Source organism: Notolepis coatsorum (assembly GCF_963971535.1).
Source record: "Notolepis coatsorum genome assembly, chromosome: 5".
In the NCBI taxonomy this organism is placed as follows: Eukaryota; Metazoa; Chordata; class Actinopteri; order Aulopiformes; family Paralepididae; genus Notolepis; species Notolepis coatsorum.
In genome coordinates, this window is record NC_140169.1 from 96,381,880 (window position 1) to 96,453,968 (window position 72,089).

The following is a 72,089-nucleotide window of genomic DNA, read 5'->3' on the forward strand; positions in this document are numbered from 1 at the left end:
AATGTATGTTATGTTATAGCCATAAGTCATATATTTATGCATTGTATCAACAATGTACAATGTGTACGTATTACAAATAAGTACATATATTACATATTCAAACAATGTGCATTTTTTACGTTTTCAGAAAATGTATAAATTCACCTGCCGGGGATCGAACCCATGCAGGGCACTACGTTGGTAGGCAAGTGCTTTTACCTCAACCCTACTGAGACAACCTTAAAGCTAACCTTAACCCTAACCATAACAATCCATCTAACCTAATCACCCCAACCTCATTCTAGAGACAATCACCCCAACCTCATTCTGATTTGGGATAATCACCTCAACCTCGTTCTGACTGGAGATAATTTCATGAACCTCATTATGGCTGAAGATAATCATCGGAACCTCATTCTGGCTAGTGATTCTCTCTCTCTCTCTCTCTCTCTCTCTCTCTCTCTCTCTCTCTCTCTCTCTCTCTCTCTCTCTCTCTCTCTCTCTCTCTCTCTCTCTCTCTCTCTCTCTCTCTCTCTCTCTCTCTCTCTCTCTCTCTCTCTCTCTCTCTCTCTCTCTCTCTCTCTCTCTCTCTCTCTCTCTCTCTCTCTCTCACCCACCTTGTGTTGTTTCCACATGACGGGCAGGGGCTTGACATCGTGCTTGTTGTGTTTCCCTTCCTCTATACATTTCACACAGACGGGAGCCTTGCAGTTGACGCAAAACATACTGAAGTTTTCCGCTTCGTGGTCCGCGCACATCGCCGGCTTGCGCGCGGTGGCCAGGGGGCCGGGGGGCTGCTGCGGCTGCCGGCTACCTGCACCGGCCCCCGCCGCGTTGTTCGCCCCTTGCTTCGGCGGCAGAAGGCGGTGCTTGGCCAGCGGTCCGCGGGAGGGGTGGCACCGCTGCTGGCACGGTGTGCAGTAGAAAACGTCGCACTGTTCGCACATCACCGTGGCGTCCACCGGGTTGCGGTCGCACAGCTGGCATTTCACCGCGGCTGCGGCTGCGGCGCGGCTCTGCTGGTACCGCGACACGATGGCTTCCAGAAGCCGATTCCGCGGAAAGCCGCGGAGCCCCCGTTCGTCCAGGGAGACGCTCCGGTGACACAGCGGGCAGGTGATGGAGCAGTGGCGGTGCACGCCGCCGCCGCCGCCCAGGGCGGGCGGAAACACCCGCACTCCGTTCGGCGACTTGAGGCAGGGCGTGTAGGAGCCATAGCCGCTGTCCGTCTCGCTGTACATACTCATCTTGTCCATGTCCAGATAGTCATAGTCCAAGTTCCCCGAGGCTCGGTGGTGCGGAGGAGTCTCGCCCTCCGGGGTCTGCACGGTGATATTCCGAGCGCACGCCAAGCACACGTTGTGAGAGCAAGGCAACAGCACAGGGTCCTTGAACAGCGAACCGCAAACTGGACATTTTAATTCTTCGTCCATCGTGTTGTGTCTCTCTTTCTTTCTGAGGGAAGACGGGATGAGAAAACAGCCTCAGAGGAGGAGCAGCAGAGCAGATCAATGGAATTCTCTCTCCAGCACTGGATCACACTGGACAGCTCCCTGGGCTGCTTCACGCAGGCGCACAGAGGAGGGGGGGGGGGGGGGTTTGTAGTTTAATCTGAGTGGCTTCAGATTCCAAGCTGTTGCTGTGTAGAATAGATACATTTAAAGGCTGCAATAAAACTACAAATCCCCTAATCCCCCTTCATACACACACACACACACATACACAAACGGTATACACACACGCACACAAACAGACGATACAGATACATATACAGTATACATACACACAAACATATGGTACACACGGCCATAATCTACCACCCGGCCTCAGTCAAAAGTATTGTAAATGAGCGTGAAGCAGAGTAGACAAACAGAAGAGAGGGTGCTAGTGGTTAATTACTTCTTACCACTCAGCCAATGCCACTGTTTATTTGATATTGTCTTACTGTGTCACACTGAGATATTATGGAGACATTAGAGACATTATGGGGACATTAGAGACATTATGGAAACATTAGATACATTATGTAGACATTATGGGGACATTAGATATATAATGTAGACATTAGAGACATTATGGGGACATTAGATATATAATGTAGACATTAGAGACATTATGGGGACATTACATACATTATGGAGACATTATGAAGACATTATGGATACACTATAAGGCATTAGAGACCTTATGGAGACAATAGATTAATTATGGAGACATTAGAGACATCATGGAGGCGTAAAGACATTACTATGTAGACAGTAGAGACATTAGCGCTCTCTGACAGCCAGATGGTTAATTGAGCTGACACCAGGCTTGACTCATGGGCCCTCGGGAATCTCTCTGTCTCATCCATTGGGAATTGTTCTCATCTGCTAGTTTAACATTAACTAGGACAGAGATTAAGCACACACATACAAAGTTGTGCATATAAACTATTATGATACGTATGAAACGTATCCACAGATCGGCCTGTTTCTTTTTCTAGTGTTGTGAGGATGGTGTGCTCTTTCAACAGTCACTAATATAACACACACACACACACATCCTAAGAACACACACATGCATGCACACACACACATACACGCATACACACACACACACACACACCAATCATAAAATGTGAATACAGCAGTGATGCAGAGGGAGAAAACTGCTGTAAATCTCTGTTATTGCAGACAACATAAAGATATAGTAAGTAAGTATGCAGACAACATAAAGATATAGCAAGTAAGTAAGTAAGTAAGTAAGTAAGTAAGTAAGTAAGTAAGTAAGTAAGTAAGTAAGTAAGTAAGTAAGTAAGTATTTATAAAGCACCTTTCATACATGTCATGTAGCTCAAAGTGCTGTACACAAACATAGGCATATATAATGATAAAAGCAATAAAGTTAAAGTTAAGATCAATGGTTAAAACTTGTTTTTTTTTTAAAGATAATGTTGTAATGTTCTGGTTTCAGGAGACTGTAAAACACTCTGTTCAGTTGTAATACCGGTACCTTGGTCGGGCAATGACAGGAGTATGTACCTAACATGCATGTCTTTTATGGTGTGGGAGGAAACCAGAGAACCTGGAGAAAACCCACGCAAACACAGGGTCGGGAGAACATGCAAACTTCTAACAGAAAGGCCCCGTACTGGGGTTTGAACCCAGGACCTTCTTGCTTTGAGGCAACAGTTGAACCCAGGACCTTCTTGCTGTGAGGCAACAGTTGAACCCAGGACCTTCTTGCTGTGAGGCAACAGTTGAACCCAGGACCTTCTTGCTGTGAGGCAACAGTTGAACCAAGGACCTTCTTGCTGTGAGGCAACAGTGCCGCTAACCACTCTGCCACCGTGCCATTTGGGCAATATGCAAATTGCAAGGGGTCTAGGGCAGTGACTCTCAAACGTGTTGTTGTCAAGGACCCCCAAATTGATACACATCAGGAAGACGTTGTCTCAGGGAACCCCATCTGATAAGACGTTGTCTCAGGGAACCTCATTCAATAAGACCTTGTTTCAGGGAACCTCATTAAATAACACGTTGTCTCAGGAAACCTCATTCGATAAGACCTTGTTTCAGGGAACTTCATTAAATAACACGTTGTCTCAGGAAACCTCATTCGATAAGACCTTGTCTCAGGGAACCTCATTAAATAACACGTTGTCTCAGGAAACCTCATTCGATAAGACCTTGTCTCAGGGACCCCGTCTTAGAAGTGTGAATCAGATGAACAGAATAGTCATTCTGTCACATTCTCTCATTGGGTTAACGTCAAGTCAGTGAAATAATAGTGAAATAAAAGATTTATTTTATTTACATCATCTTTATAACAATCAGGAAAGATTGTCCTAAAACTCATCTCCACTGTTGGTTTCCCAATATAATATCATCTGTTGGTTTACTGCATCAACTTCAACAGGATTTATGTGCTGTCAGAAGACATCTGCTGTTAGAGTTTAGTACTACATGAATACTTTGTACATTGTGAAATCATGCAACATCCGTCTGACTCTATTTTGTTCCCTCTTTTTCAGCATTTAGCTACAGGCATGGATACATTGTATGTAATTGTAGCACCCTGAATATTCGACTATTATTCAGAAGTGCTGACTTGCCTTTTATCTCCCCTTTGTGCACAAAGACATGTTAACTAGTTTCCATTGATATTCTCCTGAACAATGACGCGCGTTTCTCCTTCTCTCACCGGCTGGAATATGGATTATAAACATTAAACTGAATCATATTCAATTCACCCAGTTCTTCCTGTGAGGTTAGTTGGCGGTACCAGCAGGGGGCGGCGGTGGCAGGCGGAGCGCACGAGAGAGGCATGGAGGAGAAGCAAGTCAACTGAAACGGAAGTGGAGAGAACCAGCCTCTTCGACGTTGGACTTGGACCTGAATGGTCTTGTCGTTGGAAGAGCCCTGTAGTGGACCACGCGGGTGAACGTATTGAACTTGAATATATTACGGGTTATACTAGAAATATAAGCGTAGTAGCGTGTTGAATATCCCCACTGAATAACCCGTGATACAACGAGTTATCCTAGAAGAAAGCGGTATAGCCAAGTTTGGCTTATGTTAACGTTATCCCCTCCAGCGAGGTGCCCGGCAAGCGTTGCCTGAAGAGAACTGGTGGTTAGAGGCACTGTGCGTTGTTGCATGTTTCGGCTAGCAGGAGGGCTGTCTAGGACCCACAGAGTAGCTTCAGTTAAGGTAGCCTCCAGATTATTAAAGCGCGTCAACCCAGCACCGGCAGCCAGCAGCCTGTCAGCGCCGGCATTCAACATCTTCTCAGCTCCGGCAGTCGGCAGTCTAGCACGGGAGTTCGTCCCGTCCAGCAGAGGTCGCCATCACCCAGCACGCGCCTCCAGCCCGCTACTGCCCCCTCTGCCTAACACAGCTTGCTAGCTCCTGGGACGAGAGCGTTCGACGCCATCTTACCACCCGGACTAGTGGTGGTGCGGCGAGGCCGCCATCTTGGTTGAGTACACTGGCGCTTCGGTGCTCAAGATCCTATTGCACAGTACACAGTGTGGCGTGGCCTACGGGCGAAGCTAATGGTTGCTAACTACAGTTCATAGGGGTACCCCATAAACCAGGGCTATTCAACTGGCGGCCCGCGGGCCAGATCCGGCCCGCGGGATGATTCTGACCGGCCCGCCAAAGATTACATGATAATAAAAAAAAATTAAACAAAATAATAATAAAAAAACTATATATATATATATATTTTTTTTTACTTTTTTCTTTTCATGTCAACGTTAACACGCACAATTGAGCCAAAAGTCACTCAATTAATGACAGATTTCATTGATAAATTGAGGGAAAACTTTGCAAGTCGATTTGATGAATTTGACATGTCCAGAGAATTGATGCATTTTGTGAGCAACCCATTTGCCAATGTAGCTGCTATTTCCACAAAAGGACAAGAGTTCCTTGCATCACTTCACATTGATGAAGATCTCCTGCAACTTGAAATAATTGACATGCAAGCATCATCTGCTCTGAAGCAGGCACTTGAGAATGAATCCACCACAACATTTTGGATAAAGTGTATTCATGTCAAGACATTCCCCAAAATAAAAACACTGGCAATATCTGTGCTAACAATGTTTGGCTCAACATACACCTGTGAATCCAGTTTCTCTCACATGAATGCCATTAAAACAAGCAACGTGCCTCCTTGACAAATGATCATTTGCATCACTGTTTGCGGGTAGCCCTCACTTCCTATGAACCCTCTTTCTCTGCCATTGCCCAGTCAAAGAAGTGCAATCGCTCTCATTAGATGTGTGTATGTAGGCTAGGCCTGTCTGCCCCCCACCCCCCTGATGTTTGAGAGTTAAGAGTGGACAATAAGTGCTAATAAGATGCTGTGATTTGCTGTTGTTGCACAGACATGAAGCACTTTTTCATAAGCTCAGCTGCACTATAAATGTGTTTTTTTGTTCAAGTGTCAATGTTAGAATGTTCAGATGCACATCATGCACTTGTTTGTTTTTTATTTTATTTTTATATTGAAATGTTGAGGAGATGTTGCAGTTGTTGCACAGTCATAAATGAAGCACTTTTTGCAGGAGATGTTGCAGATGTGGCACATAAATGAAGCACCTTTTTTGAAAAGTATACTACTTTTGCAATGTAGTTAAATAAAAGTTGTGAAAATGTGGTTGCGTGTTGTGTCAAGTGTACATATATTCATAGCACGGGGAGGCGCCGTGGCAGTCCGGCCCCTGGCCCCTTGGGTTTCTGACAATGTGGCCCCCTGAACAATTTAGTTGAATAGCCCTGCCATAAACCTTACATGCCGGCATTAGTTTAGGACTTTTGTTAGGTAAAGTGGGCCCACCTTTTCATTTCCTTTGAGTGTGATAACGTGTATGGTCATGCCTATTGATTTCCCGTCTAGTTAACCCTGTTTCTTCCTGGGGTACATTAATACTGCCGTAATATGTAAAGCCTTAGAGAAAGGTATTATTGTATACGTGTTATATATATATTATTATTATAATTATTAGTAATTAGGAATAATGATATTATATGCCATTTGACTCACTGCCAGTAATACTTGTCACTGCCCAGTATAAGTAACACTAAACGAACTAAGACGGGAATTGTGTGTGTGCGTGTCCATTATTGAGTCTAACCCTAACCCTTTTTGATGCGGGTAATATTATTATTATTTAACCCTTTCCCCTTACAGTCATTAAGGTATCTAGTGGTCATCAAGGGAGGGTACTGCTTGCGGGAGGAACAAATCTATTTATTCATCTATCAGTCACTAGGTGTGGGAGGGCTAACGGAGGTATTGGGGGAAGTGAGAGCAGGTTGGGGAGTACTGCTGACCGCCCCGGAAGGGCGAGGAAGACCAGAGTACCAGACCAGGTTGGTAAATCCCGGGCCCCATCCACTCCCACTGCCGGCCTCCAGTTTGACGCTCCAGGCCCAAAGACGAGGGTGCAGTCAGACGGAGCTCTACTGTGTCCCGCTACCCAGTGACTGTGCACACCCGTTCCCACGAAGCAGGGATAATCCACCCTGCTACATAATGATAAACAATGTCATAGTGACGGGCGGGTATTATATTATTTAAAGATAATAAAGTACCTGATGAATTGAAAATGGGGGACCCTGATGTAAACAAGACGAAAGTCTTTCTCTGGTCTGCATCCCCTTAACAATTTTGTGTATTGAGCTGTACTGTATTGTACCCATTCTGCAATCTGTTAATAAAATGTTCAATCAATCAATCAGCTATAATGAGTCAATAGATAAAAAGCAGTAATGGCATGTAGGTTACTCACCCTACTCATGTACAGTAGGCATCCACACTACACAGCATTTATATACATAAATAAACTTCATGGCTCATCTCCTACTCTGGGTATTCAGTAGGTGGTGTCAAAGAGGCAACTACCCATGTGACCTGAGGATACTAGTAAAACATTTAGGAATATTACATTGAAAATAGAATCAATTGATTTTTTCTGGTAAATTAATCGTTTAGATTCATTGACTAATCTATCAAATAATCTACAGATGAATTGATAACAAAATAATCATTAGTTGCAGCCCTAATATTATGTCAATGGTATCTCATCAAGACACAACAATGGATGTGATTTGAATGCTGCTTATGCTGTTGTCAATGATCATGAAATGATGATCATGAAATGATTGAGTGCAAAATTGCCTAATAATTGCTCAGCACAGGCAGCTGAACTCTGCATTAATGAGGGCTCGTATCTTGGCTAAGGGTAAGTCTGCCACAATTTACACAGACTCGAGTTATGCATTCAATGTTGTACACAATTTGGAAATCAATCCTATCCGCTCTACCTTTGAGTGAGACTTTCTCTGCTCTCCCCACAGATATAGCAACCTCCACCCTCCCAGTCCTCTCAACCTCCATCGAAAACCTGCCCGCCGTTCCCCATTCGACAGACATAGACAACTATCGTCCTGTCTCTCTTCTCTCCTTCCTTTCTAAATCACTTGAATGACCTCCGATCTAGACCCTAATCAGTCAGGCTTCAGGACTGGTCACTCCACAGAGACAGCCCTCATAGCAGTCACAGAGGCTCTTCACTTAGCAAAAGCGAAGGGCCTCTTCTCTGTCCTGATTCTCCTGGAACCGACACAGTCAACCATCAGATCCTCCTTGCATCCCTCGTAGGAATGGGAGTGTCTGGCTCTGCGCTGGCATGGGTGACATCCGACCTCGACGACCGCACCAAGTATCATGGAGAGGGACCCTGTCGCCCCCCCCCCCCCCCCCCCCCACCCTTCAGACGGGTGTCCCCCAGGGCTCAGCCCTTGGACCACTCCTCTTCTCCCTCCACAACAAATCTCTGGGTAACATTATCACGTCTCATGCCTTCTTGTATCATTGCTATGCCGATGATACTCAACTCTTCTTCTCCTTTCCTCCCTCAGATATCCATATCTCTGAGCGAATCTCGGCCTGTCTGTCCAACATCTCCGCCTGGATGACGACCAACCATCTCAAACTGAACCTAAGCAAAACAGAATTGCTTCACCTGCCGGCCAAATCCTCCCTGCTGACCGACTTTTCCATCACAGTGGAAAATGTAGCCGTGGCCCCGTCCCAGACCGCCAAGAACCTTGGTGTAGTCCTTGACGATCGGCTGAACTTCTCCGCTCACATCGCCGCAACAGCCAGAACCTGTAGATTCCTCCTGAGCAATGTCAGAAGGATCCGCCCCTTCCTGACAAAAGAAGCCACTCAACTCCTTGTCCAATCAACAGTCATGTCTCGCCTCGACTACTGCAATGCACTGCTTGCTGGTCTACCGACCACCACCACCAAGCCTCTTCAACTCATTCAGAACGCAACTGCCCGTCTGATCTCCAACCTACCAAAGTCAGCCCATGTTACCCCACTTCTTAGGGACCTGCACTGGCTCCCCATCGCCGCACAAATCCGCTTCAAGGTCCTCGACCTGGCATATCACGCAGCGAAGGGAACAACTCCCGCCTAACTCCCTCAATGGTCTATAACTACACACCCTCAAGACCCCTACGCTCTGCATCTTCTAGCCGCCAAAGACCCACTCCTATCTGAGCTCTGGGGGGTCATCAAAGAGAAGCCGCCTATTCTCAATCCTCACTCGTAGGCTAACTCCACAATGGTGGAACAAGCTTCCCACAAGAATTAGGAAACCCAACCAATTTCCTAGGAGCTGAAACCCAAGCAATCTTTCGCGGGCGACTAAGAACACACTTCTTCAATCAATATCTGAAATGAAAAAAAGAAAATAATAATAAACTAACCTTCTTACTGTCTTATACTATCATGCACTCTTCCTACTATACTAATAGGTCTTTACTACTATGCACTCAACACTGCAGCACCCAAGTTTCAGCACTGTTTGATGAACATTGTTACTCAGCTGTAAGAGTTGTACCCTTCCTGCTGACTTGTCATACACAACTTGTAAGTCGCTTTGGATAAAAGCGTCAGCTAAATTACTAAATGTAAATACAGAGGTTTCGTTAACCTCTTAAGCATCGGACAAGTTTTGAATAAAACGCTTGTCGATTGCATACCCAAAGTAATTTGAAAGTTATTTTTGAACCATTTATAGTACATGCATGAGTCTGTTAGACTAGAACTAGAAGTCTTTGTCATGCAGTTTAACACACACATGAGATAGGCGACCCACAGGATATATGTATATATATATACTTAACCCTTTGATCGCCGGGGTTAAATTCATAATTTACCATCCCTCGCCAGCCCTATTTAACATGGAGAAGTTCCCCTTCTTTGCAGGGCTATAACTTTTTAAATTGTATTGCTAAATTTACATTACCATGGCCCATTAAAAGTCCTATATCTATTATTCAGGGTGTAGCAACGTTATACTTTTTCATTCACATATTCATACTAAAATACGGTCTAAAGTATAAGTATGTTTTTATCGTTTTCTGCAGCTTTCTCCAGAACGTGATTTATAGCCCTAAATGCATTATATTGATGATTGTATATAGTTTGATAGCAATCGGCGCAAGATAAAAAATTTCAACTGGACGTGGTTCTAGGAGTTACTACGTATGATCTGATGTTGACCGGATGGGCGGGGGGTCGTTTATAATTCCGTGGGCAACGTTATATCATTCATCTAGTGTGGGTGATATGATCATTAGAGCAGTTAGTATAGAAGACATTAAAAAATAACGCTGAAACTCACCGTAGCTTCCTCTCGCCGTTGGGAGATGAGCGTGGAACAGAATTTTTTCTATTATGGGATGTCGAAATATCCGATCCATTTCCAGGTTGTATAATACGTCCAAATCATGTTGTTTATCGAGTTATTGGCAACGGATCGCTATCCATTGTGTCGAGCTAGAGTCCCGGGACCTATAGCGAGTGATCGGACCAAATTGAAATGAGCACCAGCTTCCACTTCCTGTTTCTTCCCTGGGCGATCAGGCCGATCAGCCACCAGATGGCGCTCTTGAACCGTTAGAGAGTTGACAGGGGCTCACCAGTATTATAATGTCTCCGGGGGAGAAATATGATTCAGATCACAGATTTTTGAAATATTGATATCAAAGACGCTGTCCAGCGTCATCGGCAGAATGAGCATGGCGGGGAATGACGTGTTTCAGCGTCAACGGCGATTAAAAGGTTAAGTCTGAATTATTTTGCAAACAGATGCCTGCAAAAGATTTCCAGCTGAGAGGTATGAACTGGAAAACACAATGGGTCCATAGTCTTATCAGGTACAAAGTTGATAACAATACCATGGAAATTTGTGTTTTACACATGTTTTTCTAATGTGTGTATCGGTATGCTTATCCAAAATGGCCATCCGGTCCAATGCATTTTGTGTGACGTTGAGCAAATAATTCTCCTTTCTTCTCCTCTCACTTTATCGTAGTAAACATCCCTCATGTAAGATATCGTCATCTCCAGAATTCCATTGGCTAAAAAAACTGTCAATCATTTTCACCGTCAGAGGTGATTGGTCCGTTCACCGGGAGGCGAAACCAGACATCGTTACTTTTTCAAAACTGAAGCTTGTTGGCTGTTTGGTAGGCTGGTAAAGATATGCCTCCTAAAGTGTGTAAACGGAAGTACAGGCTACAGGCTTTCCGGTTTCGACAAAACAATTATAGAAACGTGTGAAGTGCACAATATTTCCTCGTTTAAGCCACTGCAACGGCTTTGCCTGAAGAATTTACTACATGACCGGGACGTTCTAGCTTGTTTGCCGACAGGATTCAGGAAAAGTTTGGTCCGTTCGGAGGCAGCTTCCAGGGGAAGTACATACACACTTTCGGCCGTTGTTCTTTACCAGGCTTTATCTCACGGAGGAGATAAAAGTGGGAACGAGGTTAGCCGTTTGGTCTTATAACCCAAGATTGGAAGCACATAATAGGTCAAGTAGGGTGTCAATCAAATGAGACATTTTAGCTCTCAAAGCGATGTGTTGGTCGATCGACAATAACACAGCCCTGAAGCCGACAGACTGTTGTTCCGCGCAACAGCCTGCTTAAGAGGTTAAAACATCAGGCATTCCGATTAAACATGCAATATTAGTCATTATTCTTCTTGAAGCATGTTTACTTATTTTTTTTTAAATATTGGGATTTGTGAAATGTATTACACATTCTTCTTCTTCCTTAGTTGCGAAAGGAAATGGTAGAGCGGATCACTGTGCAAAGAATGCAGCGATTGCGCCTTCCCTGTTGGTAAACCAAATGACTAGCAAAGTCTCTGCCGATACTGCTCCCACTCTTAATGGTGTTGCTGTGTTACAGAGCAGCGCTGAGGCAGAATGGCCAGTATGGACAGCAGCAGGATGTTATTTTTTTTTTTAATCTTTTTTCCCCCTCCTTTTTCCTCCGATTTTCTCCCATCCCAATGTTAGTCGTTATGCCAATTCCCAATCCCCTTCCTGGTCGCTGCGCACTTACCCCCCACAGTCGGTCTGGGAGAGTGGAGGCTATCACGTGCTTCCTCCGTCACACGTCTAGCCAATCAACCGCTTCTTTTCACCTGGCAGCGCGGACTTTCACTGAGAGGGCGTAGCGTGTGGAAGGATCACACTATCCCACTTAGATCATATCCGCGCTTAGCAGGCGCCCCGACCGAACTGTAGGAGTCGCTGTTTACAACGACCCGGACCCACCCCGCCAGCTTCTCCCACCCTCTAATACTGCCAATTGTATTAGTGTGAACAGCCAGCCAAGCTGGTGACAACCCCGGAGCTGTGAGCTGGATTCGAACAAGCGAATCCTAGCGTCTCCGGGGTTGGTGACGAACGCAATCTCCGCTACGCCACCTGACCGCCCTAGCAGCAGGATGTTCTGAAAATTACAACACTAATTCAATCTCATGTGTTGTAATTATTACAGGGTTACACAGACTCAATACATGGTCAACATTTACCAGTGCATTTTATTCATCATTCTGTCATTCTTTTCCTAGTATGCTGCAATACACTTGAGTGTAGGGTTGTCACAATACCACAGCTTCCCTGTGATACCATAACCATACCATACCAAACCGACATGGTCTCACCATATCTCACAATACCACACTGAGAAGTTAAGGGAAGAGAAAATCCACTATAAGATAGAATCCACGTTATTTCTATAATACTGTATACTATAGTACCATGTATGAACAAGTCAGAGACGGGAAGGAACCGAGACGTGGAACTACCTAGCTACTTCGCTCACCAGCTCTGGAAAAACAAGTACACAAAAGGGACTCTATGAAATGAATGGAGTGAGACGTAAAATGGCTTATACCAGTAAAAGTAGAGGAGGCTTATTAAATTGAGCAACGGATTTGCCATGTTTAGGGTCTTAGAAACATATTGACATTTTAAACTCGGAATGTCATTCAGCGGATCTGTTCTAAAAGGGGATTTGTGTTATATTTCACCTTTCTTGGCAATACAAGGGTAAGCTAGGCTAACGATTTGGCTAGTTTTGACATCAAATCGAGAAAATATTTTATTTACACTATTGAAATTGACGTTCCTGATATTTAAGCAGTCGATTGCCATTTGCACAAGTCCGTTTGGCTAATGGCGTGAATGACGTGCGTTAAGTTTTCAGTGAGGACATCGCCTCCTATTAATTTCCTTCCAACCTCTTTGAACTACTAGCTAACCACACGCTAACTACTAACTAACCAAAAGATAACTACTAGCTAACCAGCTCTTTGACTAGATAGTCTTGTCAAAATGGTTCTTTAAAATGTGGATATTGTGATGCAACCTTTTACATATTAATATGTAATATTATGAATGCTACCAACACAAGATACTGTCCTGCATGAGCCATGCATTTTGAAAAATACAACTTTCTGTACAATGACTTGGACAGGTATGGTACGGTTTTAGTATCAGTTAGGTGGGTCACCTTTTGTCCAGGTTAATGACGCCATATTCACATCAAATCTCTCCTCAAAACACAAATACAGACAAAATAACAGGTTTCATGGAAGAATACATTGATAGTTCATTGAGATTATGACCATTTCCTGCCATCTAGTTGTGAAATCAAATTTCAAAAAGTAAGATAAATCAGAGCTATACATTAGGTTCTCTGAAATGTGCAGTGAGGAACCATTCATTAATGTTGTGTATATTTACATACCTCTATGTGTGAGATGCTGGGTGCTTAGACTGCAACAGTACGAATTTGCTTTGCCAAATGGACAACAAAATAACTATTTTATGGTTCCGATTTACCCGTTCCTTCCTTGTCCCGCAGACTCTAAACCACAGAATAAATATTCTAACTAGAGAGGCACAGATCCAACTTTTTCAGTCCCGATACCAATATCTGGGGCTTTGGGTATACAGAGTATCGATCCGGCCCATTACATTTAAGGAACAGTATAGACTTGGACTGTAATTTTGTCTTTGGACAAAGATTATTGAGATTTCTACATTAGAGAGAGTTAACTTAACAAAAAATGCAGCAAATCAAATCACTTTGCTTTGATTTCTGGCATGTTAGATGCGTTTCTTGGTATCGGATCTTAGTAATGGGGGAAATTCTCCAATACCGATTTTTTTGCCTGGTATTGGACTCTGATACCAGTATCAGTGCATCCCTAATTATTTCTTTTTTTTATTGATCTTTTTCCCCCTCCATTTTTCCTCCGATTTTCTCCCATCCCAATGTTAGTCGTATGCCAATTCCCAGTCCCTTCCTGGTCGCTGCGCACTTACCCCCCACAGTCAGATCATCTGGGAGAGTGGAGGCTACCACGTGCTTCCTCAGACACACGTCCAGCCAATCACCGCTTCTTTTCACCTGGCAGCGCGGATTCTCATCGAGAGGGCGTAGCGTGTGGGAGGATCACACTATCCCCCTCAAGTCCTATCCGCGCTTAGCAGGCGCCCCGACCGAACTGTAGGAGTCGCTGTTTACAACGACCCGGACCCACCCCGCCAGCTTCTCCCACCCTCTAATACAGCCAATTGTATTAGTGCAGACGGCCAGCCAAGCTGGTGACAACCCCGGAGCTGTGAGCTGGATTCGAACAGGCGAATCCAGCTCACAGCTCCGGGGTTGGTGACGAACGCAATCTCCGCTCGGCCACCTAACCGCCCCTGTGCATCCCTAATTCTAATGGGGATGCACCGATACCAATACTGGTATCAGATATTGGTCTGATATCAGGGTAAAACCAAAAATGTTTGTCCAATGACCCCAAACTGATGGTCTAAGTCTATACTGTTCAGTTAAACTGATGGTCTAAGTCTATAAAGTTCAGTAAACCTGGTGGTCTAAGTCTATAATGTTCAGTAAAAGCAATGGATCAGCCGATACTGGGAATCCATATCAATTTTTTTTAAAGTGTTAAGGTGCATCATCTCTAGTTCTAAGGGTCATATACAGTCAGCTGACCTTCAGGAGAACCATTGTTAGTGTTTTAAGGATATCATCCTGTCCTGTGGTTGAAAGGGTCTCTAAACCAGAGACGTGGTGCTCTCTGGGTTGACCCTGATGGGCCGGGTGCTCTTCCTCAGGTCCTGGAGCTGCTTGGCAGGCTTCCCCACCCCCTCTTCGAACCTCCTCTCCACCACCGGCAGCACTGTGTCGTGGAGGAAGGTGGCGTTCTGCACGATGAAGGCCTTCTTCTCCGGGTCCTGCTCGCAGCGCAGGCCGTAGTCCACATGCTGCACGGCCACCAGGATGATCTCCCTCAGGCTCTCCAGGAGGACCATGTGGAGCTCCGGGAAGTAGAGCTTCAGCCCCTCCTCCAGGAAGTTCATCATCTGCTTGGTGAAGGCCACGATGGTGTAGCTGAGGTTCACCCAGCAGTCTTCTCCCGTGTACTGGTCAAAGGTGGCCATGCCACAGCTGGACATCTCCTCCTGGTCACAACAAGACAACAGGGATCAGTGATGGAAGGATTTTCCCTATTGTTAGGTTTTAGTGAGTTTTTCCTTACCTTCGCATGGGGTATGTCTGAGAGTGCTTGCATTCTTTCATTTATTTGCATTTATTTTAAATTTGTTGGACCTTATGGTGTTCTTGTTCTGTTCTTGACTTATTGTTATGTTTCTTCTTGACTTGTTTAAAGAAGACGTGTATGGCCCATGGGGACATTAACGTGTGTTGTCTGGCCTTACAAAAAATTTGATTTGATTTTTATTTGATTTAAGAAGTACACAGTTCCTTTTACTTAAGTAGAAGTGGAAATACCCAGATAAAATAGTACTCTGGTAAAAGCCTTCCATTCAAAATTTAAAAAGTAAAAGTAATTGATATTGAATGAACTTAAAGGGGCTACAGATAACATTTTATGTAGAGTAATCATTTAAAGAAAATAATCCACAGAGCCTTTCAGAAAGGTGTGGAATAAGTCCGATCTGAAAATTCAAAGCTTGGTAACCCTGAATGTATTTAAGGCTATGGTGAAGCCTATTGTAACCAGGTGTTCTGTGTGCAAATGTTTTATCTGATCATTTTGTAACGTTACTTTTATCTTTAATGTCTATGTGTTTATTTTGAAACTTTTTGTTGCTGCTATTCTTGGCCAGGTCTCCCTTGTAAAAGAGATCCTGGATCTCAATAGGACAAACCTGGTTAAATAAAGGCTAAATAAAAATTGTAATACAATATTTTTAAAGCGTTTTCCCCAAATAATTATTGATTAACACTTTGATCGCCATGATTAAATTCATAATTTACCATCCCTAGCCAGCTCTATTTGTCTATGGAGAAGTTCCCCTTCTTTGCAGGGCTATAACTTTTTAAATTCTATTGCTAAATTGACATTATTATGGCCCATTCAATGTCCTATATCCATTGTTCAGGGTGTAGCAACGATATACTTTTTCATTCACATATTCATACTAAAATATGGTCTAAGTGTTGTGAAGGATCAGATTAAACCGAATATGTATATTTATTTATATATATATATTTAATTGTATTTGTATATCGTTTGATATCCCCTGTATATTCCTTGTACAATATGCATTGAATATCCCCGTTTCTACTAAACAGCCCATAATAGTTTCATTCTACCATTGGACGAGAACCTGGCGCCAGGTTGCCATACCCCTAGGTTCAAGTTCAATCGTGCCGCCTAACATGTCGAGGCAACCCCCGGTTCCGCGCAGTAATATGCCGGGCGAAATACGTGTGGTACTATTTGTTCATAGCGCATATATATATGACGCTCGTAAAGTAGAACTTCCTTTTAGTCCAGTTCTTTACCCTCCAACAGAGTGACAGACGCAAAAGCCTCCCCACGAAGCACGTGCGGTGTAGTAGGGCCTACTTGGCCCAGAATAGGCATTGAGATATCGTGTAGATTAATAGTTGAATGGTCATAGTTTGGCACCATACCGTCGAGTTGGACGTATTCTATTAAGCTAATAATAGTCTATTTATGTATGGTGCATCGTTCGGTTCGAGTTCTACAGTTACCAGTACCCCCATCGTTCCTGACGTTATCTGGACGCTTATCCAGGCTGGTCAGACCCCTAGTGGTGATTGCATCCGAGGAGCTCCGGGTCAAGAGCGACTGGACCTGTATATTGGATTACTCTACCCGACGACGGCGAGCCTTCCACGGCTCTTGGATTATGCTTTATGTGCTTTGATTATTCCATGGATAAAGGCCAACACTGTCGAGTGTTGGAATTACCCCCCGGAGAGGACTACAGGTGAGGCGGCGCTCTACACGTGAGGTCGCACCACGTCTCTCCGTTGTGGACCGGCAGATACCGTTCCACAGAGGGTCCAGCTGTGTTCGTCTACGGCCCGAGGTTCTGTGGGCACTGGGTCTAAGACTTTGGATTCTCCCAAGACACCGTCGGCCAGATGGGATACCGTCAGCGACTTCTCTAACCCCCCCCCCTCCTACTGTCTTACAACCAGCGGGACCCCCCCCCCCCCTTAGTGTATCCAGCTATAATTATTTAAGTACTATCGCTATCGTTTCCTAAATATTCCAGGTTGTATACTTACTCCCTGCGCAACCAGAGATTGGACATTCAATGTTGATTTACCTACGAATACTCATTTGCCATAAAAGTGCATACTTAACATTTCAAATCATAAATGTAATTAAGTGAATGTTGTATACACCCTTTGCTGTATTAAATATTCGATTTGGTCCATTTGTGTTGGTTCGTTTCATCAGGTGGGAAAGTGTTCATCATACTTATATCTTGTACTGGGTGGCCAGAAGTTAAAGTACATGAGGTAGTGGTATTAAATATCATATCTAACAATACAGTCAGGGAATTGTACCCCTCAGCTACAATTGGTCCTTCGAGCCGGAGGGTAACTAGTGTAATATTAATATAGTGTTATTAATATCGAAATGGCCTATGATGAACACTCCACGAAACGATCCTCCTAACCTAGAACGCCCGCGGCGCAGACGACAGACACCTCAGTACTTAGAGGCTTACACTGTCAGTCAACTACCTAGCCTTCGACAAACGGTAAACGTGGTAAAAGTAGAAAGTAAAATTATGTCTGACCTTAACGACCAGGTTTCCCCGACCACAGAGGCCCTAGTAGGTCCTAATGTAACTGACCAAGCCCACGGTGGAGACCAGGAGGGAATTGACATGCCTTTACCCCCCGCCACTACTAAAGAAGTAGTCCCCGACACGCCCCGGGAGGAAGACAACCCTACAGAGAGAGAACTCTGCACGGAAGAAGAAGAGGAGAGCGCCGAGGAACTAGAGCTCCAGGACTCCCCAACGAGTACCCCCAGGAGCGGTTCACGCAGGAGCGGCTCACCTCCACTACCGCCTTCCCCCAGCGAAGCGGAGAGGATACTACAACAGGCGTTCCTCGTCAGCCTGACAGCCTCTACCGAACGCGATCGGCTCCAAGCACAGACGCTTAGCGAGCGCGAACGTCTCCAAGCCCAGGCGACCAGCGAGCGCGAACACCTCCAAGCACAGCAACGGAGCGAAGAACAGCGCACAAGTCTGGAGATGAGACGCTTCCAGATGGAAGAGAATATGGCAAGAGACCGCGCCGACGCCCAGCGCACCGCTGCCGGTGCCCAAAGAGACGCAGAGCGCGACAGACTACAAGCGCAACTGATAGAGCAGCTGATCAAAAGGACAACTCCCTCTCCCTCCGCCAGGGGCTCAAGGAACTCGTCGAGACAGCAGTCAAGAGCAGCGTCACCGCAACGAGCAAGCGACCCTGAACTTGACCAACAGACCGAGTCTAGACCCCCCGCAGACCCCCTTCCCATACCAGTCCAAGCGAGACCCAGCTACAAGGAAGGAGCGGCCTACACTGCGGAGAAGCTAAATAAACGATTACAAGATCTGGAAGATTTGATAGAAGAAGAAGAGGGAGAAGAGGAGAACCAAGCCCGACGACAGCACAGTACTCCACCGGACCAGGAGGTCCCATACAGTCCAGGCTATACCCCCGCGGCGCTGCGCTACAGACCCCCGACTCTATTTACGGGTGAGCACGACGCACGACCAGCCCCGAGGAACAGTACCTGGACCAGCGGGCCATGGTACCCTGCCAGTACCGGCCCACAGCGAGGCGCAAGAGGGGACTCGCCCAGGAGGTCTCTCCCCCAACGCTCGCCGATGTATTCGCCATCCACGGCGTCATACAACGCCACGCCATCAATCCCAGACTTCGCCTATGAGAGTCGAGCACAGTACACGGAGCTCCGGATGTGCTTAGAGACAATGCTGGTGGATGTCATTGATGAACGCCACAAGTATGCAATATTATTGAAGCACCTGAAAGTACCGCGAGCACACAATATAGCGCTAGCCTATGCTACCTCCTCGACCCCATACACAGCGGCCCTTGCAGCGCTGGATCAAAGATATGGACGTATATGGGATTACGTAATCCAGGAGATAAGGCATATTGACCGCCTACCCCCAGCCACAGACAATCGCTCACTAGATGACCTGTCAATCAAAGTGCAGTCCCTGGTGGGGATGCTGGGAGCTCAACGGGAGAAGGGCAGGCATGAGCTGTACGCCAACTCTAACGTTGAGAGGATTTTGGAGAAGCTGCCACCCGCAAGACAGGAGCGCTTTCGGCGGCAGAGGGACTACCGAGATCCCGACGGCCCCGAGCCATCCCTCCTTGATCTGGCCGACTTCCTGGCGAGAGAGGTCAGCAGCTTACGACTGGACACCTTCGGGCGGAGCACGCCAAGCTCCAGAGAGGGACCCAGGAGAATAAATGATGGAAGAAGATCGGTGACTGTCATGCACCAATCAGAGTCAGTACCGAGCAGTAAGAGTCACAGCACCCCCTCGAGAAAGGAGAAGTGGAAGATAGCGTGTCCCTACTGTGAGAAAGAACACTGGCTGTCACAATGTGACACATTCACAAAGATGAATGCAGAAGAAGTGAGCCAATGGATAAAGTCCAACCGGCGCTGTTATCGATGTGCGCGGCCCCACATGGCAGCCGAATGCCGCCTAAAGAAAAGGTGCAGCCGGTGCGATGGAGCCCATCTAGATATACTACACGATAGTAACAGAAGACGGCCTACACCTGCACCACGGAGCGGCACCAAGGCAAGTGTCATGTACATTGACCCCGCCAGCAGCAACGGAGCTCAAGTGCTCTTAAAGGTAGTCCGTGTGACATTGAGCTACCAGGATAAAGTCATGGACACTTACGCCGTCCTTGATGACGGGTCAGAGAAGACCCTTCTGCTCGCCTCCACTGCGACTCAACTGGGACTGCGGGGGAGCAAGAACAAAATGACGATTCGGACAATAAGAAGAGACTTAAAGACGATAAAGGGCGAGAATGTCTCCTTCACTATCGCAGCCAACGGGCAGCCAGAGCGACGGTACAAGATCACAAATGCTTTCACCAGCCAAGAAATAGGACTCTCGCAGTACACCTACCCTGTCACCAAGTTGATGGATAAATATGTGCACCTGCGCCAATTACCTATCCCGCTCATAAACGGCGCTACCCCGACCCTGTTGATAGGCTCCGACCATGCAGAACTCATAGTCCCGATTGACCGGGTCCATACCGGTCCCCGAGGCTGTCCTGCAGCCGTCGAGACCCGCCTAGGATGGACATTACAAGGCCCCCTCGCTAAATCTCTCAACCGAACCGCAGCCACTAGCTGCTTCCACTCCCAAACGACAGAAGAAGACACCACTCTCCTGCAGCATGTCGAGAGGCTATGGACCCTAGAGACAATGCCCTTTAAGAACGAAAAGAAAGACATTCGCTCTAAAGAAGACATTTACGCCATCCACCTACTCGAGCAGGGGACAAAGAGAGTCACAGTCGGCGGGGTGATGAGATACGCAACTCCACTCCTGAGGAGAGAGGGAATGCCCCCCTTTCACGCAAAGAAAGACGCCACGGAGCGCTATCTACTGAACACAGAGCGGCGCCTAGCCAAAGACCCCGCTCAACAGAGTGTGTACCGAGCTGAGATTGAGAAGCTAATCACAGCGGGACACGTAACAAAGATTGACATTAAAGAGGCCGATCAGACGACCGAATCATGGTACGTGCCGCATCACAAGGTCCATCACAATGGCAAGGATCGCATTGTGTTTAACTGCAGCTACCAGATCGGATCCCAAAATCTGAATAAAGAGCTCTTGCCCGGCCCCACACTCGGCCCCTCCCTACTAGGCGTGCTACTGCGCTTCCGCCAGGACAAGGTGGCTATAAGCGGGGATATCAAAGGGATGTTCTTGCAAGTGAGACTAGTAGAGGAGGACAAGCCTCTGCTACGGTTCCTATGGAGAGAGAAGATCGGAGACGAGAACCCATCCATCTACCAGTGGGAAGTACTCCCCTTCGGAACCACGTGCAGCCCGTGCTGTGCTACATTTGCACTACAGAAACACGTCACAGAGGACCCAGCAGCAAATGAAGAGGTCCAACACAGTGTGAAGAACAGTTTCTACGTAGACAACTGTCTACAAAGCGTCTCGACTCAAGAAGAAGCCGAGGCTCTCCTAATCAAGTTACGCGCCTCCCTAATCAAAGGAGGCTTTGATCTCAGGCAGTGGGCCAGCAGTGACCCGCACGTATTGCGCAGCCTCTCCTCCGCAGACAAGGCTGCCAGCAGCGAGACCTGGATGGCGACAATCCCAGGAGAAGCCCAAGAAATGACACTAGGATTAGTCTGGCGCTTCAAAACAGACTCGCTCCACTATAGACACAAACCCTTGGCTCCAGAGCAAGGAAGGTCGGCGGCGATACCGACCACCAGACGGAGTGTGTACAGAACACTCGCCAGACAATATGACCCGCTGGGATGTATTCTACCTTACACCACCAGGGCAAAGATGATTGTACGAGCACTATGGGACAAGGACCAGGGCTGGGACGACCCAATACCCGCACACCTTGCCTCAACATGGAGAGAGTGGGAGACGGAACTCCGCTCACTCCCAGGTGTCAACATACGCCGCAGCTACTTCCCATCCACAGTGAGGCCAGAGACATGCGAGATTGAGCTACACGTCTTCAGCGATGCCTCCGAAGTAGCCTACGGATCGGTTGCTTATTTGCGTGCCCAAGAGATGGGAGGAGAGATACACACTGCTTTCATACTGGCCCGCTCAAGGATAGCCCCACGTAAGCAACAATCTATCCCACGTCTAGAGCTCTGCGCAGCCCTCGCAGGAGCGCATCTAGCCACGTTAATCCAACGTGAACTCACCATTCCGGTGCATAGAACAATCTTGTGGTCAGATTCCACGACAGTACTCACATGGATTAAGTCTGATTCATGCAGATACAAAGTCTTCGTGGGAGTCAGAGTCACCGAGATTCAGGAACTAACAGAAGAAGCAAGCTGGAGATATGTGGATACCAAACACAACCCAGCTGACGTCATCACCCGGGGAATGTCCCTGGATGACCTAACCCGTCGCAACATCTACAGTGACGGACCAGCATTCCTCCAGCTCCCGGAAGGAGATTGGCCTACGCCCACCGCGAGGGAAGCAAGTAGCGAGGAGGCTGAGAACAAGAAGCCTATGTTCTGTGGACTGAGCACTGTCGCCTCCACAGACCCGAACATAGATGACTGCATTACCCTAGAGAGTGCGCAACAAAGGACATTCCTGCGGCACCACCCAGAGATTCAGTCCACCACTGACATGTCAGCAGCTGACTACGAAGAAGCAGAACTTCTTCTACTACAACGAGCCCAGAGAGACTCGTTCCCCGATGAGCTAGACTGTCTACAGGGAGGAAACCCCGTCCCATCAGACAGCAGACTGATTCACCTGGCACCAGAGAGTGACGCACATAATCTCATCAGAGTGGGTGGTCGCCTGCGGAGAGCCCCCGATATACCAGATGACATTAAGCACCCGATCGTCTTGAACAGCCGACACAAGGTCACAGAGCTGATCATAAAGAAATACGACGAGGATGTGCACCACGCCGGAGCAGAGAGAGTCTTCGCGGAGATCAGACGTCGTTATTGGATATTACAAGGGAGAGAAGCAGTACGGCGCTTCCAGCGAACCTGTCTAGACTGCCGTAAGTGGCGCGCGCAGCCCAGCATACCACGGATGGCTGACCTACCCCCCTGTCGCCTCCGAATCGGCGACAAGCCATTCCACTCCACAGGCATGGACTGTTTTGGCCCGTTGTATATAAAAAGAGGAAGAGGCACCGAGAAGCGGTGGGGTATTGTATTCAAATGCATGACCACCCGAGCGATACATATCGAGCTCCTTCCGACCATGAGCACAGACTCATTCCTTATGGCCTTCCGGAGATTCATATCACGGAAAGGACAACCGTCTACATTGTTGTCTGATCACGGGACCAACTTCAAAGGCGGAGAAAGAGAGCTGAGAGAGAGCTTCCAAGCTATGGGCCCAGAACTTAAGACCCACCTCGCTCCAGCCCAAGTTGACTTCCAGTTTAATCCCCCGAACGCACCCCACTTCGGTGGAACCTGGGAACGAGAAGTACGTTCTATAAAGACAGCCCTGTATGCCGTACTCGGAGCCCAGACTGTGGCAGAGGAAGTCCTAATGACAGTCCTCACGGAGATCGAGGGAGTATTGAACTCCAAGCCCCTCGGTTACGTCTCCAGTGATGTAGCAGATGTCGACCCAGTCACCCCCAACACACTCCTAATGGGGCGGCTGGACCCCGCGCTACCCCAGACAATGTACAGGCCCGAAGAAGCGAACGGCCGAAGAATGTGGAGGTACAGCCAAGTACTAGCTGACAAGTTTTGGAGCAGCTTCCTACTTCACTACCTACCGTCTCTACAGACCCGCCAGAAGTGGGTAAAAGAGAGAGACAATTTGACAGAAGGAACAGTCGTCATGATAGTTGACCAGTCACTCCCCAGAGCTATGTGGCCGGCTGGCCGCGTAAGAAAAGTGATCACCGGTGCCGATGGCAAGGAGCTGAAGTACTCGTCCAAGGGCGCACCTACACACGGCCCGTGGCGAGGCTCATAGAACTGCCCCGACTCCCAGATACTATCGATGATGACCATGACCCTATGACTTTGTGAGTTGACTGACCTTACAGCGGACCTTGAGTGGAAGACAGTGCGGTTAATCTGTCTCTGCTTAGCTAATTAGGTGGGACTAATTAGGGGGCGGCTGTTGTGAAGGATCAGATTAAACCGAATATGTATATTTATTTATATATATATTTAATTGTATTTGTATATAGTTTGATATCCCCTGTATATTCCTTGTACAATATGCATTGAATATCCCCGTTTCTACTAAACAGCCCATAATAGTTTCATTCTACCATTGGACGAGAACCTGGCGCCAGGTTGCCATACCCCTAGGTTCAAGTTCAATCGTGCCGCCTAACATGTCGAGGCAACCCCCGGTTCCGCGCAGTAATATGCCGGGCGAAATACGTGTGGTACTATTTGTTCATAGCGCATATATATATATGACGCTCGTAAAGTAGAACTTCCTTTTAGTCCAGTTCTTTACCCTCCAACAGAGTGACAGACGCAAAAGCCTCCCCACAAAGCACGTGCGGTGTAGTAGGGCCTACTTGGCCCAGAATAGGCATTGAGATATCGTGTAGATTAATAGTTGAATGGTCATAGTTTGGCACCATACCGTCGAGTTGGACGTATTCTATTAAGCTAATAATAGTCTATTTATGTATGGTGCATCGTTCGGTTCGAGTTCTACAGTTACCAGTACCCCCATCGTTCCTGACGTTATCTGGACGCTTATCCAGGCTGGTCAGACCCCTAGTGGTGATTGCATCCGAGGAGCTCCGGGTCAAGAGCGACTGGACCTGTATATTGGATTACTCTACCCGACGACGGCGAGCCTTCCACGGCTCTTGGATTATGCTTTATGTGCTTTGATTATTCCATGGATAAAGGCCAACACTGTCGAGTGTTGGAATTACCCCCCGGAGAGGACTACAGGTGAGGCGGCGCTCTACACGTGAGGTCGCACCACGTCTCTCCGTTGTGGACCGGCAGATACCGTTCCACAGAGGGTCCAGCTGTGTTCGTCTACGGCCCGAGGTTCTGTGGGCACTGGGTCTAAGACTTTGGATTCTCCCAAGACACCGTCGGCCAGATGGGATACCGTCAGCGACTTCTCTAACCCCCCCCCCTCCTACTGTCTTACAACCAGCGGGACCCCCCCCCCCCCTTAGTGTATCCAGCTATAATTATTTAAGTACTATCGCTATCGTTTCCTAAATATTCCAGGTTGTATACTTACTCCCTGCGCAACCAGAGATTGGACATTCAATGTTGATTTACCTACGAATACTCATTTGCCATAAAAGTGCATACTTAACATTTCAAATCATAAATGTAATTAAGTGAATGTTGTATACACCCTTTGCTGTATTAAATATTCGATTTGGTCCATTTGTGTTGGTTCGTTTCATCAGGTGGGAAAGTGTTCATCATACTTATATCTTGTACTGGGTGGCCAGAAGTTAAAGTACATGAGGTAGTGGTATTAAATATCATATCTAACAATACAGTCAGGGAATTGTACCCCTCAGCTACACTAAGTATAAGTATGTTTTTATCGTTTTCTGCAGCTTTCTCCAGAACTTGATTTATAGCCCCAAATGCATTATATTGATGATCAAATACAGTTTGGTAGCGATTGGTGCCAGATGAAAAATTTCAACTGGAGGTACTTCTAGAAGTTACTACGTATCATCTGATATTGACCGGATGGGCGAGGGGGCATTTATAATTCCGTGGGCAACGTTATACCATTCATCTAGTGTGGGTCATATGATCATCAGATCAGTTAGTATAGAATACGTTAGAAAATAACGTTGAAACTCACCGTATCTTCCTCGCGCCGTTGGACGATCAGCGTGGAGTAGACAGTTTTCGATTATGGGATGTTGATCCTGATGAACCATTTCCAGGTTGTATAATACTATATACGTCCAAATAACGTTGTTTATTGAGTTAGGGCGAGTGATTGATTATCCAGTGTGTTGAGATAGAGTCCTGCTAATGATCGCGAGTGCCCGGACGATTTATGGATGAGCACTTCCTGTTTGACGAGTCACTTCCTGTTGGCGATCTGCCGATCGGCCACCAGATGGCGCTCTTGAACCGCTAGAGAGTTGAGTGGAGATCAGCAGTATATCTCAGGACCCCGGAGGAGAAATATGATTTCGATCACAGATTTTTGAAATATTGACATCAAAGACGAGTTACGGCGTCTTCGGCAGAATGAGCATGGCTAGGAATGACGTCTAAACACGTCATCGGCGATTAAAGTGTTAATGAATTTATCATAATAAAAACAGCCCATTGAGAACAGGACTGAAACAGAGAAGTATAGAGGCTGCTAGAATGCATAATCTGAATGTTAATTCAACTGTGCTGTGATCACAGCGCATGCGCATCATGCACCCAACGCCGTAAATAATGCAGTGTTGACCAGTTTATAAAAAATATTTAAAATGTTTATTAGCAACGCCGAGCTTTCAAACCATCACGTATTTTTGTGCGAAACCCTTGTGCAACTGTGAGTACTAGGCTTGGGCGGTATGGCGGTATTAAGGTATACCAGGGTATTTAGAAATACCTACGGTATTGATTTTCAATACCGTCAGTCACCGTCAAAATCACAGATGCGCTTCAGTTTCTATAACAGTGAAACGGAGTTTTGAGTGTAGTGCACACACACGCCAGCAGAGGGCGAGACCGCTCTAGTGGAGCGAGTGGGTCACAACGTGTTCACGTTTTACGGTAATGCTGCGACAGTGCTGTGAAAATACCGTAAAGCGTTGTGACGAGAGCAGTGTTGTTGTGGCGCAATCCGTCGCCTATTATATGTGAACTAAATTATTATATGTGAACTAAAGAGTACAAGGTTTACACAACAGCCCCCACCCGCCTTTTTATTGTATTTGTACCGTACTGTACTATCCGCTGTCAGCTGTTTATCTCTCTCTGTGAGCTACTGAGCTTGAATAACTAGCGTTAGCTCACGTTAAGTAGCGATAGCTCTGCGGCTAATCTTAGATTACCCTGAACTAAATCAATGACTAGGTTATAAAGCATTCGAGTAGTTTTCACTGCACATAGAAGTAGCCAAACAACGGGAGCATTTCGGGAGCATATGACCAAAACCCAGGCAATTTCTAGCCCTTAAGGAATCAAATAGTCTGCCATGGCTATAGGCTAGATGCTAACGCTAAAACGGTACGGGCTTCTACCGGTGCGGGACTACCGTTCTGAAAGCTGACGATGATTTGTTTACTTGGTAACACGTAACCCCCCCCCGCGGATGAAAATGAAAGTCATACCGTCAAATACCGTGCACCGGGGTATTATAACAAAGGTTTGCCGGTTTGAAAATAAGGATACCGCCCAAGCCTAGTGAGTACCTTTGAAATTTCTCTGTGATACTTGTATAACGAACGGTTCGGGCAGAACCAGTCCTTCATGGTCAACATAGGTTGGTTTGCTATGGGCTAGGAAGTGACTGTGGATTCACTCGGTGCATCACAGTCACGAAAGGGGCTAAGGGGACCTCAAAGACCTATTAGTCACGATAAACCATCATCATCATTAACACTTTTAGTGCCCATGACGTCATATCTAGTTTTATCAGCCCAATGCCTGAATGCCCACAACGTTTATTAGTTTTATTTTTTTATTAGCGATCTGAATTTATATTTCATCAACCGAGTCTCCCGTTGGTACAGCAGCCCCTGTAGGAGCTCAGATGTGAAAAAACCGCCCCCCATCGTCTATCCCTGTGTAACTGCAGGTCAGTGGGATCAGTCGACATGTAGAGGCGGAGCCAGCTGGCTCCTTGAGCTGGCAAGCTGTCTGCTCAACATGGAAGTCAACGCGGGACGGGAATCAGCCTGGAATATATATTCACAGTAGCCAATACTCAATCAATAAGTGTGATCGATATTTGGAATGGCGATCAGGAATTGGAATGATCTTTTTGGAGAACATCTGATCTGAGGTAAGGAATCTATTTGACCAGTCTTGGGATAATCAGAGTTGTATTCGCTGAGATCTCAGCGTTTGCCCTATGTGTGATGTGTCTCTGTGTGCGCGATCGCTGATGAGGAACTAAGAGAATTGATTTTTCAGCTCGCATATCTAGCGTGCATACGTACACATATAATATCGATAATCTAGCGTTTATTTGAAAACGATTCATAAATAGGCCGAAAAATTACAAAGTTTTTGTGTATTCTAGAATATTCCAGTAAACGTCTTTTATCATGGAATCTTTATATTTTCATTGAAAACGAGGGCTTTTCAAAATGCTATAAAACGAAAATGAACCGATAAAAGAACAATCCGCTTCGACAATGTTGACTGGAAAACGAGTCATTGATAAGCGACGGGCAGATTAGACACATAGCCATAATTTAAAACATAGATTAGGCGTTTTTAATGCTAACATTGAAGTGGATGGTGGGCATTCAACCGGTAACAAGGTTAAGGTTAACCGGTAACAAGGTTAAGCTTGGGCTCTGAAAGTGTTAATAGAAAAGTACATATATTTAAATGTATAAAGAATAGTGCATAATTATGTGTAGATATGTGTATGTTTGTATACCGGTATATGTATTGTGACTTAGAAATATGTATATTCATAATCACTGAGTAGTAGAGAAGGGGTAGTATTAAATTAGTTTATACTTCTTCCTACTCCTTTTCAGACATGTTGAGTTAACACTTTAATCGCCGAAGACGCTGGGCAGCGTCTTTCCCCGCCATGCTTATTCTGCCGAAGACGCTGGGCAGCGTCTTTGATATCAATATTTCAAAAATCTGTGATCGAAATCATATTTCTCCCCCGGAGACATGATATGTACTGTTGAGCCCCTCTCAACTCTCCAACGGTTCAAGAGCGCCATCTGGTGGCCGATCGGCGGATCGCCCAAACAGGAAGTGATGCGGATGAAGTGGTGCTCACCCATATTTCGTCCGGGCACTCGCCATCGTTAGCGGGACTCCATCTTGACACACTGGATATCGATCGGTTGAAAATAACTCGATAAACAACATGATTTGGACGTATATACTATTATACAACCTGGAAATGGATCGGATATTTCTACATCCCATAATAGGAATATTTCAGTTCCACGCTCATCGTCCAACGGCGCGAGGAAGATACGGTAAGATTCAGCGTTATTCTTTAACGTGTTCGATATAAACTGCTCTGATGATCATATCACCCACACTAGATGAATGATATAACGTTGGCCACGGAATTATAAACGACCCCCCGCCCATCCGGTCAACATCAGATCATACTTAGTAACTCCTAGAAGCACGTCCAGTTGACATTTTTTATCTCGCACAGATTCCTATCAAACTGTATTTCATCATCAATATAATGCATTTGGGGCTATAAATCAAGTTCTGGAGAAAGCTGCAGAAAACGATAAAAACATACTTATACTTTAGACCGTATTTTAATATGAATATGTGAATGAAAAAGTATAACGTTGCTACACCCTGAACAATAGATATAGGACGTTGAATGGGCCATAGTAATGTCAATTTAGCAATACAATTTAAAAAGTTATAGCCCTGCAAAGAAGGGGAACTTCTCCATGTTAAATAGGGCTGGCGAGGGATGGTAAATTATGAATTTAACCCCCGGCGATCAAAGTGTTAATATTGTTTATTTGTTTTAACTATTTTGGTTTGTTGCCTTTTTATAAATTTTATTTTACATTGTTTTCTGTATTTTTTGTTTGAAATAAAGATTTAATTCAAAGGGGGACAAAAAGAAAAAAAAATAAGTGAAGAAAACATGAGAAAAGACTTCAAGCTACCTTGAGTTTGGTCAGAGCCTCTGGGGTCATCAGGTTCATCCGCCTCCACATCTCCTCTGAGTTGCGGTGCTTGGTGGCCTCCATGATGATGTCCTTGTAGCTGAGGAGTGCATCCCGCACGTCTTTGACCAGCAGGGCCTCCAGGGTGAAGGTGAGGTCCAGGCCCAGCTCGCTCAGCTGCCGGCAGTGCTCCTTGGCCACCTTGACGCACTCCGCCGCCGTCGACAGGCTCTCCTTGCTGTCAAACACCTAGATGGGAAGCAGAAGAGCACATCACATTATTAAAAAGGAACACGCCTTTTTACATCATATCATATATCATTGTCAGATTTGTTGTACCTTGGTATAATACTATAATTACAGTAAACAAATGAGACCATTGCTGAAACAACTGACTCATGGTGAGATTGACAATTGTTCCCATGCACCGTCCGTCGTCTTCCCACATGGGATTAGTTTTGAAGAAGCTAGGAGAGGGGGCGGCTAAGGGGCGCAGTGGGCAAGGCGCTCGCCACTAATGCAGGAGATGCTGGGTTCGAGCCCAGCTCTCGGCATTGCTACCAGCTTGGCTGGTCGTTCATACTAATACAATTGGCAAGTGTTAGAGGGTGGGAAAGCTGGTGGGTGGGGATCGGACGTTGTGGACAGCGACTCCTACAGGTCGGTTGGTGCGCCTGCGCAGCAGAATGAGGAAGCAACGGGTGCGGCATGTCCCTCCCACGCAGACCCTCGGCGCTGAGAGATCGCGCTGTGCAGGTGAAAAGATGCGACGGCTGCCTCCTCGTGTACCGGAGGGGACGCGTCTATATTAAAGGCAGCCGAAGAGTGCTTCCGCATTGGCGTTTTGCGCTCTGATTGGCCGAGCGCGTGCATGCGCCGCGACGCGCTCCTCTAGCCAGGAATCGAAACTCCGTTTAAGCTCCAGAGAGCGAGGCTGAAAATCCACAGTTCTTGCCCCACTGATGGGAGCCGAATCCCGGATCCGAGTTTTCTGATGAATACCCCCAAAATATGGAGGTCCCGAACGCAATTAAGTATTGATTACGCCGTAACGAATCATTAAAAAAATATACCGTTAACTGGAGTATGTTGTTTCTTTACATATATGTTGGATTAGAAAATTGGTTTGTCATGACAATCCAATAAAAAATTGCGATTTACCCGGTGGCTACAACAACACAGTAACTACATGCATCATTGTTTACAATGAACGGTGGGGCTGGGCTGGGGCGCGCGGTGCTCCCACTTAGGTGGCGGCGGCGGCGGCGGTTGACCGATGGCGATGCCGAGGACGAGCGCGCGTCCGTGGTGTAAGACGGCCGGTGAGAGAGCGCGGCGCGGAGCCAATGGCAGTGACATGATGGGAATAATCGGACGCGTTAAACAGCAATCAATTAATTTAATATAACAGTCCGGTTCTGTGTTTGTTTGTGTCTGTAGATTGTTGGTGAACAACTAACTTTAGGTTAGTTTAACGCGTCCGTGTCGATTAGCCCCACCGTTCATTGTAAACAATGATGTGTATTGTTGTAGCCACCGGGTAAATCGCGATTTTTTATTGGATTGTCATGACAAACCAATTCTCTAATCCAACATATATGTAAAGAAACAACATACTCCAGTTAGCGTTTTTTTACTGATTCGTTACGGCGTAATCAATACTTAATTGCGTTTGGGACCTCCATATTTTGGGGGTATTCATCAGAAAACTCGGATCCGGGATTCGGCTCCCATCAGTGGGGCAAGAACTGTGGATTTTCAGCCTCGCTCTCTGGAGCTTAAACGGAGTTTCGATTCCTGGCTAGAGGAGCGCGTCGCGGCTCATGCGCATTCGCGCGCTCGGCCAATCAGAGCACAAAACGCCAATGCGGAAGCACTCTTCGGCTGCCTTTAATATAGACGCGGAGGGGACACGTGATGCAAGGCTTCGTCCACATTGCAGCCGACCTGTGGGAGGCATGGTCTAGCAACGTTCAAGACAGGGGAGGGGAGAATTGGACAATACGAAATTGGGATGGGAGAAAAATAGAAAATGGGAGAAAAAGTAGATAAAAGAAATAAGCTAGGAGAGGGTAAACAGCCCCTTCTAACCGTGAACGTGGAGTTTTTGTTGTTGTTGATGAAGCAAGTTTTGTTTGGAATGGCTTACTTTGCTTTACGTAATGCTGTTCAGCAGAATTGCTGTGGATCCGCAGACAATATCAAAACAAAATTTGTCACATTTTTTCTCATTTATCTCAACGTCGTGTTTCCGCAGTAATCCTACCAAATTAACGTTATTTGTATATTTCATACAAGAATTGTAGGCTAGCCCAAAGTTAACAGCAGTGATGTATTGTAGACACAAAATAGACATAGGCATAAAATGAAAATGCATATTATAGACAGCCAGACAGGCATAAAGATTAGCAGATAATTGATATTAAAACCTCCCGGAAAATGTTTAATAGATTTCTGTCATTACAAATCTATGAAAAATAAAGAAAGTGTATTAGTACAAAGATTGTAATAGATTGCCGTTATTAAAATCTATAAAGAAAAAATGTGTGTAATAGATTTCTTATTGATTATGATAGATGTGATGTTAAAAACCTATAAAAGACTTAGCAGGTTTCTGACTAAATAGAAGCAATGCATAAAGTGCATACATAGGATGAGTATAGAAATAGACAGAACGAGAGAGGTGCAATAAAATAGACATAAAGTAGCATAAGATACACAGAGTAAAATAGTGCAATAGTGCAGTGCGATAAAATACTTCTCCTATAAAGAATTGAAGTATTGACCACATTCCTCCAAAGAATGTCAGCCAACCATGAATATGATATCTGGTCAAAGCACTTAACAATATACCACGAAAACATACTTTTCCAGTATGGTTGGCCTCTGTTTGAATCGCACAGATAACCCTGGTAGATACGAGTGTGTGTGTTCTAATGCTTATTTTACCAGGCAAGTGTTCTTAGAACACATCCTGTGTGTGTGTGTGTGTGTGTGTGTGTGTGTGTGTGTGTGTGTGTGTGTGTGTGTGTGTGTGTGTGTGTGTGTGTGTGTGTGTGTGTGTGTGTGTGTGTGTGTGTGTGTGTGTGTGTGTGCGCTCGCGTGCGTGCGTGTGCGTGTAAGCACCCTCCTCACCCTTCACCCACCTGCTTGCTGAAGGCGTCCACGAACATCGTCATGGCGTCGCGGGACCAGACAACGAAGGCGGAATAGCAGCCTGTGTTCCCAGCGAAGTCAGTCTGGAACTCCTTGGCGGTCTCCAACAGGCTGGTGAAGAAGATGTTGCACAGCTTGTAGATGTAGAGCAGAGTGGCTCCTTCAATACGCAGCTGTCGGATGGCCGTCTGGACCGCTGAGGCGCGATTCTTCAGGAACAGATCACAGGCCTTAGTGGACTGACCTGGAAATACAGTAGAGGACAATGTCATTACAGTAGACCCAGTAGTGGTTGCCAACATGTTTGGGTCTCAAGGTACACTAAAAGTCAAACCAGAATATTATCAAGGCCAACTAAAAGTCAAACCAGAATCACAAGACACATCAACTTAAGAGCCACAGTAATTAATTACGGAGATTGTCTGAAATGTCATGATTATATTGTCATTAGAGATATTTCCCCTATAATATCATGGCCCATAACCGATGCATTGAGAATTTAGAAAACTATGCCTTGTTGATGAGCAATCAAGAGATTTCAGAAACATAGATGAGAACAGTGCCATGTCAAGAACAGCACAAGAAGCACTTCTATGTGGAAGTAATAAACATCTGATTAACTGATTAAGTGCGGATATTGTACAGAATTTGTATGTATTCCTTATCTAGATTAAACAAGTAGTATGTTCATTCATATAGGAGGTAGGCCTATAAAGCCTAGGGCCTATAAAAGGATGTCCCACTAGTTATGAACAAGTGAGTATTGACAAAAATACGTTGAATGGAAATGTATCTAATTTAGAAATCATATTTTATGAAGCCTTATAAAAGATGAATTGGTCTAAAATTCCACGGCACACTTGATCTGGCTTCACGGCACTGCAGTAGACTAGAATTACAGTGGAATGTAGGCTAATGCAACAATTGTAGAATCTGTCTGGTTATCGGCACTGAGTGATTACACAATTCGATTTAAATTCATAAGGTCCTGAATCCTGATTGTATACCGATTTATTTGATATTGACTCAATGAGGCTTGATGGTGCTGGTTTCAGGAGGTCAGCACCTGCCATTGAAATCAGAAGATGTGATTTGGTGAACTGAGTTTACATAGTAGTTTAGCAGAAACTCAGTGCAAAGCTAACGAGACGTCTGCAGGGCGGGAGACAAACTAGAGACGTCTGCAGGACGGGAGACAAACTAGAGACATCTGCAGGACGGGAGACAAACTACTAGAGACATCTGCAGGACGGGAGGCAAACTAGAGATGTCTGCAGGATGGGAGACAAACTAGAGACGTCTGCAGGACGGGAGACAAACTAGAGACGTCTGCAGGACGGGAGACAAACTAGAGACATCTGCAGGACGGGAGACAAACTACTAGAGACATCTGCAGGACGGGAGACAAACTAGAGACATCTGCAGGACGGGAGGCAAACTAGAGATGTCTGCAGGATGGGAGACAAACTAGAGACGTCTGCAGGACGGGAGACAAACTAGAGACGTCTGCAGGACGGGAGACAAACTAGAGACGTCTGCAGGACAGGAGACAAACTGCAGGACGGGAGACAAACTAGAGACATCTGCAGGATGGTAGGTGAGCTAGAGACAGATCTTTACACATCCAATGAACGAAGGAATAAATTAAAAGATCGATCTCAGACAGAATCAAACAAGCGTGAATACACAATAGCTGTGATGTTACTTTGAAACGGCATTGGTAAGTTGTAGAAGATGACAGAAAGGCAGCCTTTGGTCAAGAAGAGTTCAACAAAATCGATCGTCTTCATATGATGTTCTCAAATCAATGATTAATCGTGTTTAATAATGGTGATTTCAATATCAATCAAAATAATTGTGATTGTGATCTTTGCCATAATCGAGCAGCCCTACTAGAGGGTGGGGACACTCTTGTGGTCGTGGACTAACCACCCAGCCCGATAGTGGGAGCTACTATAGAGCTGCTGGTCGCAGCTAATAAAGCATTCCCAACACTAAATCAGACTATATTCAAAATATGTCGTAGGTGCATTGATGCAAGAATGAACCACCTAGTCTGATGAGCTGAGACACGGCCCGACGGGTGGCCTTGGGTCCCCCGCGGAGGGACCGGTCCGGAGACAGCTCAAACACCAGCACCTCCGTCAGCTGGCGCACGCGCGCCTCTACCTTCCACTTCAGCTCCTTGACCCTGGGGGTGACGGGCTGGTCCTTCAGGTACTCATTGAGCTTGTCCAGGAGGTCCACGGCGCCCTCGAAGTCCCGCTGGGCGATGCAGACGTCCAGGTCCTCCGGCAGCTCCTGGATCCAGTCCAGGCTCAGGTCCACGGCTTCTTCCGACACGCCGCCGGGCACGTCGCGGTCTTCCTCCTCGTTGTCAAAGGGGTTGGTGGACGCCTCCGACCTGACGGGAGAGCTGGGCAGCTCCTCCTCCTTCTTGTGTCGGTCCTTGGTGGCCTTGTTCTTCTTCGTCGTCTCGTCCAGGATCTCCAGCCACTCCTTTTTCACTTTGCTGTTCTCCGCCTTGAAGATGCGACTGTCGGACATGAGGATCTTGAACATGTCCTTGGCGGGGAGGTGGTCCTTCACGTTGACCACGGCGAAGCTCTCCAGGTCGTAGAGGGCGTTGTACTTGTACTTGACGGCACCGCGGCGCGTGGGCAACCAGGTGGAGATCAGCAGACAGTCGTTCATCAGGAACGCGTGGACCTTCTGGAGGGAGGACATATTGTCGATGTCGTACTCGACCAGGTCGCCGTTGTAAACCAGGTGCCTGCCGGGGGTGTCCATGATGTTCTTACCCCCTTCCACTTTCTCCAGCAGGGAGGTCAGCGTCCTCTGTTTCACCTCCTCCGTCTCCTTGGGGAAGGCAGCCAACATCTCCTTGGACGTCTCGTCTTTGTCCGCGGACAGCAGGGCCTGGGTGATGCTCTCCATGATGCTCTTCTGCTCCGTCAGGATGTGGCTGAGCTGGTACATCTCGCTCTCCAGGTAGGAGATCTCCTTGGCCGTCTCGATGAACTGCCGGTAGTTCTTGTAGACGTTCTTCTTCAGGTTCTGCGCCGTCTCGTCGGCCAGCGTCTGGATCTTCTGACGGTGCTCCTGCAGATCCCGGTCTCCGTCGGACTGCTGTGACAGCTGCTTCACGTAGTGTTGCGGGTCGAAATTGGCCGATTCCAACTGCTTCCGCAGCCGACTTCCCGTGTCGGTCATCTTTAAAACTATATATTCTAGATTAAATGTTATCAAACTGTGGTTTATTTAATTAAAATATCTGAAAAGGAGACTCTACTCAAGTTCCGCAACTGCTTGCAAACCCAAACAGGAAGCTGGGATACCGGTGACACCCTAATTAGACGTCACGAGATCCAGAAAACTGGGTGTCCAACCCAAACAGCCACATTAGCTATAGCTCAATTCTCAACGGCACTCAATGACCTTACATTGCTCTCAAAAATACGAACGCATATTTTTTTCATTGTGTGTATATACGGGAAGGTAGGACGATCAATTGGTTTGACTTGTGCTCTAAAACGCTTGAAATAATAATAATAATAATAAAAACGCATGTATTGTCTCGGTCGGCCAACATTCAGAAAAGTGGAGCGCCTACAAGTCCCAGAAGCCCCTGCGCCTCGCCGCCGGATGGATGTGACGTAAACCGGAAAACACGTTTGAAGTAAGCCGCTCTGGTCTCAGACAGTCGCAGATGGTTTCATTTGTATAACAAGGTACAACAATATGACATGACATTTAACGAGACGACACAATATGTAGTTATTGTTGTTCGGAACACGATTAACATCAGCTTTTAACGTCAACATTACACGTATGATGATGAAGACAGGCTGGCTTAAACGTTAGCTTGTTGTCTTTGTTGAGCTAGTGTGGCTACTAAATAGTCGGACCTCGGTACAAAACAACCGTCCCTCATTAATACATCTTTAGTAGAAGTCGTTGAACCACCTGCGTTGTTGTTGTCGAAGATGGATGAAGACTATCTGCTCGCTTTACAGCTACAGGGGCAGTTTGACTGTGAATACGACTCCTTAATTTCACCAAACGTCCACAACGTTGACAACGAATTTGGACAAAGCGACAAGAAACGCAAGGTTGATGGTGGTGGTGGGAGCAGCTCTACACGCCCACCTTCTCACCCCGAGAGGCCGCTGTCCATCGTGGACGAGTCGTGGGAGACTCTGGACCCGCACCCCGACGTCAGGGCCATGTTCCTGGAGTTCAATGAGCACTTCTTCTGGGGGAAACTCTTCGGCGTGGAAGTCAAGTGGAGCCCCAGGATGACTCTGTAAGTCACTCAAAACCAGAATATTTTATTTGTCACAATTCCCAGCACATAGATGGGAATTGTTTTGTGTTTGCCCCCACCCCCGACATTGCAGTAGCAACAGCAGTAGAATAGGATAATAAAAAATACAATAAAAACAGAATAAAATATAAAGGCATAGCAGTAGTGATGGCGAGATGAAGCTTCATGAAGCATTGAGGCTTTCCATCCAATAGTACCACACATGTGTTGAAGCTTCATGGTATATTTGCTCTACTGTGCCATCAAGTGGACAATAAATGTAGAACAGGCAGAGTGATGATGATGCCAATAAACAAATAATAATGTGTCTGTTTTTCTAACAGAATGATGGCAGGGACAGAGGAGAAAGTGCTTGTGTTACTACAACATTCTATAATTTAATATAGTGTGTTTTTCTAACAGAATGATGGAAGGGACAAGTGCTTGCTTCATTCATTTTTATTCAGAAAAAGCAACTCAAAATCGACATGCCATCCTGCATTTGGATCATACAGATGTGATTAGATTAGGCACAGCAAGTTAGACATTACAGCAAGTTTATATGTAACGGAGATGATATGGTCACCTTTTTTGCGTTGTGTTTAACTTTCTTCGATGCCCCGAGGGAGTTTAGAACCCGGGTCTGCCGTGACACGGGTGACAGCACAGACCGCTACACCAAGGTGAATTCACTCTTCATGACGTGTAAAGTGTGTCTTTTTAAGTGGAGTGAGTTTAACTCGCAGTACCACTACTCGCCAGTCACTTCACAACGCTTGAAGTCCATCGTGACTGACAGTGCCTCGCGCTACCATCTGTTATATATATGTTGGGATTATTAGCATACACATTTATTTGTCTTTCCCAGTACTCCACGGGATTCTCCAACGCAAAGAAACTCGTAATGAATTCCTATGTCGACACTTGTGTTGCGCACCAACCCCGAAGCCATTTCCTGAATCAGTGACGCAGAGTGAGGCTTCGGGGGCGGTACACCCCCGAGTGAGGCTTCGGACGTCATCAGTACGTCACCTGATACGCGCCTCGATACAGGCTCCACATAAAAAAAGCTGGATTGCTCGACACAAGCTCCGAAGCCTCGCTTCAGACAGCAATAAAATAGCTATCACATATTTAACATGTTCTCAGTGTTGGGAGTGGGACAACTCCTCATTCTATTAAAAAAAAACTGCAAAACACAGGAAAGGGCAATTTTCACAATATGGCCCCTTTAATGTTCATGAGTCTGAATCTGAACAGACGCAAAGGGGTCCTGTTTGCCAGACTGCATCAGCTGGAACAGTTTGTGGTTGGGAATGGCTGGGGTCTTTGATAATCCTACGGGCTTTGCTGACACACCATCGGTGATGCATCCCAGTCAGGATGCTCTCAGTTGTGCCTCTCTATATTAGGCCCATAGGATCTAAGGCCCCATGCTGAATTTCTTTAGAAAGTGGGTTAGGGTCATAGGATCTAAGGCCCCATGCTGAATTTCTTTAGAAAGTGGGTTAGGGTATGTGTACGAGGCTTGGGGTATGTTATCAATATGTGTTGTGTCCTCCAGCTGTGCAGGGCTGTGTATGTACGAGGGCCGGGGTGGACTGTGTTCTATCAAACTCAGCGAGCCTCTGTTGAAGCTCAGACCCAGACGGGACCTGGTTCAGGTAAGACATGAAGTAGGGCTGGTATGAAGGTTATTACTGTCTTGTATCCTCCTGCAAACTGTAGAGATGAAGGTTATTATTAATGTCTCGTATCCTCCTGCAAACTGTAGAGATGAAGGTTATTATTACTGTCTCGTATCCTCCTGCAAACTGTAGAGATGAAGGTTATTATTAAAGTCTCGTATCCTCCTGCAAACTGTAGAGATGAATGTTATTATTAATGTCTCGTATCCTCCTGCAAACTGTAGAGATGAAGGTTATTATTAATGTCTCGTATCCTCCTGCAGACTGTAGAGATGAAGGTTATTATTAAAGTCTCGTATCCTCCTGCAAACTGTAGAGATTAATGTTATTATTAAGGTCTCATATCTTCCTCCAGACTAGAGATGAAGGTTATTATTAAAGTCTCATATCTTCCTCCAGACTAGAGATGAAGGTTATTATAAAGGTCTCATATCTTCCTCCAGACTGTAGATGAAGGTTATTATTAAAGTCTCATATCTTCCTCCAGACTGTAGATGAAGGTTATGATTATAGTCTCATATCTTCCTCCAGACTAGAGATGAAGGTTATTATTAAAGTCTCATATCTTCCTACAGACTAGAGATGAAGGTTATTAAACTCTCATATCTTCCTACAGACTGTAGAGATGAAGGTTATTATTATAAGTAAGTAAGTAAGTAAGTAAGTATTTATAAAGCACCTTTCATACATGTCATGTAGCTCAAAGTGCTGTACACAATTATAGGCATATATAACGATAAAAGCAATAAAGTCATAGTGATCAGTTAAGATCAATGTTTAAAAAAAAAAAAAAAAATAATAATAATAGTAACGTAAAAATGAAAATAACGTAAAAACAGTCATTTGCTTACCAGTTTGGGAGAACAGGTCCGCACAAACATTTCCGCTCAGTGGCAACCGGAAGTGCACTAAACCAATGCACTTGTATGGTAGGTAGCAATGTTTAGGTCTTATAATGCTAGTGTAGTTACGTTTTTATCAGTGGTCATAGTTGGGTCCATAGTGCTTTACCAAGTCCCATGGATCCATCAGTGGCCGTGTATTGTGTGCGTATGTACCCGTTCGCTCATGTGGTCAGTGGCCAGAGTTGGGTCCACAGGACTTATCCAAGTCCCATGGACCCATCAGTGGCCGCGTCTTGTGGTAGAAAGAAAGAAAAAGAAAAACGTATAAAGAAAACAGTCTAAAGTTTGAAAGTTTGGGAGGTCCGCAAAAACACGCCTTCAGCTCAGAAGCTGAGGCGTGTCAAAAACGTTTGAAAAACTGGAGGCGTGTCTCCTATTGTACCCATTCCTTCATCTAAAAAGTTTGAAAGTTTGGGAGGTCCGCAAAAACACGCCTTCAGCTCAGAAGCTGAGGCGTGTCAAAAACGTTTGAAAAACTGGAGGCGTGTCTCCTATTGTACCCATTCCTTCATCTAAAAAGTTTGAAAGTTTGGGAGGTCCGCAAAAACACGCCTTCAGCTCAGAAGCTGAGGCGTGTCAAAAACTTTTGAAAAACTGGAGGCGTGTCTCCTATGTACCCGTTCCTTCATCTAAAAAGTTGGGTCCACAAGGCTTATCCTAGCCTCATGGATCCATCAGGTTTTTCCAAGCCATAACTATTTGTAAGCTAGACTGTATAGGTACGTTTTTAATTTTCCTTTAAAAATGTGTATAGAGCTGGCGTTTCTGATGTGTGTTGGTAGTGTGTTCCATAGTTTTGGGGCATAGTTGGCAAATGCCATACTTCCTATCCTTTTTTGGTTTCTGGGCGTGTCTAGTAAACCTGTAGTGGATGACCGTAGCGTTCTTGAGGGCAGATAACTAACTAGGGAATTTGCTATGTATTTTGGGCCTTGCTCATTAAGAGCTTTATATGTTAGGAAAAGGACCTTAAAATCAATTCTATGAGTTATTGGAAGCCAGTGCAGAGTGGCCAGGACTGGAGTGATATGTTCTCTTCTCCTTGTATGAGTTAGTAATCGAGTAAGTCTCATATCTTCCTCCAGACTAGAGATGAAGGTTTATAAGTATCATATCTTTCTCCAGAGAGTCCAGACTAGAGATGAAGGTTATTATAAGTATCATATCTTTCTCCAGAGAGTCCAGACTAGAGATGAAGGTTATTATTAAAGTCTCATATCTTCCTCCAGACTGTAGAGATGAAGGTTATTATTAAAGTCTCATATCTTCCTCCAGACTGTAGAGATGAAGGTTATTATTAAAATCTCATATCTTCCTCCAGACTAGAGATGAAGGTTATTATTAAAGTCTCATATCTTCCTCCAGACTGTAGAGATGAAGGTTATTATTAAAGTATCATATCTTCCTCCAGACTAGAGATGAAGGTTATTATTAAGGTTGTCTCATATCTTCCTCCAGACTGTAGAGATGAAGGTTATTATTAAGATCTCATATCTTCCTCCAGACTAGAGATTAAGGTTATTATAAGTCTCATATCTTCCTACAGACTAGAGATGAAGGTTATTATAAGTCTCATATCTTCCTACAGACTCTACTCCATGAGATGATTCATGCGCTGCTGTTTGTGACCCAGAACAACAGAGACCGGGACGGTCATGGGCCAGAGTTCTGTAAACACATGGACCGGATCAACCAGGCCAGCGGCACCAGCATCACGGTAGGCTTCTCTCACTGTATCTCTATCGAAAGTTGATTGTTTGATTGAAAGTCTTTATTGACGATATAAAGAAATGTTACAACAACACAACAACCTGTTCATTGAAGGGGCATACCACTCAGTCACCCATAAGTTCAAAGGACTCATTACATCACACATTATTCATCTTCAGTCCTACTGTTGTACCAGAGCATTATGCATCTCCTACTGTTGTACCAGAGCTTTATCATTCATATCTTACTGTTGTACCAGATCTTTATTCATCTCCTACTGTTGTACCAGAGCATTATTATTAATATCTTACTGTTGTACCAGATCATTATTCATCTCCTACTGTTGTACCAGAGCATTATTATTAATATCTTACTGTTGTACCTGAGCATTATTCATCTTCTACTGTTGTACCAGATCATTATTCATCTTCTACTGTTGTACCAGATCATTATTCATCTCCTACTGTTGTACCAGAGCATTATTATTAATATCTTACTGTTGTACCAGATCATTATTCATCTCCTACTGTTGTACCAGAGCATTATTATTAATATCTTACTGTTGTACCAGATCATTATTATTAATATCTTACTGTTGTACCAGATCATTATTCATCTCCTACTGTTGTACCAGAGCATTATTATTAATATCTTACTGTTGTACCTGAGCATTATTCATCTTCTACTGTTGTACCAGATCATTATTCATCTTCTACTGTTGTACCAGATCATTATTCATCTCCTACTGTTGTACCAGAGCATTATTATTAATATCTTACTGTTGTACCAGATCATTATTCATCTCCTACTGTTGTACCAGAGCATTATTATTAATATCTTACTGTTGTACCAGAGCATTATTCATCTCCTACTGTTGTACTAGAGCATTATTCAGCCCATCCTACTGTACTGTTCCACCTGCTTCTTTAACTTACTATCTGTTACTAACTGGGCCAAACTTGCATGCATATCCACAACATCGCTGCAGCTTAATCAGTCTCCCCTCGTCCAACCTCACAGACCTACAATATGACCATTGCATGCATTGTGACACCAATAGAACCGGACACCACACACCCACTCAACCACTACCTCTAATAGAACAGGACACCACACACCCACTCAACCACTACCTCTAATAGAACAGGACACCACACACCCACTCAACCACTACCTCTAATAGAACAGGACACCACACACCCACTCAACCACTACCTCTAATAGAACAGGACACCACACACCCACTCAACCACTACCTCTAATAGAACAGGATACCACACACCCACACTCAACCACTACCTCTAATAGAACAGGTTATACAATGGCATGCAAATTTATTGATTCTGATTGGCTGAAACACTTCTTTCAGACGTTATTTCTCATAACACACTCCATGTGATCCCAGAACCCGCCCACAACCGAATAACTTTTTTTCCGAATCACTTCGCCGTTCGTGTTTTATGAATGAAACCAAGATGTCGGACAATAATCTTTATGAATGGATGTATTGATATTGTCATAACGACTCATTAAAAAACGATAAAGTCACCTGGAATGTGTTAGTTGCTTACACAATGTTGGATTATGTAATTGGTTGGTCATGACTCATTGTGAAACAAAATATAAATCGCGGGAAGTGTGTTGTTAGATGGCATTCGTTGTAGAACCTCCCTCTCCTGTTAATACAATTTTCAATCAATCAAATAACAACCGCTAACTTCACTGTTAGATGGCATGCTTTGTAGCAATTTTTTTTTTTTTTTATCAAATTTTTTATTATTATTCACATGAAACAAGACAACACATTAACCACAATCACAGTACATAGAACTTCACAAGAAAATAACAAAAACAATAATAATAATACAGACTAACAATTATACAGACAAGAGAAAAGAAAACAGAGTTCAACCTTCTAAATTTTAATTCCAAGGGGTACTATCTAATAAATGGTATTTCCCAGTGTTCAGCCCCGGTTCCCGGCCGTGTGACCCTATATTAATAAAACGTACATCTCCAATCCACCACAAGGACCATTTTTTGAAAACACGACCCGAAAACAGAGCAATGAACCTTCATGAAAAAACAAAAACCTGTAGAGGTGTTCCATAGACTCACAGAGACCGTGTAAAAGTGGCCAAACAGTGAAGAAATAGTTAAATAGCTGCTCCCCCATAATATCCCCAGCTAAACTCAAGATGACAAGACAAAAGACAAGATAGACAAAACATTTCCTCCTCCCCCTCCCAAGAGACCGCCGGACTCACCCGAACACGCACCTCAACCCCGCTCAGCCGCACACTGCGGTCTTTACCTTCTCAGCTGCTGCGAACCATAGGTCAATTCCAGCCTGCCCCACCCCAATCACCCGGGCTGTGGATATCTCAAGATAAATCACATCCAATAGAGTTAGGGACCAGTTAATCATTGTAAGCTTCTCAGGCTCCTTCCATCTCATTGCTATTAGCTTCTTCGCTGCTGTGACGCCCGCTAGGACAACCCTTTTCAGTTGTACGGACGCGGGTAGTGTCGTTATATCGTTCAGGAGTAGCGTAACAGCTGTGAATGGGATAGTTAAGCCACACAGATCTGAAAGTTTGTCCGTTATTGACCTCCAGAAGCGGGCCACTGGTGGGCAATCCCAATACATATGCATATAAGTGCCAGTGGCCTTTTGAGAGCACAAAGTGCACGAGAGTCGGTTATCAGTCCCATAGCATATAGCTTCCTAGGTGTAAGATAAGTCCTATGAATATAATTAAAATTAATTTGCTGGTGATTGGGGTTGCGGGAAGATAATGCCACATTTGCCCAAACATCATCCCAGTCAAACTCTGGGTCCAACTCCGGGATATCCACACGCCAGATTGTATCCGCTTTGTAGCAACCTATGTATAGATCAGTGTTTCCGTTAGAACATATTCGTGCCGGTCTGGGTGTCCTGCAAGATTTCTATCCCCGGACATATTCGAGAAATTCCGGTCAGCCTGGTTTTCCTTTTTACCCGCTGAATGCCACCATCGGCGCCAATGTTAACGTTAATATCGCCTAATCTATGTTTTAAATTATGGGCCTCTGCCCATCGCATTATCAAAGACTATTTTCGAGTCAGTGCTGTCAAGGCTGTTTATCGCGTCGTTTCCGTTTCAGAGCATTTAGAAAAGCCCCCGTTTTCAGATAAAAAACAGCTCATTCTGGAGCATTCTATGAAAATCGTATTTTAGTGGAATATTCCACAACGTTGATATTCGTCGGCCTTTTTATGAATCGTTTTCAAATAAACGCTAGATGATCAATATTATACGTGCACGCAAGCACATTACGGCCGCGTGCGGATAATCGCCCCGTTGATTTCCTCTCGGACTTTTACATTGAAACCGAAAGAAGACATTTCACAAAACAGCTTATAACTTCATCAAACTTACTCTGATTATCCTAACACTGATAACATAGAGTCCTTACCTGACATCAGATGGTATCCAACTGGTATATTCCAATTCCTGATCACCATTCGAAAAAATCGATACGTGTATGGATCCAACGCGATACTGTAGAACTCCATGATCAGCGGGGATCTGAGGTTCCAGAATGAACTGTGTCACTGGTAACCCTGGCTGGATCAGTGAACTGGAAAATGTGGATATAATGTCGCACCTCAGCCAGGAGAATTAAACTTTCCACTCGGGCCTGAACGCTCGACATTTCTGTTTCTGTTTTCTTTCACCACGGCATCAGCGGTCTCTGTGACTTCAAGTTCAGAAGACTCATCTTCGTTGTCATTATTATTAGACCTGCTTGTGCTTGGTTTCATGAAATATTTGTTAAGCTTAGCTTGTTTGGCCATCTCTCTCTCTCGCTCGTATGCCAGACAGGCTCAAAAAAAGAAAGAAAAAAAGATTCACATCCGAGCGGCGCCATCCGCGCTTTATCAGCGTGAAGCAACATGTAATGATTGTTTCGTTCATCGCATAGGCTATTTAATTTGAGCCTATTTTAATACAATTCAAATAATAAAATTGTGCTTAGAGAAATAATTTTCACCGGACATTATGACCGGAGATATTTAAATATTCGGACTTCAACATATTTTGCCGGTCAAATACCGGTAATTACCGGCTAACGGAAACGCTGGTATAGATGTAGCAATGTCTATCTGTATGTCGTATATCTTATGATGCATTGAAAATGGGGGACCCTGATGTAAACGAGACGAAAGTCTTTCTCTGGTCTGCATCCCCTTAACACATTGGCGGCCACTGGGATGAGTCTAATATCACTAGAGACGACCAGCATTTGTAAACAGACTTGGGGCTGTTTGTAGAGCTAAATCTATACTTTATAGTATTGCTATCTGTCCATTCTCATTGTCAATTGAGTCCATAAACCGTCCCTTCAAAATGGCTTAAAAGAAAAAAAATCATCAATACGTTCTCATTTTATAGCGCTGTGAATATAAGCGGTATACGGCATTTGGTCTAGTATATTTCCTGGAAGGCTAGATAAAGGGCTAATAGCTACTAACGTTATATCCAATGGCATTTCCGTTATACATAAGCTACAGTTAAAACTCAAACTGCATATGATCGGCACGATCCTCAAGCATGTATGCATGAAAGGGGGGGCGGGGGACGTCGTTTCTTATTATTGATTACCAATAACCGTGTTCGTCTAAGTAGCCACATACGCGTATCGTATCATAACAAGGCCCGATCGGGCTGTAATTTACGTGAAAAAGATCTTACCATGAGCCGGTTGGATCCCCCTGAGCATTTCCCCGTTATCGATCGCCATCTGGTAGATCAATATGTCCATTGGCTGATGATATATCCCCTTACTGCATAGTGAAATCCGCGATCCAAAACGTATTCCGTGCAACAGACAATAGCTATCGCTTCAGGTGAGTAGAAAACTACATTAGAGATAAAAAAAAAAAAAAAAAAAAAAAGACGACTTCGGCCACAGGGAACACTGCATTATCGCGATAGCGCCCCTAAGAGGATCTGGCCGGTAATGCACGTTCTTGAATTCAAAGAGTAGGGTACATCTGCAGTGCAGCTCGGCGACCTTGAATAGGTTATTAAAATGGAATAAAAGCCAAAACAACTTGCCACGGATATATCCGTCCTTCGGTCCATTAAGCATGGATTCGAAAGCCGGATATATCTGTGCTTGGGCGCCATTGTGTTAACAATTGTGTGTATTGAGCTGTACTGTATTGTACCCATTCTGCAATCTGTTAATAAAATGTTCAATCAATCAATCAAATAACAACCGGTAACTTCACTGTTAGATGCCATGCTTTGTAGCAACCTGCCTCTGCAAAAGGACACTGTCGCACAAAGCGATTTCACTGGATGTCCCAAACACAATGGAAGTAGGGATATATTCGTAACGAATCATTTAAAAAAGATACCGCTAACTGGAATATGTTAGTTGTTTACACAATGTTGGATTATGTAATTGGTTTGTCATGACCCATTGTCAAAACAATAATACATCACAGGATTTATATGAAGTTTGTTGTTAGATGGCATGCTTTGAAGCACCGCACCTGCTTCTAGACACGGAGGCAACTTATTTCTTTTCTTTTTTTCACCTACTTTTTCTGCGGATGGTTTTGTGAATACATCTCCATTATGCTTCAATTACTGTGTTTATTGTATAGCAATAAGGTTGGATGAATTCGGCCATTGTATAAAAGACATTACATCACTTGAAGTCGTGTGTTATACGAATTAGATCATGCCTAGGGGGGTCTAACGACCCTCGGTTGCACCTCGGGCCTAACAACCACCCCTAGGCATGATCTAATTCGTATAACACACTCCTGCATGTGATGTAATGCTTAAACACCACACACCCACTCAACCACTACCATACCCTACTGCCCTCCGGGCGCAGGTACAGAACACTAGGATACAGAAGAGCCTGCTTTGGTAAAAGCCTGATCCCTGCAGCCATAGCTGCTTTGAACCGAGAGTGTGTGCTGCTGTCTGTTATTGTATGTTGTATGTACTGTTTTGATATTATGTTCTATGTACTGTTTTGATATGTTGTATGGTGTTTTTATGTGGTGTTTTGATATGATGTATGTACTGTGTTGATATGTTGTATCATGTACTGTTTTCATATGATGTTCTATGTACTGTTGTCTATTGAGTACAGTGCTGTGAGAAGGAATGTCCCCCCGGGGACATTAAAGTCTAAGTCTAGTAGTCTACCATACGTCTTATTACTGTGGTTTAGAGAAGTCAGTATTTATGAAGTTTTCAGTAACTGGATGTCACTATTCTATATTTCCCACCTTTATCAGTATGCTACAGTATGATACTACATGACGTGCATTGGGGAAGATCAGTGTTTATTATTATGGGATATATTGAGTTCAAAACATTTAGTATTGTTTGTAGTTATCAGTTTCCATTTACAATTGTATTGACATTGTAAATGGCTTTTATTTCTTGCCAGCAAAACCAATTTTTTAATAGTCCAGCTAAGTCTGGGGAAAGACAAACCAACTGATAAATTATAAGTAGATTGTGGATATAATCATGGAAAATTTGTTTATATACCTCACCTTTCATAATGAGATTTCAACAGAAATAGTAATAGAAAATGACTCTCTTCTCTCCGTCTCCCCCACCCCCCCTCAGGTGTACCATAGCTTCCATGATGAGGTTGACATGTACAGGCAGCACTGGTGGCGCTGTGACGGTCCATGTCAGACCCGTAAGCCCTACTTTGGCTTTGTGAAGCGAGCTATGAACCGGGCCCCCTCCTCCCAGGACCCCTGGTGGGCGGAGCATCACAGGACCTGTGGGGGGTCTTACACCAAGGTGAAGGAGCCGGATGGATACGGGAAGAAAAACAAGAAGAGCGACAAGAAGGCTGGAAGCGAGAAGAACACAGACAAGAAGGAAACGTCTTCTAGTGCACTCAAAGGTGATGCTCCTCTCCTCATGTACAGACTACACCAGCCCCACCCCTGGTTACACTAGCTCCACCCCTGGTTACACTAGCCCCACCCTTGGTTCAGAATACCTTCAATTTAACATACCCTTCTTCCTACAGTAACAATTACAACTGCTGCCGAGAATGATAATTGTGTATTAACACTGTCTGGGGCTTTTCTTGCCCCCCTTAACTGATTTTCGAGGGCATTTGGTCAATTTTCAAGGACATTTTGCCCCAAGCCCCCCTTAATTTCGAACCCTGATCCGCGCTGCTTCTGAAAGTTACGTGACTACGTCGTCACAGCCAGGCATGAGAAAGGGAGCGCTGGATTTGTGAAAAAAGTCCTCTTTCTAAACCACACGCTATCAGTCGTACCACAGTACTGGCAAAACGGGAGCAGCCTACAGTAAAAACAAACACCCTTCATCCCAATCCACCCACACCATTTACCCTTAGGAGTCTAACCTAAATAGCTCCTCCTCCTGAGAATTTCCCCCTTTTTTTTTGTTACATAATATAAAATTACAGATTCATACCTTCAAAATAAGCCATCAATTGTCAAATTTGAGATGATAGTTTTCAATCAATGTCCTATCAAACATTCTGGTACAGTCATTACCTATTTGCAGCAGGAGCCTCTGAAGAGAATTCAGTGAATTCAGCTAATGATAAGGGAACTACACTCCTTCCCAGAATTCAATGTGATGTCAATGTTAATTTCAATGACTAATTCACACCATGAAACAAAGGCCCAGCAGGGAACAATTACAGCTGAATGGGGGTATAGTGTGACTGATCAATACAGGCAACACACACTTTGATTTGATGCCATGCATATACACACACTAGATAGACAGAGGTTTAGATATTTAGATAGATATATAATAGTAATATAATAGAAAGAGAGAGAAAGAAAGAAAGAAAGAAAGAAACAGACAGAGAGAGAGACATTTATAATAATAATTATTATTATTATTATTAAATAGAATAATTTTCTATAGGCTTGCCGTGGTAGTCAGTGATACTGGTGTCATTCTGTGATCATCTTTCCTTCACAAAGCGCATCGATGCGCTGTCAACTAAAGCACCGTGTTTAGCGCGGGTGACCAAAACACCAAACTCGTCACACAGCAGCCAGCGGCTGATACTGTAGTCCACTCCACTGTCCGCTTGAATGAACTGCGAGAGATAATTCATAACTCATATACACACACGCACTCTGCCATACAGTAGTTAATGTTTTAGCGCGACGTGGGTATACAGGACTGTCAGGATGCTGCGGAGTTTCTGTTGCACATAGAAGCAGACTCGACACAAGTTTCGTCTCGACGCTGCCTCTCCCTATATCTCTCTCTGAATATGCACTATTGTATCAGTACAGTAAAGAATACACGTGTAAAAAAAAAATCACGTTAAAAAAAAAGATTTGATGGGATTCGAACTCGTCAACACCGGACCGCAGGAGCGCAGAACCGCTGCTCTGCCAGGTGAGCTGAAGCGCCGAATGAAAATCATGGAACAGTAACAGGCCACCTCTCTACTCTAGACTAGAGAGCTGTCATCACCGTGATGCGCTTGAATGAACTGCGAACTGCAGGACTATTATTATCAACGACAGACAGTGAGAAACACAACCCCCCTCTCGTGCTGAAGAATATGCATATTAGATCACTCAGTGATTAACACCTATGCGCTGTTTGTGTGTGCGCGCGTGCATGTACGTGACGCGTTGTAGTTTCGGGGGAATACAGGGATATTTAGAACTATACAATTGAGCAAGAATTAAACATATTTACAAGTCGTATTATGTTTAGCAAGTAAGGATACATATAGATTACACTATATGCACTCGAAATTGTCTTTGTTCTATTTTTACAGATTTTTGAAAAACGGGACTTCCTGAGCATTTGTGAGAGATTCTAATTCTTTTGTTCTCCGCCCACGGGAGCAATAAGCCCCGTTGACTTCTAAGGGTTAACCAAAAAATATATTATATATTATCGGAGCTATCAATCATTTTATCGGGTTTATCGGGATGACGTCATAATTGCTGATATCGGCCTGATAATTATCGACCTGATAATTATCGTGCATCCCTAGTGTTAACAGTACAAACATACATAAATACAGTACATACATGCATACTGTATACTGCGTAACGGTCTATAACTGCCTTACACTGTAATCATAACTACAATAATACTGTATATATATTTATCCCCACCTGTTTGAATATACCTGCATATATTTCTATTTACATACCCGATCTACTATATCTGTATATATTTCTTACCTACTCGTATTAGTTATACCACTGACCAGTATGGCTTAGTTACTACCATAGTGTATTTATACCTGTATTACTGTACATAATAATACTGTAACACTGTACATACATCAGATTGGCATTATTACTCAGTAGTACTCATTTATATATATTCCTGTTTAATCACTTGTACATTGTATGTTGTTAATGCACTTTACTGTTACATTTGCACTCTGGTTAGATGCCAACTTATTTTCTTTGTATTGTACTTGTGCTGTATGATGACAATACATTTGAATAAAAAAAAGAAGAAGAAAAAAAGGTTGACTAATTTTATATTTGTTCCCTCCCAGGCTCTGGGTTACAGGACATCAGGAACATGATCCCATTCAGCGGGACAGGCTTCCTGCTGGGAAGGGCATCTAAACCGTCCTCCTCCAATCAGAAACCTCCAGATTCCATTCTGACTAAACCCTTCCTCAGCATCGACTCCTCTCCTCCTCCACCCCGGACCAGAGACCTCGGCTACCCTGTGCAGCCCGGTGTGAGGAGCTTACTCAGCGGGACCTCCAGTGCCTTGTCCTCCATCACACAGGGGGCCTCCGGGGATAAGAGGCCCCCCCTGAAGAGGTCCGTGGCTAACACCAGCGTTTTCGTCAACATCGACGGCTCGCCAGTTCGAATCCCCAAACCCGCCAAGAGCAGCAGCCGAGGCACAAGTGCCTCCCGGACCTTCAGCGACAGAAGCAGTGGTTTGACCTCTAGCCAGACATCCCTCCAAGACTTCTTCAACGCCAGAGGTGCCTCCTCTTCCTCCAGCATCTCAAAGCCACCAGCAGAGGGCGCCAGAGAGGTGTCGTCTCCTGGGAGACGGCAGACGGACACGTCCTCTCTAGACTCTAGAGGTCAAGCCAACCGCTCTTCTGGTTTCCCCACCAGATCCAAACTCGGCTCCGCAGGTTACAAACTTCCCTCTGGTCGTCCCACCACATCCGTGCCTAGTCCCACCACATCCGTGCCTAGTCCCACCACATCCCTGCCTAGTCCCACCACATCCCCGCCTAGTCCCACCACATCCCTGCCTAATCCCACCACATCCCCGCCTAGTCCCACCACATCGGACTTCTTACCACCACTCTCTGACATTTTCAGAGAGCCTAGTGTCGCCACTAAGCCTGGAGGTTCTGCTGATGGCGGCCCAGCCTCTAGGAAGAGGTCCCGGGATGACCCCATCTCCACCCACGTCTTCGACTTCTTCCAGAATCCAGAGAGAAGAGGGTCTGCAGCAGCCCGGGACAGGTCCAGTCCATCTGGAGACGGAACACCTGCTTCCTCCTCCCTCACCACCATCTCCTCTTCCTCTGGCCCCTATAATGCTCCTGCAACCTCCTCCACTGCCTTGCTGACAGTCAGCTGTCCTGTGTGTCTAATCAAGGTCCAGGAGTCAAATATCAATGAGCACCTGGACTCCTGTCTGTTCTGAGGCAACATGTTCTCATCAGAAGATGGTTCGTTTGAACTATTTAACGGTTAAGATAAAAAGTGAGGGTTATGGTTTGTTTAAGGTAACAGTGTGGTTAAGGTTTGGGTTTGTGCGAGGCTATGTCTCAGTAGCTCTTGAGGTTCGTTTCCCAGCAGGGGAATTCAAACGTTTTCTGAAAATGTTTAACTTTTTTTATTATTTTTTTTAATATGTACTTATTTGTGATACATACACATTGTACACGTTAAGTACTTTATTTACATGCTTTAAGTGAGATTCTTGAGAAGGAGGAGATTTGAACTGACATTTTAGACATTTAGGGATGACAGTGGCTCAGGAGGTAGAGTGGTCGTCTGGTAATCACTCAGAGGGTTCCCGGTTTGATTCCGGCTTATTATTATTATTATTATTATTATTATTATTATTATTATTATTATTATTATAAAAGAGTTATATAAATGCAGTCCATTTACCATTTACATGTTCCGTAAATGTAAATCAAGAGGACTTCCAGAGAGAGTTTGATGAGTCACATCAGTGTGTTGCTTCAGGGCTACAGACGGTTGGTTCTTGGTTGCCTATCGCACATCCTTGTTCATATAAGAATTCATATAAAGCTGCACAATCTAGTTTTTAGGAAGTTGAGTTTTGAACCTCTGAAAGTTTGAAAAACATTACGATATTGAATCTTTAGTACTCAATTGTTCTAAGAGCGAAACATGAAGCAGTGTTTGAAGCTGGAGGGTAGCACACAACATTTACAATACAAAGAACTGTTTTTCATTTAATGTTGGTTTGCGTTACTTCAAAAGCCTCGTCTTTTTTTCATATGTGCAATTTGAAATAAATTCTTATGGCAAATGATAATCATGAGTCGCCTTTTTCTAAAACGACACAGTAAGCTTCGCAGAAGAAATGTCCAGACGGAGGCACTGGTTTGAGCATTTCCAGTTTGGTTTCGGTTCCTTTTGTTGCAGTTTGAATCGTCTCACAGTGACCTTCCCTTACCATAATAATAGCCTCTCTGCTGTGCATTTCTGAGAGCTTTAAACTCAAAGGGGAGTTCATGACAATAACGTAGACTGACCACGTTGTAATTTGGCTGTGAAATCGTTCCTATCCTACTTCCAGTTTGTATTTCTAAATACAGTAAAACTGATTTTACAATAAGAGGTTGATGTTACCTTTTTAAAACTCTGAACTTTATATAGGCTATTGTTAGTTTATCACGCCAGTTTCAACACGGAAGTATACAGATTTCAGCCCTGACTGAAATTTGGCACCACAGTAGCTTACAATTAAGTACATTGGTAAAAGTTGGCAATAGTTGACATTTTGATTTCACATTTGATCTATTCTATCAATTCCCCCCCCCCCCCCCCCCTTTATTTTATGAATGAGAAAACAAGACATAAGCCAGAACAATACAGGGGCTGGTGGTTATTGAAATGACAACATTTGAGTAACCTTCCTGCCTGTCTGCTGCCGTATCTGTCCAACAGCAAAGAGTCAAAGATTAATAGATTTTTGGGGGCTTTTCTTTTGTATTTTGGGGGCACCACATTTTTTGATAATTAACATTTTAAGATTATAAAACATTGTCGACACTTTTTGTATATATATAGGGCTCTACGCTAACCTTTTTCCCAAGGAGCACATGTGCTCCTAAATACATTTTTAATAAATAAAATCAAAATTTAGGAGCACACGAAGAAATTTAGGAGCACAGTGAAAATTGTTGCTCTGGTGGCAAACCATGTTTCCCCTCGGGGATTAAGAAATAAACCATACACATATATACTGTTACTTCCTGTCATTGGCATACGTTCCTTTTTTTTTTACTAACATCTTAGTGCCTCATTAGCCTAGGGATTAAGGATACATGAAGTATTAACTACACCATAATAATATTGAGGTTTGATCCATAGAAAGGTCTGTGCTACACAATTTCAGTTAGATTAGATTTATTGTCCTTTAATTTTGGACTCATGACATTAGTTGCTTGCCGTTTAATCAACATCGAAAGATCACTTCCTCCCAGACACCCATTCCAAGAACCTGTTCGCTTTCCAGGTCTCTCTCTCTCTCTGTCTGTGTGTCTCTCTCTCTCTGTGTCTCTCTCTCTCTTGTCTGTGTGTCTCCCTCTCTGTCTGTCTGTGTCTCTCTCTCTCTCACCTTTGTAAAACACTCATGAGACCAAAAAAAAATGCCTTTGAAAACAATATGTAAAGAGATATATAAGATGGTATATATATACATATTGTTCACACTATGGTGAGGCATAAGAGAAGTGGTTAGGGCTGGGCGATATAACGATAATTATCGCAATATATTTTAATAATTGATATCTGGGGGGAAAAATAAATTATTTTTATAATTTTTTTGTTAAACCCAGATACAGTGGACAGACTTGTCTTTCTTGCCTGCAACTTAAAGTAATGGCTTTGCTTGTCCAAATGACAATACTGACCAAATTGAGATTTATTTTTCTCTTGTCCATTTATTTTGTTTGCTTTCTAATGTAAAATACAGTCTGTACACAGTAGGCTATGTGCAGTGGTGCAGTCGTGGTCACACCCGGTTACACGCCGTGTTACCAGATCACTGAGGCAGAAGTACGCGCGATCGCGCACGGATGTGTACTCGCGTGTACGCGCACACAAAAATGCGCTGTATCCATTCGTTGTGACTAGTACCCGGCCACCGTTTTACATAACAAAAAGCGCAGGTAGACTAAGTGTCTGGGTGTTGGCTATCTGAATGCATCTCCCCCTTCATTCTGTGTGACACAGGCAGTGGAGGTGAATACTAATGTGGCTCGGAATTCGTGATGGGGGTCTACCTGCTTATGATATTGAATCAAGCGTCTGTGCTGCGCGCCAGCTTTCCACGCGCACATTCACACAAATAGAGAGCAAGAAGAGCTTGTATGATAGAAAGATTGCACTTGCGTATATGCGCTTGTGTGTGTGTGTGCGTGCGTGTGTGTGTGTATAAATCAGTTCTGTGCGCATGCACGTACCCGCGTGTGCACGTGGCGTGGCGTGTTACCAGTTCCCATATTACGACTGCACCACTGGCTATGTGTGCTAGCAGAGCTAGTCTCCAGTCACGGTGCACATGTGCGGTGGTTTGTCCACCAAAAAAGCGCCAAAAGATAGAAAAGAAACTAGCGGAGCCAGAACTGTTCAACTCCCCTGGTGCCACAGCCAGCAGAGAAGCCAGCTGCAGCCTGAGAACTGGAGTGTGAGGGGCTGTAAAACACTAAAGATGGCGGCAACGACAAAGAATTGCTGCAAAATAAACATACATCTGTTGTTTAAAAAAATAAATATATATATATATATATATATATATATATATATATATATATATATTTCTTTTTAATACTTATAACAATATCGATAATTATGGATATCGCGTGATATGATATTGTTATCGATATCGCGATATCATTTTTGGCCATATCGCCCAGCCCTACAAGTGGTTATAGTGTAACAGAGTATTTTCTGTTTCCCAAATAATAGATTCTTATCAAACTGGTGAACTACACGCCTGTAGCCCCTAAAGCTGCTAAAATACACATTTTGTTCACTGTTTTGTTTCTAGAAGTAGAGCAGGGCCCTATTCCCCGTACCTGGTTCAACTAAGTCGATCAAGAGTCCCATTATCCAGATTCAATTAACCCGATGTTTGAAGCCGGGATTTTCCTGTTCCTCGAAGGTGGATTCAGTCTCGTTAACTCGAACCAGACTTGAGACCCAGGATAAGTGCGCGCGGCCGCTTCAGTTGAAAAGCCAGCACGTATTGATAGCAGAAATCCTGATTTTCTAACGGCATTGATTGATTAATTGATTTAAAACTTTATTAACAGATTGCAGTACGGCTCAATAGCCTCGCCGACAAGTTAAATGCATAATCTATAGGCTAATTTTAAATCCCTCATTACCCCAATCAATCAGATTATATTTCTTTAAACTTGCCTGCTGGCAGTAGGTTTATGCATTGGATAATCAAATGAGATCTTGCTAGCGAAAATAATTAGTTCAACTGTTTCAGAATAAGGATACGGCTCTCTTATCCATTGATTGATGTATGGTGGATGTTTTACTTATCTGCACTGTGGTGTGACGGTTTGTGCTTTTGACTTTCACGCAGACGGCCCGTGTTCGAATCCCCCTCCTTCTAGTCTTTTTCTTCTTTTTGCAATGTAAATACTTTGGTGCACGTTTAGAGCTATATAAAGAATGACATCCTCAATGCATGTAGATTTATAATATTTTAACTTAAAACTAGGCTACTTTTGCATATAATCATTAATATTATGATTAATGATTAACTCGCCTGCTCGTGCTCTGCGCTCACAAAATGCGGGGCTTCTATCGACCCCTAGGGTTAAAAAGAAATCCGCCGGCCACAGAGCCTTTGTCTACCGCGCTCCCTACCTGTGGAACAAATTACCTGCCGTCATCAGGGGCGCCTGCTCTGTCGAAGCTTTTAAATCCCTGCTTAAGACTCATCTTTTCTCTCTCTCCTTCAACCTACCTTGATCTCACCTGGTCGGGGACTGACCTTTAGATTAATCTGTGTAGTTTAGTTATGGTACAGGGTACTACATGGTACCACTGGGTAGTTTACTATAGGGTAGTTTAGTTAGGGTACAGGGTACTACATGGTACCACAGAGTACTACTTGGTACTGCATGGCATTACAGGGTACTACATGGCTTACATAGCTCTACATGGCACCACAGGGTACTACATGGCACTACAGGGTACTACAGGATACTACGGGGTACTACATGGCACTATGGGGTACTATAGGGTACTACATGGCACTACGGGGTACTACATGGCACTACAGGGTACTACATGTCTGCTCCTTTGCAGCACCACAAACATGGGAACTCTCTAACTCTTCCCCCCCCCCCCTCTCCCCCCCCCCCCCCCCCCTCCCTCCCTCTTCTCTCTGAGTACCCGTCTCCTGGCGCTGACCAAGGTGATGGATGCCTCGGGGTCTTGGCCAAGCTTGTAGTGACTGCTCTACATGCACCTCCGAGGCATTGGATCAGTTATTCACCGCCGTCTGTCCGTGGTCCTGTCAACTGATTAACAGACTGTTAACAGATTAACAGTCAACGCGGTTTCATTGCTGGGTTAAGTACTTCTATTCTATTCACATAATACGCTTACTTCATATATCTACTCCATTCACATATATGACTACCACTTGTATCTATTGCTATGTCCGCCTACTACAATCTCATGAGCTGTCTAACGCCTGCCCCGTCTCCCTGTCTTCCTATGACTTGCTGTCCTGGAGTGTCGACCGGAGTGTTGGACGTCCCGTGACGAAGGCCGGGAGATTGCGACCCCCTCTGCGTGCCCCCCTGTCTTCGGAGGTCTCGTAGTGGTGACCGGAGTGCCGGATGTCCCGCGATGATGTCGGGGAGTTCGCGACCCTCTCTGCGCCACCCCCCTTCCCCCTGTCTCCGGCTGTCCCTGAGCAACGACCGGAGTGTTGAATGTCCCGTGACTAAGACGGGGAGGACGTGACCCTCTTGCGCCGCCCCTGTGCCTCAAATAGATCCGCTATCAACTCTATCTTTAATCTTTCAAAATGTTCAGTTGCTATCGCTATTAGCTCTATCTTTAATTTTTCAAAATGTACAGTTGCTATTGCATGCACTCATCTGTGTTTCACCACACACATGAGTGCATGCTTACCAACTGTCCGTCTGCAACACTACTATCACCGACATCTAAGAAGGGAGATCCCCCCTTGAACGGCCCTTCTAAGGTTTCTCTCCTCCACATTGCCTGTGGAGCTTTTTTTCCCTATTGTTAGGTTTTAGTGAGTTTTTCCTTACCTTCGCGTGGGGTATGTCTGGGAGTGCTTGCATTCTTTCATTTATTTGCATTCATCTAGTGTTCTTGTTCTGTTCTTGACTTATTGTTATGTTGTCTTCTTGACTTGTTTAAAGAAGACCTGTACGGCCCATGGGGACATTAACGTGTGTTGTCGGGCCCTATAAATAAATTTGATTTGATTTGATTTATTATATTCCAAAAAATTATATTGGAAACGCAGGGTTTCGAACACGGGCCGTCAGGTTGACAGGTTTGCGCACTAGTCGTGGGACCACTGTGCCAGACGGGATATATCCATTGTTTATCCATCAATAGACAAAGACCCGTGTTTCGAATATTTTTCTTTTGAATGACGTTTTATCTCTTTATTCTCAAATGCATTAATGTGACGTCAACGGCTCATTCAATTTCTCAAATCCGTCAAACAGCGCATCTCATCAGACATTTTAATCCCAGTTACAATATCACACAAAAACCACAATCCACGCATAGACACTTCAATTTTATGCTTGAATGAAACACAATCCGGGCGCTTCGTTAAGCAAATCTACAGCGGAGAATATATGAAACTAATCAGAGCCAAACGGCCGATAGGTTTCATTCATTAAAAATATCCCCGCGGGATTCACATTTGCAATGCGCCTGCAGCGTGTATCGCACTCCGAGCGCCGTATATGACGTGCATTATTTTATTTAGGACAAAGTAAATCTATAGGCTGAATATGATTTATTATCAGCATTTAGTTCTATTATTATACATTTCAAAAGCCTCCTCTAGGAAAACGAAGCACAGAAACATAATTCAGAATGGTATAAATGGGATCTCTAGACTGTGAGAATCATTTCAGGAAGCGAGCTGTCATTTATTTGCGGGGGCGTGGCCATGGTTCATCCGGCTAACTGAAGTTAACCCTGCTCTCGACCAGGCTCAAACTTTTTGATCTGTTGTCATGGTGATTTAGACAATCGAGCGTCGGGGAACAGAAAGGTCCGGCTTAAGTCAGGCTATCCTGGAAATTATCCGGCTAACTCAGTTAGCCAGGTACGGGGAACGGGGCCCAGGTTGGAAACCCTAAGTATTACTCTCCCCAAAACCAAGACTTCTCCCCAAGCAGAAACAATTTATGAGTAACGCATACCTACTCCCATTATGGGCGGTAAGTGTGTACACAAAGTTAAAACACAGATATACACATTCTCTCCTCAAGTAGATAATGTTTTTTTTGGGTTATCAATGAATACAATTTTGTACATGTATTAACTCTAGAATTGCCACAGTTATCTACAATAACAACGATAAAGAAGTGCCAACCACATATTATTATAATAATTCATACATTTTTTTTTTTGTTCCGAGTGTTATTTTTTATTACATCACTAACAAAATAATAAAAGAAAAAAGACTAATTTAATCAGATTAATCACTTTATTCAAATTGAGGATTTAGTTTGGGGATATATAAAAAAAATTAAAAAATTTAATGAATTTATAAAAATAAATTAGGATTTTCTTTTTATAAAAGAAATTTCATTAAAAACAAAGGTTCAAACGTCCGTTCGAAAAACCCTGACGAAGTTTGAATCACTTTATTCAAATTGAGGATTTAGTTTGAGGATACAATTTTTTATTTTTTTTAATAATAATTTTTTATTTTTTATTTAAACATTTTTATTAAAAATGAAGGTTCGAACATCCTTTCGAAAAACCCTGACGAAGTTTGAATCACTTTATTCAAATTGAGGATTTAGTTTGAGGATACAAAAAAAATTTAATAAAAAAAATTTAAATTATATATATTTTTTTTTACAAATTTTATTAAAAATGAAGGTTCGAACGTCCGTTCGAAAAACCCTGACGAAGTTTGAATCACTCAAATTGAGGATTTAGTTCGAAGAACCCTGACGAAGTTTGAATCCCAAAATCAGGCAGCCTTACCAGGGACAGCCTTACCAAACATATTATTTATATTATTCAAATGGACACAAACATGCTCCGTTGTGATGTCACAGTATGATGTCATAATAGAACATTCTAGAACATTTGTGATGTCACAGTATGATGTCATAATAGGACATTCTAGAACATATGTGATGTCACAGTATGATGTCATAATAGACCATTCTAGAACATTTGTGATGTCAATATGATGTCATAATAGAACATTTGTGTTCTATATATATTCAACAATTCGCCGTCCGCCGTAAAACTCCAAAAAGAAGAAGAAGAAGAAGAAGAGCGCATTGTGCATCTTGAGACAGGATAGATAGACTGTCTATCCTGCAACACATAGACTGAAACCGGCATTTCTCAACCAAGGTGCCTTGCCTACCGTTTTGCTGTGCAAAGGTGAGTGTCCACAAAAGCTAGCTAGCTGTTCTAATTGAATACTGAATGTTAATATTGAATCAGACAATATTGAATACTGAATGTTAATATCAGACCATATTGAATACTGAATGTTAATTCAGGTTGACAGTTGACATCATTTGACAGTTGACAGGGGGCTGGAAAGTTGATTTAAAGGGGACATGCATTATAAATGCCTTTTTTCTGTGTTTAGCATGGTTTTATAGTAATACAGGTTAGTATCAATGGGTCTGTCTCTAATTACCATATTGACTCATCAGTCTAGTCTCGAGTTCACGAGATCTTCCCTCACTCAACTAAACTGTTGTAGTGATTATAATGGTACATAATTCACCCACGGAACTATTGTTAGAAAGATTCTAGAACATTAGTACCGCCCGAACATTCTGGAATGTTTGTGATGATGTCATGGCAGACCATTCTAGAACCTTAGTTCTGCCCGAACATTAGGGAACGTTGGTGATGATGTCATAGTAGAACTTGCTGGAACGTTGGTGATGATGTCATAGTAGAACATTCTAGAACCTCTAACATTCTTATTCTGTTTAGCTTTCTAGTAACGTTTTGTATCTTGTAGTTTTTGAGTAGACTCCCGTCTCTCAGCACCACACTGTTCTGATTTGACGGTTTCTGTGACGTCGACATAGAATCGACATCTGCAGTAACGCCCCTCTATGGTTGTAGTGCAGTGTAACCCGACACTTCCTCAAACAGGGTTTGGCAGGCAGAGAACTAGCTCGGAGAGGGAGAAGAGAGGGACGGCGGCAGGGACTGCAGAAGTGTGTGTAATGGCAACTGAGCTATAATTTATACTTATAGCTACTAGGGGTGGGAATCGCCAGAGATCACGCAATACGATACTACCGCGATACTTGAGCCGCGATATTGCGATCATATTTTCTTTTGAACTGCAAAGTAAAAATGTCAACATGTTTTATCTAATAAAATAAAGTTCAGTCTGTTCATCTCACTTCAATAATTTTTATTGCAGAACATGGTCTTTTCTCAAGCAGACAGATGTAAACACTGTAATCTGTGTTGCATGTACCTGACAAACTGAACTGTTTGTATTACAGTCATATTCCAACTTAACTGAATGCACATGTGTGTGTGGACTACTGTACTATTACAGGTATTGAAATGAACAATGCAACTTCCTTATACAAAAAATGTATATATATATATATATATATTTTTTTTTATGAATAATTAAATATCGATACTATTTCTGATGGTAAAATGAGCGAGCATAAAAAGCTAAATACAGAATTCTGAAATATTAAAACGGAATTTGGGAAAAAAATTTATGGAATTTGGAAAATAATTAAACGGATTTCATATGGCTCTAGTAAACTGTCTGGGGCTTTTCTTGCCCCCCTTAACTGATTTTCGAGGGCATTTTACCCCAAGCCCCCCTTAAAGGGGAGATGAAGCATAGCGATATAAACATAGTCATAGCATCAAATTAGTATTTAGATAAACCACAGAAAAAAATCACGTTATAAAAATAAGGCGTTTGTAAGAAAAAACGATTTGTTATGTCCATTTATGTAGCATTTATGAACATGTGCGCCGCCATTTTGTTGCTGACGTCACGGTGTTGGTTTGGTGTATACACTGCTGGTTAGCTGCCTATAATAAACATGGATTGTCGGGTCAGTCAGTAAATAAAATGTTGCCTACCAAACAACGGGACCGCGGTGGTTCTTTTTGTATTGCTCCTGTTAGGGATTGTTAGCAGAGGGCCCAGGCGCAAACAGATACGAGGGAGAGGTAAAGGTAGATTGTCAAAAATGAGCACTGCTCCTTTAATTCGAACACTTCGAGCCAGGGGTGAAGTGTAACAAAAATACTTCCAAGGCAGTAGCAAAACAAAACAAGGTATAGCTCAGCTAAGACTGGCAGAGGGCAAAATACAAAACAAAGAATAATCTCATAAAGAGAGCAAGTCCAAAAACACAACACTAAATGACACTGGGAAACTTACTATGAACACAGGAGAACAGCACATGAAACAGGGACGAGGATATCAAACATGGAACCGAAACAATGAACCGACAATAAGAGTAGGGAACACACACCAGATATAGGGGAAACAATTAACACTAGAGAGACAGCAGGGCAATTAGCAAAACGAGACACACATGAGGGAAAGGCAGAACTAACAGGGCTACAGGAAAACAACCAGACCAAACACAATGGGGAATATAAACAGGGAAGCACACAGAACTAACTACACAAGAAAAGACTGAACACTAGACAGAGTAAACATAACAACCATAAAAGGAACTAATAATTAATTACAATGGGAACGAGATTAAAGACAGAACACAGTTAAAAAACACAGGAGACAATAAAAACGCCAAGAGTATAAGAATGTCCAAAGGTGGGGGCTGTTGAGAAGAGTAGGAGGCAGGGAAAAGTTCCTGCAAGGGTAGGGGCTGTTGAGGAGAGTAGACAGGGAAAAAGGGTCCAGGGACAGGTGAATCCTCACAGTACCCCCCCCTCCACAGACGGCTCCCAGACGTCAAAAGGGACCGTCCGGGAACGGGCAGGACAGGGGGCCGGGAGAACACAGGGAGAGTCCGGGGGGAAAAAAAGTCAGGACGGACAAGGCCGGGACGAGCGACACCGAGGCAGGGGAGCGGTGACAGGAACCCAGGAGGGGCACAGGAGAAACGGGGCAGAGGAACGGGGCCGGAGAGGGCAGAACGGGGCACGGGATCAGGAGGACCGGAGACGGGGACAGAGGCCAGGAGAGGGGGGCTAGAGATGGGAACAGGGACAGGGACACGGTGAGGGGGTCGAGGGGAACTGGTAGCAGGGACAGAGGGCCGATGAGGGGGTCGAGGGGAACTGGTAGCAGGGACAAAGGGCCGATGAGGGGTTCTGGAGCAAAGGGGCGAGGGTGACAGGCCCGGAGTAGGACCCCAGGCAGGGGCTCCTCCAAGCGCCGGACTCGGGACCGGACCAGACGAGCCGGAGCAGAGGTGCGAAGGCGACGACCTCGGAGCAGGACCCCCGACGGGGACCACCCCAGGCGCAGACCTCGGTACCGGGCGCAGAACCCCGGATGGGGGTCTCTGCAGATGACGATCACAGCGTAGACCACGGAGTCGGACTGGACCAGAAGAGGAGTCGGGACCAGATGAAGAGCCGGGACCAGACGACGAACCGGGACCAGATGAGGAGATGGGACCAGACGACGAGATGGGACCAGATGACGAGCCGGGACCAGATGACGAGCCGGGACCAGATGAGACGGGACCAGATGAGACGGGACCAGATGAGGAGACGGGACCAGATGACTCTCCAGGTGCAGATCGACCTCAGTGCAGACCTCTGCGTTGACCACGGCGTTGACCACGGCGCAGGGCTGGACCAGACGACTCTCCAGGTGCAGATCGACCTCGGTGCAGACCACGGCGTAGACCACGGCGTAGACCACGGCGTGGACCACGGGGCAGGGCTGGACCAGACGAGGAGCCGGGACCAGGAGACCTCCCGGGGACAGGAGCACGACCCGGACTAGACGTCAGGGTCTTCCCGGGAGCCGGAGGAACAGGGGCAGCTAGAGCTGCTCTAGCAGGGGCTAAACTGGCAGTAGAGACTGGGTTAGCTACCTGGGTAAAGCTAGCTGCTAGGGCTACACTAGCGGGGGCTAGGCTGGCAGTAGCGGCTGGGTTAGCTGCCCTGGCAGTGCTAGCTTCAGGGCCTGTACAAGCTGCGGAGGGTGCACTAGCCGAGAGGGTTCGAGTGCTAGCTGTAGGTGCTACACTAGCCAGCGAGGCTAAGGCGCTAGCAGCAGGGGCTCTAGCGGACGCGACTGAGATGCTAGCAGTAGGGGCTCTAGCAGACGAGGCTGAGGAGCTAGCAGCAGAGGCTACATTAGCATTCTGGAGTAAGCTAGCAGGGGCTGAGCTAGCAGTGGGGGCTGTGCGAGTAGCCTGGGCTGAACTAGCTGACGGGGCTACTCTAGCAGCTGAGACCATGCTTGTCTTCTTAGCCTTGCTAGCCTTCTGAGACCTGCTAGCTGTCCGTGCTACGCTAGCAGACGGGGCTAAAGTGTTAGTCGGAGTAACATGGGTATAACCCATCCTGATAACTGTTCTAGCAGGATAGTAAACACTGGCTGGAGGGCCAGACCAAGGAACGGAGACCAGAGAAACAGGGGCCATAGGGAACGAGCTAGCTGACGGGGCAGTCCTAGCTGTTGAGGCCTTGTTAGCTGCAGAGGCTAAGCTATCAGACGGGGCTGTACTAGCTGTTGAGGCCTGGTTAGCTGCATAGGCTAAGCTATCAGACGGGGCTGTACTAGCTGTTGAGGCCTGGTTAGCTGCATGGGCTAAGCTAGCAGACGGGGCTGGACTAGCTGTAGGGAACAGGCTAGCTGACGAAGCTACAAGGGCTAGGCTAACCACAGGGGCAGGGTTAGCCATCGGGCCAGTGCTAGCTGCCTGAGCAGTGAGAGCTGCGGGGCCTAAGCTAGCCCTCCTAGATCTTCTAGCTTGACGTGACTCGGTAGCAGTAGGAGCTAACGGGGTAGCTGTCGAGACTACAAGGGCTAGGCTAACCACAGGGGCAGGGTTAGCTATAAGGCCAGTGCTAGCTGCCTGAGAAGTGAGAGCTGCGGGGCCTAAGCTAACTGCTACACACACAGTGGGTCTAGCAGGCAGGGCTGAGGTGCTAGCAGTAGGTACCCTAGCAGGTGACTGAGGTGAGGCTATGCTGGTGGTAGAGGCCTTACCAGCAGTAGGGGCTTGACTGGAGGCTGGAATAGGCACTTGATCCAGTGTCTGCCATACTCCTCCAGCTGTGGGGCCAGCTCAGGGTGCCACTCTCTGAGAGAATAGAGCAGACGCAAAACCTCCTTCCTCTCCTCCAAGGAGGAGGAAGGAACATCCCCCAGTCTGAACGCCTCCAAGGCGCTCAAAGCCTCCCTCGTTCTGTTCGCTGGGTCCAGACATGGTCGGTTCATTCTGTTAGGGATTGTTAGCAGAGGGCCCAGGCGCAAACAGATACGAGGGAGAGGTAAAGGTAGATTGTCAAAAATGAGCACTGCTCCTTTAATTCGAACACTTCGAGCCAGGGGTGAAGTGTAACAAATACTTCCAAGGCAGTAGCAAAACAAAACAAGGTATAGCTCAGCTAAGACTGGCAGAGGGCAAAATACAAAACAAAGAATAATCTCATAAAGAGAGCAAGTCCAAAAACACAACACTAAATGACACTGGGAAACTTACTATGAACACAGGAGAACAGCACATGAAACAGGGACGAGGATATCAAACATGGAACCGTGTTATGGTTTGACACCGACCCCAAACGCAAACGGCACAGAGAGAGTTGTTTCAGAGTTAGCCAAAATCAAGGGCGTGTTTATTTACTGAGTAAACAGAAAGAATTTGGTGGAGAACAGAACAAACTGGGAAACAGGCATGTGAGGAATGTTTGCTGCTCTGCAGCTTCTCCTGGAGGGTTACGTTTGTGGAATTTGTCCGTGACGTCTGAGCCGCTCTGCAGATCCTCCCAGCATATACTCCGGGGTGGAGGCGGATAGGGAGAGAGAGAGTCCGAGTTAGCTCAGTGCACAATTGAAAACTGACAGGTGACTGGTGAAGTGACTTGTCCAAACAATAAATCCAAGTGACAGAATCTTCGGTGTGAAACACACAGTGAGCAGTGTCCAAACAATAAATCCAAGTGACAGAATCTTCGGTGTGAAACACACAGTGAGCAGTCTCCAGAGTGAAAACAATTAGGTAATCCAAAAGTGAATATCCAACAGGCAAAAAGGGTGAGAACAGTCTGAACGAAAAACAGGATCTCTTCAGTGCTTCTAACACACACAAAAAACGATTGAATCCAAAAGACTGTTTTACAAAAAACTCACCAGAGCGCAGCGCGTGAAGCGGGCGGATCAAACAGGGCGAACGCTTCGAAACGGGGAAGCAGGTTCTCCAAACGGAATAATTCTCGAGAGTCCTGGGAGGCAAAGAACAGGGAAAGCAGCGACGGAAGGAACAGGCAAATGCAGAGAATATTTCAGAACGATCCAACATCAATAATAGGGGGATCAGGGTATATAAAGCCAAGAGGTGCTTAATGACAAGCTGTGACAGCTGCGGGATGAAATTGATCATTGCTCCAGAAGCGTGTGGTTGGGGGAGCACCAATCAAACGGCATCTACAGGAAGAAGCGTGTGGAGAGGGGAATGCAATTAATTAACCGAAATACCTTAAAGGAACAGAGCGAGTGGGTGAGCAGCGGACAAAACCTCACAAACCGAAACAATGAACCGACAATAAGAGTAGGGAACACACACCAGATATAAGGGAAACAATTAACACTAGAGAGACAGCAGGGCAATTAGCAAAACGAGACACACATGAGGGAAAGGCAGAACTAACAGGGCTACAGGAAAACAACCAGACCAAACACAATGGGGAATATAAACAGGGAAGCACACAGAACTAACTACACAAGAAAAGACTGAACACTAGACAGAGTAAACATAACAACCATAAAAGGAACTAATAATTAATTACAAAGGGAACGAGACTAAAGACAGAACACAGTTAAAAAACACAGGAGACAATAAAAACGCCAAGAGTATAAGAATGTCCAAAGGTGGGGGCTGTTGAGAAGAGTAGGAGGCAGGGAAAAGTTCCTGCAAGGGTAGGGGCTGTTGAGGAGAGTAGACAGGGAAAAAGGGTCCAGGGACAGGTTAATCCTCACAGCTCCTGGCTGTTCAAACTAATTTTACCGTGTGAAAGAGAGAGGAAAGTTGGTTCATTTCCACAAACTACCAGTGAAAAAAACAGTTATTGACACGTTGGCTGGCTGCACTCAGGCGGCGCGATCAGCCTGTTGGACAGGGAATGAAGATCTCCAGCGAACACTTCATTGCCTCGGATTATGTTGTTGGGGGTGGGAGGTTTGTCCAGAAGACCACTAATCAGCTGAAGCCTGATGCGGTTCCCTCGGTCTTCGACAGACAGACCGGCGCAGGCAGTTCAGCGTCGTGGAGCATTTAGCCTGCTGGCTACCTAGCTCCACTTCAACCAGCGTCGGGAGCATTTAGCCTGCTGGCTACCTAGCTCCACTTCAACCAGCGTCGGGAGCTCCAGCAGCTTGTCGATGTGCTGGTAGCCTCGGCAAGCTAACGTTAGCTGGCTCCAGCAGCTTGTCGATGTGCTGGTAGCCTCGGCAAGCTAACGTTAGCTGGCTCCAGCAGCTTGTCGATGTGCTGGTAGCCTCGGCAAGCTAACGTTAGCTGGCTCCAGCAGCTTGTCGATGTGCTAATAGCCTCAGCAAGCTAACGTTAGCTGGCTCCAGCAGCTTGTCGATGTGCTAATAGCCTCAGCAAGCTAACGTTAGCTGGCTCCAGGCAATTAGCACATCGACAAGCTGCTGGAGCCAGCTAACGTTTTCACCAGATTTCACATTTTATTATAGGACCCTGTCTTACACAAGGTACACAACAAACAAACTAGGATCACGTTGTTCAATGCTTCATCTCCCCTTTAATTTCGAACCCTGATCCGCGCTGCTTCTGAAAGTTACGTGACTACGTCACAGCCAGGCATGAGAAAGGGAGCGCTGGATTTGTGAAAAACTCCCTCTTCCTAAACCACACGCTATCAGTCGTACCACAGTACTGGCAAAACGGGAGGAGCCTACAGTAAAAACAAACGCACTTCATCCCAATCCACCCACACGCATTTTTTTTTTTTTTTTTTACTTAATTTTTTTGCGTTTATCGCTTTTTCTGGTCAAGCATGGCCGACAGATGCAGGGTGAAACGGGAGGGAGAACAGGGGAAGACATTCGGCAAATGACGGCAGGTCCGGGAATCGAACTCGGAGTCAACCAGATCCGTGACGCAGCACGGTATTCCCCGACGCTTTCGCGTCGAGGTACATGGTGAGCTACTGGAGCTCCCCCACACCGCATTTTTTTTAACCAAGAAATATATTATATATTATCGGAGCTATCAATCATTTTATCGGGATGACGTCATAATTGCTGATATCGGCCCGATAATTATCAACCTGATAATTATCGTGCATCCCTAGTGTTAACACAAACATACATAAACACAGTACATACATGCATACTGTATACTGCATAACGGTCTATAACTGGCTTACACTGTAATCATAACTACAATAATACTGTATATATATTTATCCCCACCTGTTTGAATATACCTGCATATATTTCTATTTACATACCCGATCTACTATATCTATATCTGTATATATTTCTTACCTACTCTTATTAGTTATACCACTGACCAGTATGGCTTAGTTACTACCATAGTGTATTTATACCTGTATTACTGTACATAATACTGTAACACTGTACATACATCAGATTGGCATTATTACTCAGTAGTACTTATATTCCTGTTTAATCACTTGTACATTGTATGTTGTTAATGCACTTTACTGTTACATTTGCACTCTGGTTAGATGCCAACTTATTTTCTTTGTATTGTACTTGTGCTGTATGATGACAATACATTTGAATAAAAAAAAGAAGAAGAAAATTTTTTATATTTGTTCCCTCCCAGGCTCTGGGTTACAGGACATCAGGAACATGATCCCATTCAGCGGGACAGGCTTCCTGCTGGGAAGGGCATCTAAACCGTCCTCCTCCAATCAGAAACCTCCAGATTCCATTCTGACTAAACCCTTCCTCAGTGTCGACTCCTCTCCTCCTCCACCCCGGACCAGAGACCTCGGCTACCCTGTGCAGCCCGGTGTGAGGAGCTTACTCAGCGGGACCTCCAGTGCCTTGTCCTCCATCACACAGGGGGCCTCCGGGGATAAGAGGCCCCCCCTGAAGAGGTCCGTGACTAACGCCAGCGCTTTCGTCAACATCGCCGGCTCGCCGGTTCGAATCCCCAAACCCGCCAAGAGCAGCAGCCGAGGCACAAGTGCCTCCCGGACCTTCAGCGACAGAAGCAGTGGTTTGACCTCCAGCCAGACATCCAGCCAAGGCTTCTTCAATGCCAGAGGTGCCTCCTCTTCCTCCAGCATCTCAAAGCCACCAGCAGAGGCCGCCTGGGAGACTGCAGACGGACACGTCCTCTCTAGACTCTAGAGGTCAAGCCAACCGCTCTTCTGGTTTCCCCACCAGATCCAAACTCGGCTCCGCAGGTTACAAACTTCCCTCTGGTCGTCCCACCACATCCGTCGCCACTAAGCCTGGAGGTTCTGCTCAGGGGCGTATTTAGACCAAGCACTGTCTTGGTCTAAATGCCGATTTTGCCCGGTTTTTGGGCGAAAATGGGCAGATTTTGTAACTATTTTATTTTTTACTTTATTTCGGTTTTAGGGTTAGGGTTAGGTTAGATGCATCCATCTGTATGGATAATGGGATGGGTTTGTCTGATGTTAAGGCCTTGAGAACATCACCCACTGCCTTTGGAGCAAGGACCAGAGCCTCTGCCTTTGTTCTTCCTAAAGTCATTTTCTTCACTATTTTGGAATCATGTAGAATCTTTTGATTGAGCTTGTTTTTTTTTTTTAAAACAATTTATCATTTAGATGCCTTTATTTCATATTCGACGCAGACGGTAGGCTATATATAGCACATTTTGTTTGGTTTTCAGTTTTCAATCCATAATAAGTTAACAGAAAAAATAAGTACACAACCACATTATTTCAACCTAATAAAACTATGTTTATTGTCATTGTTTTAAGAACACAAGGTGAGTTGGTAATACTCACATTTTGAGTAAAAATAATCCCACTGGTCACAATGGTGATCGTAATAATGTTTTTGTTATAAGGCTCTTGTGAGGATTCTGTGAGGATTGGCCCATTCCCCGCCACACGCTTCTTCAAGGTACTGTGATGATTGGTCCATTCCCCGCCACATGCTTCAGGAGCGATTACCAATTTCCATCACGCACCTGTTGTAGTTTGTAATTAGCGCTCCAGAGGCTTCATATACTCGGGCCTTCTATCAATCGTTGTCGGGTCGTTTTGGATTACTACTGCTATTGCCTGTTCCCCCCCCCGTTGTTGTACCTCGTCTACTTTTCTCCAGGACATCTTTGGAAGTCTCCGCTGGTGTATATCTTGATCATCCGTTTGGAGCTGTGCCTCGTTGCCCGCTTATGCGTTTGCTCTTTGGTGAGTTTTTGGAAACAAACCTTTTGGATTATCTGTTTTTTGTGTGTTTGGATAACACTGAAGAAGTACCGTTTTTGTTTTGTACTGGACTCAGCTAACTTGTGTGTTGGTACACCGAAGATCAAGTCACTTGTGATTTATACTGGACTCAGCTAAGGAGGACTGAACTGCACTGCCTCTGTGTACAGTTGGATTGATTATTGACCACTGTCTCTCTCTCTCCGTTTCCTCCCCGAGTTGGATCCGGGAGTATCTGCAGAGCCGCAGAGGTAGTGGCGCCTACGCCGTTTCCCCACCTCTAAACCGGGAGGATCTGCAGAGCCGCAGACAACTCTGCCAGAAGCATTCTCCTTTTTGTTAATTCTGATTTGTTATTTGGCTCATTTTTGATTCTGTAATAAATACGCCCTAGTGTTTGGCTAACTCTGAACTACCTGTCTGTGCTGTGCTGTTGAGGTCGGTTTCAAACCCTAACATTACGACCCGACCATGACGACCTCAGCCGACACAGACAGAGTCAGGACAGCGTTGGCGGTCCAGATCGAGTTGGTCAACGACCACACCCAACAGTTGGGTGCGGCTGCGGCTGCTTTACAGGACCTCCGGGCCGAGGTCCAGCTTATTCTGGATGCCCTTGACACTCTGGCCACCCAGCAGACTACCCAGGGGTATCAGCAGGCTGTTATTCTGCACCAGCTACAGGCTCTCAGTACAGCATTAAACACTCTGCTTTTAAACCCACCTGTCCCAGGAGTCTCAGCCAGATCACCACCCGCAGCCGCGGCAGACCTCGTACCTCGGGAGCCCCGTCTCTCCGAACCACGTCTGTTCGAGGGTAACTTCGAGGATTGTGCCACATTCATCATGCAGTGTGAGTTGGTTTTCCTTCATCAACCCAGCCGATTTTCGTCAGAGGGAGCCCGAGTAGCCTACATGACTAACCTGCTCACGGGCCGAGCAGCACAGTGGGTCACTGCTTCCTGGTCTATGAGGGCCGATTTTTGTTTCTCCTACCCAGACTTCGTGGCAGAGCTCCGAAGGGTTTTCCACCACCCAGCTCGTGGCCAGGACCCAGGAGCTCGGTTGGGCACCTTCCGGCAGGGCAGTGGCAGTGTCAGAGACTACGCGCTGGAGTTCAGACTGGCCGCAACGGAGAGCGGTTGGAACGATCAAGCGCTTCGTCTCACCTTCCTGAGGACCAGCTCGCGTCCCAAGAGGAGCCCGATTCTCTCGAGGGCCTAATCAGCCTCGCTATCTGCATCGACGGACGCCTCCGGGAGAGAAGGCGTGAGCGAGCACGACTGGGACCCCCAGACGTTCCCCAGACCCCCCGTCCTCGTGACCGTTCTGCTGACCGTCCTGCCCCCTCCGTGACTGGTGGGTTTTTTCCCAGCTCTGAAAATGTTACTGAATGATGTATCAATGTATTTCCAGCTAAATTGAAATAATAAAGGGTCTCAATTAAATATGTGTAGTGTCACATGAGTACACACA

General features: G+C 45.0%; 3 protein-coding genes across 3 annotated transcripts in view; 1 reads left to right on the forward strand and 2 right to left on the reverse strand.

Annotated features, from left to right (window-relative positions):
- The window catches only part of trim67 (tripartite motif containing 67), a gene marked incomplete at both ends in the record, with an annotated part of 173,219 nt that extends 171,807 nt beyond the window's left edge, over window positions 1-1,412 (reverse strand). The window contains one exon of the mRNA XM_084314434.1: window positions 597-1,412. Within this exon, the coding sequence (XP_084170560.1) occupies window positions 597-1,412 (816 nt within the window). The remainder of the gene's footprint in view (window positions 1-596) is intronic.
- Window positions 1,413-14,536: 13,124 nt separating this feature from the next.
- On the reverse strand, window positions 14,537-36,208 carry exoc8 (exocyst complex component 8). The gene is made up of 4 exons (XM_084314887.1): window positions 34,949-36,208; window positions 32,888-33,141; window positions 29,742-29,990; window positions 14,537-15,334 (listed from the first exon to the last, which is right to left on the reverse strand). The coding sequence occupies exons 1-4, from the start codon at window positions 36,108-36,110 to the stop codon at window positions 14,927-14,929; spliced, it is 2,073 nt and encodes a 690-aa protein (XP_084171013.1). The 5' UTR covers window positions 36,111-36,208; the 3' UTR covers window positions 14,537-14,926.
- Window positions 36,209-36,594: 386 nt separating this feature from the next.
- Window positions 36,595-53,038, forward strand: sprtn (SprT-like N-terminal domain). The gene is made up of 5 exons (XM_084314443.1): window positions 36,595-37,203; window positions 38,768-38,867; window positions 41,385-41,513; window positions 48,160-48,448; window positions 51,080-53,038. The coding sequence occupies exons 1-5, from the start codon at window positions 36,884-36,886 to the stop codon at window positions 52,207-52,209; spliced, it is 1,968 nt and encodes a 655-aa protein (XP_084170569.1). The 5' UTR covers window positions 36,595-36,883; the 3' UTR covers window positions 52,210-53,038.
- The last annotated feature ends 19,051 nt before the right edge of the window (window positions 53,039-72,089 follow it).

Excerpts from the sequence above, each read along its gene's own strand:
- exoc8 (XM_084314887.1), bottom strand. The coding sequence starts at position 36,110 with ATGACCGACACGGGAAGTCGGCTGCGGAAGCAGTTGGAATCGGCCAAT. Across the intron at positions 33,142-34,948 it reads GTCTCAGCTCATCAGACTAG|GTCAGTCCACTAAGGCCTGT; the intron begins GTGGTTCATTCT and ends CTGTATTTCCAG. Across the intron at positions 15,335-29,741 it reads AGGCTCTGACCAAACTCAAG|GAGGAGATGTCCAGCTGTGG; the intron begins GTAGCTTGAAGT and ends TGTTGTGACCAG.
- sprtn (XM_084314443.1), top strand. The coding sequence starts at position 36,884 with ATGGATGAAGACTATCTGCTCGCTTTACAGCTACAGGGGCAGTTTGAC. Across the intron at positions 38,868-41,384 it reads CCAGACGGGACCTGGTTCAG|ACTCTACTCCATGAGATGAT; the intron begins GTAAGACATGAA and ends ATCTTCCTACAG. Across the intron at positions 48,449-51,079 it reads GTCTTCTAGTGCACTCAAAG|GCTCTGGGTTACAGGACATC; the intron begins GTGATGCTCCTC and ends GTTCCCTCCCAG.